Source organism: Barbus barbus, assembly GCF_936440315.1.
Source record: "Barbus barbus genome assembly, chromosome: 15".
In the NCBI taxonomy this organism is placed as follows: Eukaryota; Metazoa; Chordata; class Actinopteri; order Cypriniformes; family Cyprinidae; genus Barbus; species Barbus barbus.
Genome location: NC_136743.1, coordinates 27,359,099 through 27,430,434, shown reverse-complemented (window position 1 = coordinate 27,430,434; position 71,336 = coordinate 27,359,099). Strand labels below are relative to the sequence as shown.

Genomic DNA, 71,336 nt, shown 5'->3' with positions numbered 1-71,336 from the left:
CCTTGACACCATCCCAGTGGCTTGCAGGGGCCCTCTCTATGACATCATTCCTATTTTATGTTTTGTAAGTCTGAATAAATTAATAAACAGGACAAAAATGAACATGTCATTGATCCATATTTCTTCTGAGTGAAAAATGTAGACCTGGCGCTTGTCTGTCAGGAGTGTGAAGTGTTTGTTATATGACAGGTGGTTGGAGTCAAAGGGGATGAAAATAAAAGAGCAAAAGCAAAAGTTGTTTCAGAAGCAAAGCCAGTTATGATTTATTCTTTCCTTCAGAATAACATGCATCAATGACTCTAAGTCCTGGAACACGTATTCAAAAAGTGCCATGTCAATGTTACTTTGACTACATTTTCTCATTAACCTGGAGAAGCTGCATTATTCCCAGTCTCACCTGTCGCCTCCACCTTTGTCTGGATCCTGAAGCTCAAAGCTGCCATAGCTGTACACTCCGGATGCTGTGCTCACATGCTTGCGTGGAACAAACCCCACAATCTGATCTGAGAATTGCTATAACACAAATTAAAAAAAGATAACCAGTTAGGGTCTGTCTCTCTGAAGAGAGCTTTTGAAAGAGCATTTAAAACTGAAGAAAAAGCACAGATGAAGTTTCCTATTACCTTCCAGACAGAAAACGCAAAGCTGATATCAGGAACACTGACCAACGTGTCATCGTCTAGCATCAAAACAGCTGCCCAGGTGAAAGACAGTGACGGTCAATACAGACAAGCACACAATAAACACAGCTGAAATGACATAAATGGATAGTTCCCATATGACTTTCTTTCTTCTGTGGAAAGTCAATGGTCATCAATGGTGTCTAGTTACCACTTTTCTTCAAAATAATCTTTTCTGTTCTGAAGATGAATGAACCTTTTGGAATCAAATGAGGGTTAATGACATAATTTTAATTTCTGACTGAACGGTCCCTTTAAAAGATCTGTTTTTGTTTGTTGTTTCAAACCCATATGAAACACAAAACTCTAATTAGTTTTTTTTGTCCCAACTATAAAAAAATAAATAAAAATACTATACAATAAAATGCAATTCATACATATCATGACTCATTCTATGATGCATTCAGATTTTGATAATTTTGCAATGCAAAAAGTAAAAAAAATTAAAAAATAAACAAACAAACAAAAAAAAAAGTCCACAAATGGTCCAACCAGCCTACAGGGAAGAAAAAAAAAACTTCAGGTTGTAAACCGTCATTTTGAGTAACTCCACAAATACTTAATTTAGAAATAATAAGTCATGTGGAAGTAAAAAAAAAAAAAAGTACAAAATTGTGTAAAAAATTAAAAATTTAATTATGTTTTCTGGTTTTTAGTTTGACATTCTGTCCAGGGACAACAAATAAAAATAATCCTTGGCTAACTGGTGCATTTGGGTCAAAGACAAATAGGAGTTTTCAAGCATCAAAACAATAAAAGTTTATTACAGCTTTTAATATACTTTTTAGGTATATAAAATCACTTTTGTAAATTTAATTTGATGTGGACACCAAAATGGTACATCTCATCTTTGACCCATTTACGGTGTTGTTAATCTGCACTGTCCCTGTTAAAAGAATAAAAAAATATGTACACGTGTTTTAATTTAGATTTTAACTGATAATTTCTTTTCTTATGGTGTGCCGTCTTATATGTTATTGGCTCTAAATGGAAAAAGACGATTAGGTTATCTTTGGGTCAACTATCTGACGAATCCCCTCTCGTTCATGTGAGAATCACACACCCACCATCAGTCTTGATCTCGGGGTGCGGCTGAAGGCGATTGCGCATTCGGTTGACGCTCTGCTCTTTGAAGATGACGGGCACAGGGTGTGGGCCGAGGTCATGCCACAGTTTCCTGGGCGGCGACTCGCTAGGGTTGTTCCACACTATTATGATGCACTGCAGGTGAGGCACAGCCTGATAATGGTTGAGGAGCTTGAGGAGAACATCAGTGCGGTTATAGGTTTGCATAATTACAGTAAAACTATCCTCAGGGTCCAGTAGAGTGAGTGAGTTGTTGGAGCTCTGACGGAGCTCTCGGAGAATGCTGCTGTCCTCATTGTTAGGCAATAAGAAGGTCAGAGAGACTCCGGCCAAAAGCAGCAACAGTATAGACGCAATGATAAAGTGTGTCCGCACACGGCCCAAAGACCTGCAGCAGCACCAACGGATCCTGATGAGGAGAAGACAAGAAGTTTAAAGAGATGGTTTACACACTTTCATGATCCTGCAAACCTGTTGGATGTTCTTTCTTCATTAGAACACAAAAACATATTTTTGCAGAATATACACATATTACAGCTCAAACAAATAAAAGGGAACACTTTAACACAATTAAACTTCAGTGACTTTAATCTGTCCAATTAGGAGACATACGTGATCAGTTTCATCTGTTACTACATTTGCTGAATTACCCATGTCTGGATTCATTGATATATAACTGATTGCACACCAGGATCTATTCCCAAACGCTCCAGATGCATTAAAAGTTGTTGTTTAATAGCCCAAATAAAACGTCCCATGTCGAGCAAACACACCAAACAAAGAGTAATGTGCCAATACATGCATGATAACAGTTTGAAGTACTTAAATTATTGTGTGACTCATAAACATTTTGATTAAGGCTTGAAGGCTGGAAGACTAGCAAACACTGCACGCGACGATTTAACGCATGCATTCAGTAAATAATCTCACCAGATCTGTCATGACAAACACGTATGAGCAGATTTATATTCTGAATCAAGACAAAGCAACAAGTACCTCATGATATCCCCACTTTATGAGATCCCAGAAGGAAGTTAACTTCCTCGCGCAGGCGCGCGCTGAGTATCTGAACAGCTGTGAGTCGGTTCGTTGTAAAGAACCGGTTCAAAACGCGATTCAAAGAGTTGAGGTGGATAAATATATAGCTTATATTTACTATTTCGACGAGCTTTTAATTAATAGTTGTGTTTATTGTCGGTTCACTGATTCGGCGAGTCAACAATGTCCGAATGATCCCCTTCTGTCCGTTTCGTTCAACCAGTTCATTAAAAAGATTCGACTCAAAAGAACGATTCGTTAACGTCGCTAATTTCGGTGAAAAGTTTGGTAGGGGTAGATCCTTTGAGGTATGTATCCACATTTTATACTTCACGATATTACAGAAACGGCTCCGTTCTGTCCGGTAGAGAGCGGTAGTGAGCCAGCGACCGAGCTGCATCACCGAAACAGCAAAAATACATTGTTGTGCGCATGCGCAGTAGCCGCAGCTGCTGTATCTCTTCTAGCCTTAACCGAATCGTGTTGTGTCCAGAAGAGCACATGAGCTGCAGACTGTAATATGGTGACACTTCCCAGCAGCTGCCCTACTGTACCGCTGTCCAATGGACGCAATATTCCCATTCTGGGTTTAGGTGAGAACCAGCTCATTCCTGATATTCGCATGCAACAACTAAGTGTTTCTACTCATTGCCTGTCACTCAAGGCAGTGTTTGGTAATATTTCTATGCTTCTAGGTTTTTGTTAGTGACACCGAAATTGGTAACATATACTCAAAGCGTTACTGTTAAAGAGTACAATTTTAGCAGTGTTAAATCACTTTATTGTTATACACAGTTGCTGTCTTTTAATTCCTGTCCTCTCTCATTCCTTAGGAACATCTCATGGTGGAGGTTACAGTCATGAAGCAGTGCTCTGTGCTCTACAGGAGTGTGGCATAAGGCATATAGACACAGCCAAGCGTTATGGTTGTGAGGAGGCTTTGGGGAAAGCTGTGGTTGATAGTGGAGTACCAAGAGAGGAGCTCTGGCTCACCACCAAACTATGGCCTGGAGATTACGGCTACCAGAGCACCAAACAAGCCTGCCGGGACTCATGTGCCAGGCTGGGGGCTGATTATTTAGGTAAATGTGTGACTTAAGTCAAAGGTAGAGTTTTATATCTCGAAAAGTGCCAGATTTATTTGTAAACAGCCCTTTGAATCAACTTCTTTTCACAGACCTGTATCTGATGCACTGGCCGGACTGCATGGTTCCAGGCGTCTCCAGTTGTGAGGTTCGAGCCGAGACATGGAGAGCTTTAGAGGAGCTTTATGATGAAGGTTCACGCTCTTTTAGGTTCATTCTACAATTTAGAAATGACCAACACAGACAGTTTGTAGGTAATGTTTCCTCTCTCTTGTTGCAGGTTTGTGTCGTGCCATTGGAGTCAGTAACTTTCTCATACACCACTTGGACGAGTTAAAGGATCATGGTGGAATTGTGCCTCATGTTAACCAGGTTGAGAATAATTCATTTAGAGAACACTAATTACTATTAACTAGTTACTTATTAGCATGCATATTAGTACTTATAAAGCACAAAATAATGTCTTATTCTGGATGACCATATTCTAGATGCCTCAAACCTACTCAATACCTAAAAATAACTACTTGCAATAAGCAGCAAATAAGGAGTTTATTGAGAGAAAACTCTGTTGTAAGAAATTACATCAAGAACAATTTAGACGTTTTTTTTATTTGTATATAAAACATATACAGTAATCTCAGATGCCCACGATAACTGAACTTCATAAAAAAAATAATAATAATAAAAGTTTGGTCCTAAACAATTATGTAGAATTATACAGTTTACAATATAATCTTTATTTTCCATGATAAAACCAAAACATTTATTTTCTACACTCAGTAAAACCCTTCATAAACTTTTGTACATTTTATTTTTCAATGCCATTACTAAAAATAAAGCAGCATTTTTTTAGTCAAAATGAAAATGTGATTACAGAAAACGAGGGTATATATAAATGAAAAACTTGTCACTGTGTTTGATTTACTTGCAGGTGGAGTTTCATCCCTTCCAGCAGCCACTGGAGCTGGTTGAATATTGCCGGAAGGAGAATATTGTTTTTGAAGGCTACTGTCCTTTGGCCAAAGGTCAAGCTCTCACTCATCCATCAATCATGGAGCTCGCCCAGAAATACGGCCACAGCGCGTCACAAATATGCATCCGCTGGAGTATCCAGGTACAGTCTGCTTTTCAGTAGATCCTCACCAGCTGTTTATAGGGTTAAGTCACCCAAAAAATGAAAATCATCTACTCGCCCTCAACCTGTAAATGTGAAATGCCTGTTTCCTATTAACTTAAGATCTATTACGCTTCGTATGAAAGTAAGCTGAAAGCAGGCTATGAGTCACATAGTAGACACAGTTAACACTGTAGTTTCATAATATTTGTGAAACATCCCATCTGTTACACATTACAGTACCGGTAATGCAATGATCATCTTCCAACTGTGAGTTTTGCTCTTGATATTTTTGGTCTTGTCCAGAATGTCATGCAAGTATAATTCAATAAGCAGCATTTATGTTACTCATTCATTTCAGAACGGAGTTGTCACAATTCCAAAGTCCACCAAACCAGAAAGGGTCCATGAAAACTGCCAAGTAAGTTTGTATCTCGATCTTAAAGCTGCAATTTTTTATGCAAAAGAAAATAACAAAAAATGTACAATTATATCAAACCTTACAGTAATTAGCTGAACAATGGAATCTATATATATATTGCAAAATTTACAACTAATTATTTTGCCCACTTACTAAACCACAACCACAGAAGTAAAATAATAATACAAATTAATATTATAAATGTTTGCACCAATTTACAGAGGCTAAGCTATGGTCTACTAAGATGATATTTTATTCTTAGTTCTCTATAAATACTTTGCAGTTTGTACTTTATCATGATGGAAGCCATCAATAGTTTCTCTTTGAGATCATCCTTTTCTGTTCAGGTGTTTGGGTTCAGCTTGGATGATTCAGACATGGCAGCGCTGAGTTTGCTGCATGATGGGAGACATGTGAGCTGGGACCCAACTCATGTGGAATGACCAAATCTCCAAGAAAACCACCTGTTCAGGTGAGCTTGGAAAACAACCAGAGGCTCAATCGCTCTAGTCTGTGATTTAAAACAAATTCATCAAAAATGTTAATATCCCGTGCATAATTACATTCGGATACCAGGTATGAAGGATGATCTCAAAGACCAGTTTTAGTGTTTATTTTTTTTTAATTTTTCAGCTTCTGAATTACTTCACAGGTTTTTGGACTCCAACTAACAGCGGAAGACATGGACCGAATTAGAGATTTACACACCAATCAGAAGCTGATTCATCTCACTTATCCAATCTGGAAAGGATAACCTAGCAATTAAAATCAAAGAGGTTTGTTATTAGGATAGTGACAGGTCCTGACCTCACTGTGAAAGGAAAGCTTAAGAAAATGATCAAATTAAGGGAATCAGTTGTTTGCATGCTGCTGATGTCACGGGTGCCTTTTGAAAACTGGTGGTGTTGAGAGAATAATATTTGTTATGGTCTTAATATTAATTGTACAATTAGTAGGCAGAGCACAGGGGGAGAAATTGTGTACAAACTAACTGCTAGTTACATTTCTTCTTCTCAAACATCGGACAAACTTAACAGTGACAGAACCACAATCAAGATGACATTGAATGGATGCTATATTAAAAGTTATGACGTTCTCATTTGCCCAATTAATTGTTTTCTATTATGCTGAAATGTGTCATTGTTGGTTAAAGCAGAAACAGCTCTGTATGTTTTGAGTTTCTCAGAAACTGCACTGGAGGAACTAACATAAATCGCAAGAATTGGAGCCAGCACACATCTTTATAGCAGTGTTACCAATATTGTTTATTCCATCCCTCTCATTTAGAATCATTGTTGTACACAAGTTACATTTTCTTCTCAATATCACAGGTTTCTGTTAAATTAATTTTTTTTTATCTTGTCCTCTTCACCTCCCTCTCTCCTTTTAAACAAACAAAAAAGCAGATTGTATTATACAAAAATGCAAACCAATTTTCACACAGTGAATTCTTTTACAAAGTCATAAAATGGCGTAATAATGGCTACATCCACATTGGAGTAAGATGGTTCTAAACATTCCTTAATGGAGTATAATATATTTATATATAAAACCTTTCCTTGTTGAAATTGAGCCTGTACCTTAATTTAAGAGATTTTACAAGACAACTTGGAAGTAATCATAAAAAAGCCATTACATTTCCCAAAAAGTTAGGAATAAAACAAAACGACAAAAAAGACAGCCATAACAGTGTTATAAGGTTCAAAATGAGTTAATTTGCGTTTCATTTAAATGAATTCAACAGGTCTGCTCAAAACAGACACGATCCAGTCAGAGAAATGAATATCATCCATCAGGAACAGACCCATTCTCAAAGAAAATCACATTATCCTGCTATTTCTCACTTGAGGAAAAATAACCTCATGCACAAAACTGTAAATGAGCCTTACGGAGTCCGTTTCCCATAAATTGCTATGTGTGGATGGTTGACACTAATTTGTAAAACAAACAAACAAAATATCCACGCAGAAGTAATTAGCTCAGTGAGATCACTGATCAATAGAGGAAAAAAAAAAAAAAAGTTCTACAGCACCCAAGCAAGTGCCAAATATTAAATACAAGATTCATTCACATTCCCATACAATCCAAAGATTCAAATAAAAGCAGCATCCTGGAAGTGCTTGACTCGAGAATGCTTCCATTAGTACAGCTTTGGGCACTCTGTGAAAGCCAAATGAAAAAAATCAACACACCAAGCACTGGCTAAACGTTTGCCCGTCGTAGCAGCGATTAGCGATGCGAAACAGAACGCTCGTCATGCTAGCGCCTAACAAAGAATCAAAGAAAATAGTGTTAGCTCAGGAAAATTTGGATAACCGCAGGGAGGAGCAGAAATTGTATAAAAGCCTTGCCGTGTAACTGCTTGACCTCGTTCACACGTCTCTACTGATGAGACGTCAAGATTAAAACGTATCCTGCGCAATTTTAAGCGGTGTGCAATTGTTTTATTTCCCCTGTTTGAATACAAAAGTGAATTCACCGAGCACATTATATCCTCCTGGTGTAACGTTCCTCAACTTAGAAATTTTTTCAATTTGATCACTGAGCGTAATTGCTAATGGGATAGGTGAGGTGACAGAACTGAGAAGTATCTAGAAAGTGTAGTATACATCTGGGTGAATCTCATGAAACCTCACAAGAACATGCCCAGGCCATATAATTATTATGGGATGAAATACATTTTTATTTTTATATCATCTTTTTATATTGCATTGACATTTTCTTGAAAAAGTACAGTTCCTTTTGGTCAGTATAAATACAAAAAGTTACTGTAACCTTTACACAGAAATACCAAACAAAAATATCATTTTGAAGTAATAATGCAACAGGAATGAAGAATTTATGATCACTTGACCTGGACACGTTTTTATGAATTTCACTTAAATTATTGGGCTATAAAGCAGACTTGAACCTCTGAAGAAAGTGGAAAGGTCTAGATTCTATCAGAGGCCAGATTCACCAGAATAGAAGCAAGAAGCTCAGCTAAATCATAAACTAACCCTACACAGCACATCTCAGAACAGGCAAAGCCTTAACTAGTTCATGGGATCTCAACATGAAATAATTCAATTTCCACGTTGAGGAGAGGGAGGAGGCAGCAATTAAGCATGGAGAAAGACAACATACTGGAGAATTTGTTCAGCGAGTGCGACGGACATCACGCGATTAGTTTAAACCTCGACAGTAAGGTTGACGTCATCTCTGCGTGTCGGCACAGCTCGATTTCAATCTCGGCAACTGCTTGAAAAGGCTGCGTGTGCTCTTTGACGAGCAAGAACATCAAATAATGACCATGACTACAAGTCATCGTAATAAGAGAAATCAACTAGATCACCACGGCTATAGCACAAAAACCACAAAAGATTACACGTTAAGAGGTTGCACCCAAAATTGGAGCTGTATATCATAGTCGGTCTCAAGAGACTAGAACAAAATGTCACACGTGAAGAATGTCATCACTATAGGAAGACTTCAGACTTCAAATATTCTTGTTCTCTTCGTTTACGGGGCCACGTTCGGAAACGGTCATTGAATATGTTGTGTAAAAACACATTTAGGTCAAAGCAGGCTGATGGAGGATAAACTCAACAGGCCTCGATTCAGGAGTCGCATTAAATATTCTGCAGAAATTCCAAAGAGTCTCTGAAGAATTGATTCCAAACTCATTTGGAGTTTGCAAAGAGGAAACCTATAAGACATTAAATAGCTCATCTATAATGAACACCTGTCTGGATTATATTTAAAGGGACAGTTCATCCCCAAAAATGAGAATTATGTTATCAATTATTTCCCCTAAAGTTGTTATAAACCTGCATGACTAACTTTCTTCTGTGGAACACAAGAGACGACATTCTGAAGAATGTTTCAACTGATTTTATGCGTAATCCCTCCCAAAATATCCATTTTGAACAACGTGAGGGCAATTGAATCATGACAGAATTTCCCTTTTTGGTTGAAATATCCCTTGAAACAATTTTTTTCATTGTCAAAACTGTAACGCGATCGGTTAGCGATACGGGGACCCTGCGTTGTCGAAACTACTGCCCTGGTTTACTTCTATGCAGCGATTTAGCGGCGAGACCCGAATATGCAAACTCGACCAGGAGAGCCAAATATGCAACTTCACAGAAGTTAGGGAAAATGGATGAAATAATTTCCTAATAGGCTGTAATCTTCTGAAACGACTGTGGCGCTGGGAGAAACAAAACTCATCCCGACCACAGAGCTTTGAAGAACACAAGGGAAGCGATGTGTTGCACCTCTTCTACTAAAAAGCACACACTCATTTTTCAAGACACCTGTTTGCATTCTATAAAACAGAATGCTTTAGACACGTGTCACCACACATTTACAAATTCTTTAACTGTTATATAGCCAAACCATAAATTAAACAAAAACCTGACAACTAATTATATATATATCTCTCTTCCCCCTTGTGTCCTCCAGAGCCCGATCGAACTGCCTTACAGCGATACACTGCCACGGTCAAGTGTCATGTGGGGAGACCCGTGTTAACGGTCCATAAAAATGGATTCATAAAAGGTTCTCCATGCTACTTTAAACCTGGTGAGTCAGATCATATTCAAGGCTGCAGAGATCGAGGGAGTTGAACGTTTCCACAGGGCCCCGACCGCACAATCAGCAACTAGCCCCGATGCTAAAAATAGTGCGCTCGATTCTTGTTTTGATTCCACTGGTTTGCGTCGTCCTGTCGGTGCTAGCTTTGGTTTGACTGTTCTTTCTTGATATATAGGGAAAACAACAAAGTAAGCATTATTCAGATGCCCTGGTTTCCAGGCGATGAGAAGTCATTAAAACAAAAAGCTCATTCACAGAACAAAAAGAAAGAAAATTTATATCACGGCAGATACTGCTCATTTTTCTAAATAAAACAACAGAGAAGTTTGTGTCGGTGCATGCACGTAGCAGCATGCAGGTGTGTGTATGTGTGTGTGTCCCTCATATCAGCTCCGTCTGAGTATTAAAAACACATCTTGCATCTCTTGAAACTGGCCGAATAAGTCAAGAGATCAATTTCAAAGCCCTCCGAGAAGGAATATTGAAATCTGGAGAGGTTGTCTGTGTCTGTGTGTGTGTGTGTGTGTGTGTGTGAAAATATACTCTTAAGAGCAAGAGTGAACAACACCATTCTTTTGAAGTTCTGAGCTACTCGCTGCTTGGTCAGCGGAGCAGAGGGTGAGAGATGTCGTCTTATTGGTCAGCGAGAGCATAGATCCACCCATATTACTGGCTGGCTTCATGCCACTGGATCCATTAGACACCTCACTGATGGAGAGAAGAGGAGAGCCAAACAGACAAAGAGAGAATGAGTGTATTTGTGCAAACATTATTCAAACATGCCTACTGGCTAACAGAGCAACATGAGAACAGACAACAAAAGAGGCTGTTTTAGGTCTTTGCTGATGGTAGCCTGAGGGAATAGACTGCTGAGCCTAACAAGAATACCAAGTCAGTGTAATAGTGAACAGATGTAGAATGGAGACATTTCTATATAGAGCTGCATTCTGATTACAGATCTTTCTTAATTTAATAGAATATTCTAAATCTTACACAATTCTCTCAAACAATTTTAAGTCTACATAATGTAAGGTTATTTATAATTAATTTTAAATTTAAATATAATTTGAAAAACAGGTAAATAATTTAATCTAACCATTATTAAAGAGATTGACTATTTGGGTTATTAATTTAATTAAGGTTCAATCATATCACTATACATTAGGGGTGGCACGGTTCGCGGAAAAAAACCGAACCGCACCGTTCTCCACACACGGTTCGGCACGCGCTAGGACCGCGGTTCAACTGAATTCTGACAATGCATGTGGTTTGTTATAAATAACACGTAAAACAAATAGGGTTCGGCTAATGTATGTTTCTGTTAATGGATGCGCATTCTGGCTTCCCAGTACATTATAACAACAGCGATGAGAAAGAAAAATAAAAAAAATAAGTGGACAAATCATTCACTCTTGTTCAATGCGAGTGCCGTATGCTGGAATATGAGCATTTATTCCGTCATCACCCGGGTGCTGATAGCGCGCGCACAGGTGAGACCTGAACAGCACACGTTGATATCGGTGTTTAGACTAAAGTCATGTAAGCTTTGCCAGCTCAAATATTTAAGAGCCAGAGGACGCGAGCTCGCGCGCGCAGTGAGAAGATTTGTGCGTGCGCTCATCAGAAGCGCACAAACCTGCGCCTCAGAACGCGCGCAAATATGAAGCTCTCTCTGAAGTATTGTGTTTTAATGGATAAATTCACACAAAATTCTGTCAAAATGCCCGTCTTGGTTAAGTATCCTATAGCAGACATAGCCGGCTGGGCGTACAGTATCAGTGCTTTCTCTTAAAGTGACAGTTAATATTAAATAAACAGCAACAACAAAGAAATCACTCACTGCTCTTGATTGAATCGCTTTTGTAACTTTAATAAAGAGTAATCTTTAATTTATACAGTCAAATATGCAATGCTGTTTTACCTTTGATTACTTTAATCGTACTTCAATTTCTGTACCTAAAAAACCCCCTGAAAATCACTGATTATTTTATTTGTATCTTTACTCTATTGTATTTTTATTTGTGCTGTTGCTTGTAGTTAAAGGTCTGCTTTTATTTGTGTACACTCACAATGAAAACAAAACAGATTTTATATATATAACATGTAATAATATTTAGCATTTTCACATCAAAATAAAAGAAACTGAGCAAAGTAGATGTCTTTTTTTTCCCTGTTGTACCGAAATTGTATCGAACCGTGACCCCCGAACCGAGGTACGTACCGAACTGTGACATCTGTGTACCGTGCCACCCCTACTATACATATAATATTGTTTGTATATATGTGTGTATATATAAATGTATATATATATATATATATATATATATATATATATATATATATATATATATATATATATATATATATATATATATATATATACACACACACACACACATACATAGCTGATTATAACTGGTACTGAATGAACTAACAGCACTTAATTCGTTTCCCTTTTAAGTTTACTCTATCTAAAACCAAAATAAACTGCCATTTTTAAAGGGCTGAAGACCATCAATCACACCATGATTAAAAGGATTCAGTACGTTTCATTAAGGATTCATCATGATTCAGTACATTATCATGACTGGAGCACAACTGAAGCCACGCGAAATGCACGGAAAAATGGATGATGTTCTACAGAGATGCGAAGGACCAGCTGTGCAAAATGAAAATGCTCATATGAACATAACCGTACAAATTTACTGTGACAGTTCAGTTAGATATCCGCAGGTTCTTTAAAGGAAAAGCAGACAGAACAGAACACGTTTTTGCAATAAAAAAATGTGAGACAGGGCAGTGAACTAACTGACTTTTTTTTCTGTCTTTTCAAATCTTCTATTGCATGTCATATTTATTGAGATGGCTTGTGCATTTTAGGTTTAATGCATCAGAAATGTGATGTCATTTCCTGCAAGGGAGCATTGATGCTCCATGGGTTTTGGCAGTGCATTGTGGGATTTTTCAGGGAGTGAACATTCCAGTGTCAGACAGACCCTTAAAATTGCCAACTCCCTGATGAGCTCCCTGAGTGCTGAACTAAGGAGCAGATTGAGACACTCTGTCTCTAGCCAGACAGAAGACTTTGAATAACTGGTTCAGGTGCGTTTAATTAGGATTGGAGCTAAACTCTGCAGGACAGTGGCCCTCCAGCAGCAGGTTTGGACACCCCTGGTCTAGTGCATGTTTATATAGAAAAACAAGGGAAAGTAGCGTAATAAACACTGCAAAAACACCGTGTGTGAAAAAACACTGGCCTCTTAAAAAGCTAGTAAAGAAGTCTCTTCACTCACCCCAATGCTAAAGAGAGTTCCTCCAGCTGGGCTTTACGGTCAGGCTGCCCATTCTCAGTGGCTTTCAGCTTGTATTCATGGGCCACCTGATTCTCCTTCAAGCATGGAAACAGGTTCAATGAGCTTAGACTGTTCATATGAGAATAAATAAAAACTGGTCCTGGCCAAGGAGTTTCTGGTTTCACTCACCATGGCAATTTCACGGGTTCTCTTCTTGATCTCCAGCTCTACGTGATCAAGCTCCAGGCTGAGCTGCTCACTGGACACAGTGCCACCTGAAGACCACTTCACTCCAGCCGCAGGCTGAGACGCCAGCGCACACGCCTCCCTCTGCAGGAGCATAGAGTTACTGGTAGCTTGTGTGCGTACGCGAGATGTTTATTAATATTACTGAATATCGACAAGGCCATGCCTTGAGAGTCATGAATTTGGATGGAGATTTCAAACACACCTCCATGCCACGTGTCTGCTGACTGATCTGTTGGTTGACTTGCTGGAGCTCCATCTTGAGCTGCTCACGGTCAGGGGTAGACACGGGCAGACTGGCAAAAACACAGGAAATAATCATGTTCTGTATTCTCAAAAATTAAATCATACATTACCCAAACCTTTTTATGGGGTATTTGATTCAATATTATGTTTTAATTAAAAAATCTAGTATTGTCATGATGCATCTTTTATCAATGACATTTTAATAAAAAAACAAAAACAAAAAAAACCCAGCATTCTCAGAGATTCTTGTTAGTTATTTCATTGCTGAGATGAACACTGGGGTGAGGAAGTGCAAGAGGTACGGTTAAGTACCGCTCGCTGAAGTGTCCCTGAGAGTTGATGCTCTGGTGCTGAGGGTACGACGCTCCGCCCCATCCGCTGTGGTTTCCATACGGATAGTCTGCTGTGAGGTAAACACAATTTACAAAAAACTAAATAATTCCCCAACTTTGTGAAAAATTTGTGGGCAAACTTGTAAATTCTTGTTGCAAATTCTACGTGTGGAAATCTTTCGCCCAAAATTCCTGAACAGATGGATTCCTTTTGAAATGACTGGATTTTGTAAATATGACTGCACCTTAAATCAGTAGCACACACTCCGATTCTGAATTAAATTATGATCTCTACTGATTATTCTTGAACATTTGGGGGGAAAACATTTTATTCACATACTATTCGCGATTCAGTCTTCTAATTTCAAAAATCGATGTTGTCAGAGCAAAACAGCAACAGCAATGGAGGAGAAAAAACAAATACATCCCGACCCAATTTCAGTGAGGGCAAGTGAATTTTTTTTTTTTATTATTATTATTAATTTGTTATTATGGAAAGTAGGGATGTGCCCGAATTGTGAATCCATATTCAGAAACGCACGGAAAAGGAACAACACATTCTACGGAGCCACTAAAGGGACATGGTTAGCCACTTGCTAGCGGTTGCCTGTTACATTACAGAACTTAAAATTTCACTTAGCAAATAAACAGAATTAGTAGTGAACATTGATAGGGCGATGAATTATTTGCAGATCCTGAGCACCACTGACAAACATCTAATCTTGTAAAATATGTGTAATAAGTACCGCCGCTCCGTAGCATAACATTACACAGTATGTGTGATTGTGAAATATCAAAAGTGAAAGTAAAAAGCAAGCGTGCATTCAAAAGCGGTTTCAATGCCCTGCGTATTAATAACAGCTCCCTGATGCCTGCAATTTATGTACAGTATAACAATATATTATAACCCAACGATATAATTGAAATGTATTATTTCCTCCCACCTCGTATTTATTCCCTTTCCAAACACGGTATTCAGATTCGGGCACATCCCTAATGGGAAGTGTAAAATATTTTTGATTTACTAGGAAGTTAATAGGAAACACTGATTTCTTGAGTCAGGACTACCCATACTGTAGACTGGTGTGTTTTTGTATCAAAATACTGGTGCGTTTCAAGTCAAAGAATTTATGAAAAATCGTGAATAAAAATCATGAGTTGATTTTTAATCGAATCGTGACCCCCAAGAATATCGATATGAATCAAATCGTGAAGTACCGAAAGATTTCCACCCCTAATCATTTCTGTTTTACAACTAGGGTTGGGAAATAAGAACCGTTTTTGTATTTAAATTATATCCTTTTTTTAATAAACACTGCATGAGTTATTTTATTATCACTGATATACAATTATAGTTTTTGTTAATGTTTGAATTAGATTTTTTTTTCCCTTTCAAATTTGAGTAATTGTATCTTGTTTGTCATTTTAAACTTTCAGAAAACGGTTGCCTTGGCTAGCTGAAAAAACGTTTTTTTTTCAAGAAACGAATTTCAAGAAACGAAAATGTTTTTATGACTTCAGTTTTTATTCCTGGCTTGAACTTCTGCACTCTTCATCAAGGCAGGATTATTAAAACACTCCAGCAGTATTTCATGAAGATTTCTAAACGAGTCAGTTAAAACAAATCACAAATGAACTCAAAAGAAAGAATTGTTAATAGCACCTTTCAGTTCCCATCCCTTTTATGATGAAGTATTAGGTATTATAAAGATGTCCAGTCACCTGTTATGGTCATGTGTTTGGAGCCCGAGGCCTGTGAGGATGCTATGGCCTGTACAGGTCCAGTGGTCTGGTAACCTGTTTTAGGGGTACGTGAAATGGCACCAAAAGGAGACACAGTGGGTAGAGGACCAAAGGGAATGATGGGATCGTCATCTTTGGCTTCCGCAGAGCGACGCTGAGTGTCCAGTGGAGGTTCACGGAGAACTTTTCCCTCTGCATTCTGTCACAGGAGAGTACAGGAATGAAGCAGCAAATAAAACCTCTGTTTTTGACAGACTTAGTTGATGTGTGGGAACACAAAGCAGAAGATAGATCACTTGCCATCATCTCCACAGCACTACTGACATCTTTTGGTTTAGCATCCTTGGAGCCAATGTATGATCCTATGGTGTCACATGACCAGGGAGAATACTGCCCAGCGTAGTCTGGCTCCCGACTCCCAAAGGCTTTAGAGCCGTCCTCCATATACTGCAGGCATTCAGAATTCAAAAATGAAAAAGAGCAATGTTGAGCATTATATTCATTATCCATGAAGGACAGGAGGATGTCGTTCAGGACTCACCTCCCGAGGGTAGTCGTTGGGGAACGGGTGTGAAGGGAGAGTTGGAGAGGCAGCGAAGGGGGGAGGAGAGATGACCTTTCTCTCCTCTAGCTGGACAAGCAGCTCTTTGCGCCTGCGATGCAAGTCATCCAGACTGGGCTGAGAGCGGCTGTACGGGTCCTGCCAGGGGAGAATATATAAATAACTCAGATTTAGACATTTACATGGATGAACTGACTTTAATATTTACTAATTGATTACTAGAATTAAACTTGGATCATTTAACATTATTCAATGGACATTAGTTGACATGAACTAACAAAGATTAATAAAATACTGTAATATGATTTTTATTTTATTATTGTTAATTTTAGTTAATTAACTAATGTTAAAGAACAGAACCTTTTTGAATTCAAAATGCTAACTCATAAGTTTTAAAGTGTTTCAAATACTTTTGACAGACTCATTAAAGCGGTTCCTAAGCAACACGTGCACATTTCAGAAACTGGGGCTTAAACTGATTTTTTAAGCTGATGTTCTTAATTATTTTAATTATTCCACACACACATAATAATGATAATACGTTATTATATTGTTTTCTTGGTAGCTGTAAAAATAAAAATATATTTTGTTTTACTTGTAGTCATAATTATAATAATATAGTAATTACCTAGGCATAATGGGTTGGAAAAATAGCTATTAGTAATAAATATTATACTAAACAATACTAAAATAATGTTCATTCATGAAACCTTATTTGTAAACAACAAATGCTTATGGGCATGCATATCAAACAAAAGGAACTACTGTTTAGAATGCCAAAACCTTAAGGAGAACAGAACTCACTCCTATGTGGGACCTCATTTGGCTGGGATGTGGACCAGCTGTGTAATACCCGTCCGGTGGGTATCTGTCTCTGGATGACGGTTCCTGGGAGTGGTACAGAGAACCTGCAGGTCCTGCTGGAGGTGGAGGCATAGCGGCCGGGGGAACGTCCAAAGGAACCGGGCTCATCCTGACCAAGTCATCTCTGGGCTGGACAAACGGAGGTGGGGGTGCGGGATAGTGTCCGTGTCTTCGACTGTAATGGGAGGGTGGTGCGTATGTGTGGGCTGAGAAAGGGGGACCAGAGTGGTGGCTCGGATATTGGCGATCTGGGCCGTATCCCGGATAGGGCTCTGGGTAAGGTGGCTCACCCGGAGGTGGCGGATTGCGGATGTAGCGGGGAGGGACGTACTGCTGAGGTTGGTACGGGTAGGGGTTGCCTGTAAGAAAACAGAGATTATGAGCATAAGGGCATGCCAAGACTACTATTCAGTAGAGTTGGGTACCGAACTCGGTACTTTTAAGGGTACCGACCGAATTGCATCGGTACTACTGAGTACCGATTCACATTAAATCATTCAGTACCAAATTTCGGTACCTGAGAACGCATTTGGGCGCATACAAGAGAGAAATAGAGAGACAGAGACCCTGTGAAATGATGTCCCTGCAACTCTTTATAATAAAACACAGGGCAAACCGAAATGTTCTGAACTGTGCTTACATTTCTAGGGTCATATGGGTTCCGTGAAAATGCGAACAGGATGGCGTCCATTCATAAAAACGAAATTCACTCTAGCGCAGAATGCAACGGAATTCGTAAATATTTGGATGAATAGAAAAAGGTCTGTAACTTAATTGGAATTGGATAAACTAGTGTATGTGAATATTAAAACGCAAAAAGACGGTTTAAATATGAATCCTGCATATTCCGTTAGCCTCGGTATGTATGAATGGCTGAGACGCGGTTTTGTTTACTACACAAATACTGCACACGTGAACACGCGGTGATTTTCGGCCTCTGCATCTCACTACATGACGAAATGAATACATGAACTTACAGGCTGTGTTACTTCATGAGAATTTTACTGTTTCATTTGAGAAAACTAGCATCAGAATTATATTATTATACACACAGAAACTTCATGCCAACCTGTCAAAATAAAAGTGCGGTTTAACATTTAACAGAAATACATTACTCTTGTATTACTTTTGTACAGTATAATGTACATCTTTATATATTCCATTTACTGACAAATTTAAATCAAACAATTAAATGATCATAAAAAAATAATTACTACAACCACATTAACCACTTAATTGTAGAAAAAATGTACTTTTTTAAATGAATATTCACACAATTTTTCTACCATGTATTAATTTTTGTTTGCCAAAAAAAAAAAGGGTTTCATATTCATTTGATTAAAAATAAATAAATGTTTCATGCCTTCATTTGATTATCAGAAAAAAACAAAACAAGAATTTCTTGAAGAAAAATAAATAAAAATAATTGTAGGGCCCATTGTTCAAAATGTTGAAATTGAGAGTTTTGTACTTATTTTTTCACTGAAATAAATGTTTTTGTTGTTACACAGAGAGTTAAGTACCGAAAAAAGGTACCGCTGGGTACCGGTACCGTACCGGTGAGTTTTCCCTCTTTTCCTTGCTTTCCTTCGGTTTTATAGAGCTTGTAAAAGCTCCGTGCACATTTTACTTTCACTTTCAAATTAGCAGCAATTCTGCATCAATATGTTCTACAACAACAAAATACAACGTAGAACATAGCTAAAACTTTTATTAACAAACTGAATAAAAATACACCATGGCACCAATATAAAATAATAAATAACTTCCCAATTTTAAATAGGTAGCCCCTATACAAAACTGAAAATCAGTAAAGACTGGAGGAACCTAATTATAAATAGCCTAATTATAAAACGTAAAACGTTTAGTAGCGGAGGCACGGACTGCATACACCTTGATGTAAAATAATGGGAAGAAAATACAGTTTAAATAAAATAAAAAACAGCAAATACCGTGCAACCAAATAAATGAGAAACAAATGTAAAAAAAAAAAAAAAAAAATTCCAATATCAACTTGGCAGGTCAACAAGCTTTTTAAAATCCAAAATATTTTTTTAAAACAGGCGCTTCTACATTTCGTTTTGAAACTCTTCTGCCATCGTCTTGTCTGTCTCACCTCACTCTTCTTGTCAGTCAGCTCGACTCACTCTCACGTGATAAATGAAATCTGATATGTGATGCACAACTGTCGTTCGTTCGGTGTGCTGCATTGAGCAGCCGCGTTCAGTTTTAATTGTTGTGTCTGTTCTGTAAACTGAACTAAATTATTTTTTATTACAATTTAAAAAAATCAAAACGACGGTGAGGTAGATTGTCAACACGGTGAGGGACGGTGCTGCGGTGGGAAAGTGACGTAACCGGTGTTGCGGCTTAACACCGGTATCACCGCCAAGGGGAAGTCGTGGCCTAATGGTTAGAGAGTCGGACTCGTAATCCAAAGGTTGTTTTAATCTACTTTCACACTGCAAAGAAAATTTAACAATTCATAAGATTGGCACTTGGTCACATGCACGGTTTTGCTGCTGTTCCTTAAAACTATGACTTGATGGCGCTCATGGACAGTCTATAGACCGGACAACAGAATACAGAAACAGCTCTCTTGTCCTTGTACTCTTGTATTTGGTCTTGCTTGATAAACATCATAGCAACTACAAAAAACTGAAGGGCCGTTTAAAAACATTTATATATTGTTGAAACGCACTGTCATCTCTGTTAAAAGCAAGTTTCAGAAACAGAAAGTTGCAGATAAATTAGATACATTTCTGGTCATTATGCACAAATTGAAATCACGTCAGTTTTACATGGTCTTTTTTATTATCGGCTGATGATGTGTGTGTAATTGTTAAATCTTATTTCTGCTATTTTTTATACTACCTTTGCTCACTTACAATGATTCTTTAAAAATAATTTAATAACACAAATAAATGCAATCTTGCTCAAGCCGCACACAGTTTCAGACACTTCACTCCAATTGGGTGAACTGGTTTATCTAGTTCACTAACAAAAACGTCTTCAAAAGAATTATTCATTCATAAACCGGACATCACTCTGGCTGAGACTATGGATTACAGGTGAAAATTTAAATAATTACAGCGGTTTCACGCACAGACTGATTGTTTCGCTTCATAAGACCTCAATATATTGTCAGGAGCCACAGGTATTAATTTTGTGTTGCATGATTAGCTTTTTTTGACAACAAGGAGCTTTCAGCTAAAAATATTTACTGTTCTACTGAAGAAACAATGTCCCCTACATCTTGAATGTCCTGAGCAAATTAACAGCAAATTTCTTTTTTTGGGGGGGTGAACTATGACTAAGCACCTTTTTAAATGAATATCCATTATTCATTAGGTTAATTATAATCTTGTGATGCCTGAACTCACTTTTCAGTTTTTAGCATTTTATTGCTTTATCTCTTTATACAATCAATAAATGTGCAATTAAACTGAAAATTAAAAATAGGCCTAATTCCCCTCAAAATAAATATACAACTAAACTTCAGTAAACTTCAAACTAAGACGATTATCAACAGACATTCAAGTTAATTTAGCATATACATCCTCATAGCTTCATGTTAACAAATTAGCCTAGTTTATTTCAATTTATTGGTCAGCAGTACCCAGAATTCTTCTTTACATCTTTTTTGTAATGACCTGGACACAGTATTAAATATAAATTCTGTGTGAAACTGTCTTGTGAGCAGAGGACTTCATTAATCTGTTCAGACAACCATCCATATCAGCAAATCCACTCACCTGTTGGGTATTGAGCATCATACTGAGATCCTGAGGGAGGAGGTCTGGCAGGCTCTGGATAGTAGAGCTCGGGCTGCTGTTGTGGATACATCTGTGGCGCACCTCTGGGCATGACTGGCCCCTGCTTGGGAATGGGTAAGTGCTCCGCCCTGGGGTGAGGCACAAGGTGGGGTGTCAGGGCCAAGCTAGATTTATCCAAACTTAAGAGAAACGAGAGAAAGAAATGAGTCAGTGGTAACATGTTGTTCCTTCCTGTTAAAGCCAAACCTATTAAGCACAACTTCTCAGCACTTTGCTGTTGCTCTTTCAGTCTAAAAAATGTAGATACTGTAATCATGACAGAAAAGCAGGGGACGAGAAGCAAAGGCTTACGAGTCGGGTGGCGACCCAGGAGCACTCAGGCTAGTGGCGTCCATCTTGGGCTTGAGTAAGAGGTCATATGTGGAGGGGTCTGTGCCTCTGGGGATAAGCTGGGGAAGAGGGCCACCGTTGGTAAGAGTAGAGGCCTTTCGCCCAGGCTCCAGCAGGACCACATCTTCAGGCAGCAGGCCAGGGGTGCAGGGCACTCGTGCAGCAAGACGTTTGTTCATTTTGCGGTACCTGCAGAGTGAACACCAAATGATTTTGATTATTAAGCAGGTTTGTGGTTTAAAACTAACCAGACATGCAACGGCGCTCACTTCTCCAGCTCCTCCTGAGAATGGGCGAAGGTGCAGCTGGCTCCTCTGGGACAGCCTCCTTTCTGCTTCATGTCTCTGCACATGTACGTCTTGTATTTGCTGTGCTGTGGTGGCTGCTGCGTGTCGGCACCCTTCTTGCTGTGGTTCTGGATGAAATCCACTAGGCCGTGCACCACCGTCTTTACTGCCACCAACCCCTTCTCCAGCTGCTCCCAGGTAGGAGGAGGAGCATCTGAATAAAGAGGAATCAAGGAAAAACTGATCACAGACTACTAATTCACGCACATATTCTAAATTTTTTATATTATTATTGCATTATTAGTTACATTTTTTTATGGTTTTCGAAAGAAGTCTCTTATGCTCAACAAAGGTGAATTGATTTAATCCAATATACAGTAAAAACACTAATATTGTTTAATATTCTACAATAAAAGCCGCCTTCTACTGTAAACTATTTTAAAATTTAAATTCATTCCTGTGATGGAAATTAGCACATACATTTTTTTAATTCTTTGAATAAATGTCTCCACTGTCATTACATACTCCGTTATACCGCTAAGCTTTAATTCAGTATTTCAGATGCGCAGTCATCATATTTTTGTCTGTCTTAACAAACCTGGACTGGGGTCGATGTTAGCAAGCAATTCGAGGTGAGGTCTCAGCCGGTTGAGATTGGCAGGGTCACCCGTCCTCTGCAGTGCGATGGTCAGCTCCTGCACACTCTGAGCAAACGATGCTGGGGTCTGCAGCTGAAAGACAAACAGTCATATTCCCTTCATCCATTATTGAGACATAATACTATTTCAGGCATTTGAAAGAGTGCAGCAAATTCTCAAGCCGTGCAGACAGATGGCTGTTACACCTTATCAATGATGGACTGCATGTGAGACTTATGAGACTGGTCTCCATACAGCAGAGAAGACCACTGATCAGGGGCGATGCGGAGGCCTCCCTCCATTGCGATTTGAACAATCTGAGAGTCGTGTTCCCGCCGAAGTGCCTCATATGTGCGGAACTCCTCTTTCAACTGCATTAGTGAAGAATCCTCATCTCGCTTAGTCACCTACGATACAGAAGAGAGTCAGAGCTGAAACCTCAGAGCTACAGCTGTTAATGTTATTGCGAATAAGCTGTCGAGGTGCTGAAAAAGTTATTTTGCACATTAAGAACATCAGAACCTAATTAATCCCAACAGATCTATCAGAAAACATAATTGCAAAAAAACACCTCATAAGATACTTGCGAAAAGCTAAGATGAGATCAAGTGCTCAATTATAGGCACCTACCTTGAAGCAGGAGGCACGGTAGAGGAGCTGAACTACATGTCCAATACTGGTTTTGGAGGCCTGAGGAAATCTTGGTTCCAGTCTCTGGACCACAAAGAGGACCAAAACCTTCCTGGAAAGAGCGGATCCGTCTTCCAAGGCCAACAGCACCAGCTTTAGTGCCTCCTCCTGCATGGCTGTAGATAAAAAAGGGTCACATATAAGACACTAGAACTTCCACAAGATCAAATTTTGGCAATGACCATTCATGTTGGTTTGAACAGAATTTTAAAGCATCATCTTACCGGGGCCCAGGAACTGGCAGCCTCTGGCTCTAACAGCAGCCCACAGGTTGGAGGAGAGCTGCTGGGGGTTTTGATGCTGCAAAATGAGCTCAGTAACAGTTCTTTCGCCCAGAGAGCGGGCCGCCCGCATGGCCCTGACACGTCCTTCCTCTTCCACCAGCTGACAGTGCACCAGAGTCACCAGCTTCCTCTGCATGGGGCGGCTCAGCATGCTCTGAGCAGCATTACTCAACCCCACTCCTAGATACAGTCAAAAATATGCATCAATCACTTGGCCATGTCCATTATACTGTCTTTCTTGGAATGAAATAAAAATTCACACTATTTTCTAAATGTATCTTTCTCGATCTTTCTGTGATTTGTCTTAACAGGTTTCTTTTTTTTTTTATTGTGAGGAAGCATTTTTTAATCATACTATAACTCAATCTTAAGGTAAAATGACTGAAAGTGATGTTTAATTAGTTCTTGTCCGTTGACACATTCTAACTGTCAGCAACTATTTCTTTCCCACACCGCGAGTAAGATTTTTCAAATGTTATAATTAAATTATTATTATTTTTTTTTAAATGCATCATATCTTACGTAATTGTTCAATCAGCGTTTCAACAGCAGAAAGATGTTATGTAACATCGCATTTCAATATCTATAGCTCATTAGTTAGCTAGATTAAATAACTTTAGAGAGCAGCATTTTGCTAAATATGTGCACTACATTTCACTGTTAGTGATATCTTCATTAACGGAAGTTTGAATAACGATGTCATGAAAACATGTTTACTACAGCCACGCTTTAAATGTTTAGATTTCAACAATGATTTGGAGTAGAAACATCATATCATTATAAATTTGATATAAAACTATTACAAAATTTAAATGTTAACAAAACTCAATTTATTATTTGAATGTTGATTCAGAATCAGAATCAGAATGAGCTTTATTCGCCAAGTATGTTTACACATACGAGGAATTTGTTGTAGAGTGAGGAAGAAATACAGCATGACATGAGGAAAGAGGGGAGAAAAAAAATAATTCACAGATTATGCTCCTTGGAGTACAGTGTGAGAACAGGAAAAACACCCCAGCAAACAAAAAAGCACATAGTCAATCAACAACATAGTCACACGACTGCAACAGGGGAGTAATCCAGTTCCGGCAAGCAGCCATCCAGTCCTACAGCCATTCTCGGCGCCGGTCGGAACCGCTTGCCAGGCTGACGGTACAAAGCAGCGAAGGCGAGGGATCGGGGGTGGGGAGGTGAGTGCATATCTTTGTATGTGAATGCAAGAGCGTCACACTGCAGTGCTCTTCCCGGGTTGTTTTCCAACACGGCCTTGTCCGAGGCTGTGCTGTTATGAGAGAGCCGAAAGAAGATAAGATTGTTTGGTCTTGGGGCGAGTAGCCGTATTCCAATTTTCACGGTAACTCTCTTTGTCCATTCTGGTCTCCAAATCCATAAATTTTTCTTTTCAATCTTCAATCATGACGGGCAGCCTTGTGAGGCTTTTAACAGCTGTACCCGTTTCCTGAATTTTACGATAACCCAGGGCAAAGCCTAATCCAATCAGCAGAAGACCTGTTATCATGGTTCCGAATAGGTAGATATCTTCAATGTCCTCCACGGAAAGAGGCGCCAGACACACGACCCGCCACCTTTCCCATGCGTCCATCGTATATACAGCTCCAAATGTACCGCTGGGACAATCAGGTCCCCCCGAATCTAAACTTCTCGTCGAGAAAATTGTGTCAATTGCATTGAGAGACTAGTTGATCAAATCCATGATTTTTCAGTTTGGAGAGCAGTGCAGAGAGAGTCCCTCAAGTATTAGACAATAGACGAGACGAGAGAGCAAAGCAGGGAAGGGAAGGTAAGGGGAGGAGAGGGAGAGAAAAAATGCGACCGCCTTCGTTGAGAGCCAAACGAGAAAAACTTCTTATATTCTTAAAAACTTCTTATATTTGATTAACTAACAGATTATTAAAAACTATTTTTTTTTTTGGTTAATTGAATCAATTAAAATTGATTTAGAAAAAAAAATTAGATTTTTATAAAATTCATTGAATCGCATAACTACTTTTAAGAGCATATCAGTTAAGTTGTCCTCATCTATCTCTCATTGATTCTATTCTCGAGCATAGGTGTGGAGAAAAACAGTCCATTAGCAAAGTCTATGGAATACATCCAAATAATCTGTCTACCTTAGCAGGGCTCGAAATCAACTTTTTTAATTGGTAGCACTGGTGCTCCCAACTTTAAAAAGTTAGGAGCACCGGCAAAAATTTAGGAGCACCCACCAAAAATTAATGAGCACCACAACTACAAATTATATATCAACAGATTTCATCTGTACATTCTTAAATTTAATGCAGATTTTAGATTGGTAAATATTAGCTGTCAATCACCCAGTCACTGCTTTCCGCTGTCAGGTGACAGGGAGCTAACTACCACGGGAAATGCAAAGTAGTGCATTTGTGATAGTTTCGCGATATGAAAAAATGTGATTTTTCAACCGCAGAGGCTGCGATTACACTCTGTCACTTGACACGCGAGAGTAAAGAGGTGTGTTCGACTTGAAGATCGATCGTGTATGACATCAAAGTACGGCGAGAGAAAGCATAAGGAGACGCCCACTCTCTTATAGCTCTCGCATCATTTGATGACACACAGCGATCGGTCTAGCTGCGCTGCTTCAAGTCGAACACATCTAAGCAGTCTTCAGAGGAAGCATCAAGTTGGCACGCTATGTTGCCAAGTCCACAGCTTGCGGTCTTACATATCATGCAGAATTGACGCGCTACATGTAAATGATATCCTTTGTTGTATTTTCCTGTCAAAATAACAGAGTTCCTTTGGAATTCTTCAGCGGGCTTTCCGGTAGTGGGCGGGACTAATGCGCAAACGGCAATCTCATTGGCTGGTGCTCACCTATTATCCGCCCCGTTTTGATTTCGGCGAATCAGTTAGAACAAACGCAGACAACATGATTAATATTCATGAACCCAACAGCTCAATCCTTAGTGCGTTTTATATTGTTCTTATTAGTAGTAGAATTCATAGTAGTTTTATCTTATCAGTATTATTTGTAGAAACACTAAATGACAAACAAGATCTTAAGCACCACCACCAGACCTAAGTTCTATCATCATTTAATGCTAAATTATCATATCATATAATGTTTGACTGACTGATGCTAAGTGAGACATTTAAAAAAAAAAAAACTGTGCTATTTTCCAAACGGAAAGCAGTGACTGAGTGATTGACAGCTAATATTAACCAATCTAAAATCTGCATTAAATTTAAGAATGTAAAGATGTTATGTAATGTTTGATAGAACGGCAGACGGGCACCGTATCAGCACACAGAAGGCACATAACTGTGAACGTTTTTAGAGAAATGAAAACATGTCACACTACAACAATTATATGCACTCGCACAGATGCTCCTAAATATATTTTGAGGTTGCACAGATTAAATTATGGGAGCATAATTTCAAGACTTGCTTAGAAACTTTAAAACAAAAATGGGAAAAAGAAATGGAGGACCAAATATCAGACGATGCTTGGCAGGAAGCAATTTGGAGAATACATTCTTCCTCTATTAGCCTTAGACACACGATTGTTCAGTTTGAAATCGTCTTCACTGGTCAAAGGACAGACTGGCAAAGATTAAAAGTGATGTGAATACTACATGTGACCAATGTACGCAAGCTCCTGCCTCTCTATATCATGCTTTGGTCATGTCATAAATTGCTAGAATATTGGGGTTCAATTTGAGACATTTTCTACACTCAAGACTATAATCTAAGCAGATCCCAATCGGATGTTATTGCTTTTTGTTCACTTCTAGCCAGGAGGTTAATTTTATATAAATGAAAAGACTCGTAGGCCACGGCACTCATAACAGCACTCACTCCCGCATTTGTAACCATAGCAACGTTTTTGTCATCTTGCAGGAGTGAATAAGAATTTAGCCATTTGTTATGTGCCATTTTTTGGCTAAAGACTCTTTTTGTCCATCGATTTTAAATAAACTACCGCTAAAAGATGTGCAGTGCTTTGTTTCTGCTCGGGAGTCTGCTTTAGAGAGCGCTGTACGTATTGCAGTGTTGCCATGTCCTCATATTTACAAGCGCTTTTAGGCATGTTGTTTGGTCTTAGCTCATAAAGACAGGCACTTTATGGAGTTAATAAAGTGGTCTGTCGTGGATACGAGATATGATTTTTTTGGTGTTATAAAACAACGTGTGTTTTAGTGTTTTTTGTGCCCGTCCTTGTTTGTTTTTTCTATGAAGATCTGGCAACACTGACACTACCTGCGGTAGTGTATCTCACATACAGACAAAGACTCATTTCTGATGCACGTTTAAATGCGTCATTAACAACTAGTTGTTCAGTTCCGTACACACTGCGTAGAATTTCTGTAAATGCGGTTGTCACTACCTGTATTTTTCGGGAGTTAGTGCGGTTGTAGAATGCGGTTGTCACTCCCGTATTTTAGTGAATTATGTGTGTACAGAACACAATTAAGGAGTAAAAGGTGAACAGACAACCAAATTTAACTTGCAGTGTGTACGTGGCCTTAGCCTCAAACATACAAACACTGGATTAAAGAAGTTATGTATAACATACAATTGGAAAAGCTCAGATGCTCTATGAAAGGTCCAAATAAGAGATTCTTTAATACTTGGCAACCTTTTCTAACCTTTGTGGAGAACACTCCTGCTGAAAAATTGTACTGAATGTACATTGTACCTTTTTTTTTTTTTTTTTTTTAAGGTCTGACAGGTATTTAGGGTTGGATTTTTGGTTGTTTTTTAATGTTCTGTTCTACTGTTCTATGTAAAAAATAAAACAAAAAGATTGGAAATAAGAGCATATCAGTTACCTCGTGCACTGCTGAGGGGTTTGAGGTAGAGGGCCAGCTCATCAACGCACTGCCGTGCCTCATTATAATGCTTGGTGTCCTCTGGACACGTAAGGAGCGCCACAGGTTGCTGTTTGGGCACCTGAGAGAAAAAGACAAATTAAATGAAGCACACTGTAATAGATCTGAAAAACTGTGGTTATGCTTAGGGCTGTGCTATTGAAGGAGACAACCGCACTACCGCAGCGGTAGAGCACCACCACGATGGAATCACTCGTTTCTCTTACCAAACAATCACTCACATCTCACCCTCATCTCTTAGCAGGGCTCTAAAGTGCAACCACTACTGCGTGCGACTATGAAAAAATATTTAGGATCACCAGTGCGACTGACCCGATCAGCATATTTGTGTTTGTGCTGAGGGAGCTTATAGGTTTCTAACGTACTTACGTGTTTTTGCAGCGTTGAGTAATGTATCACAGACGTATTCTCTCATTATAACAAAAAAAACTGTTGACAGTGTAAATAAGAGATTCATTGTGCAGTGTAAGGAGGTTCGTTGATTATAATGGAGTTTTGTGAGATCGCGATGAACTAAGATGAGTGACGGCTTTTAATGATTAAGGGAGTTTGCAAATGTGATACTGATTGTCTGACTACAACACTATTGCCTTCTTTTGCTCCAGTTCATCAACGAAAATAATTTCAAACAAAGTCCCAGCCAAGCCGCTGCACATCTCCATTCAAACACAGCGGTGTTTCGTTTATGAATGAACTGCTTTTTTAAACGAATCTAGTGTGTCAATGATTCAATTATCCATTCATAAAGACAGTCACGGACTTCATTCCTGAATGAATCAGCTGTTTGAACGAATCAATTAAATGAATGAATCAGTGATAAAAATCAGTGACTTGCCACCAGCTACTGCAGGGCTTTAGACGGCGACCATTTTTTGAGAATATGCGAGTAAATTGACGTAGTCGCACTTGTGCGAGTGCATAGTCTGCGCTGCTCCAAAGAGTCTGCTTCATACAGCGCGCGCTGCAGAGCTGCGGCACATTGTAGCAGGAGTCAGATTTCACTGATCACGTGAAGAAAGGCGCTTTCAGCGCGAGCGCTTCGTGGGTAGAGCCTGGTTTATACTTGCCGCGTGTCAGCACGAGCGCGAAGGTGCGTGCAGTGGAGGATTTGGTTTTCAAACTAAAGTAAAAGACCGCTTCTTAATCCAGAGAAGGTGAACATGTTGGTATTCTTGTGGAAAAAAACATGCAAGTCCTGTCAGCGACAGCCAGTTTAGATTTACTTTTCGTTTTGAAAAGCTTGTCATCTTTGCTGTTTACCTCACGTTATGCTATGGGGGCTTTCCTTAATTTTTTTAAATGTCTTGCTTGTGTGAAAGATAAGATCTCTCTTCCAAACTTAATCATCAGTTGCTTTGGAATATCAGGAAAAACCATAAAAGAGAGAGGACTGCTTGTTTTCCCCAGCAAAGTGCAGACTGGGTATATACTTTTATCTTTGTTGGGAAACAAACTTAGTTGGCGTAGTTTGGCTGAAACTTCACTGACTTTTTGTGTAATTGTGGATTCCATGCTTAAGCACGTTGTATTGTTTAATCTTCATGTAAAAATTCATAGATGTGCGTTACAAGAAACCATGCAATGTTATTTTGGCATCGAGTCTTTAGATCTAGCATTCTGCATGCTTTAAATCAGACACTGGGATGAAGAAGTTTGGAAGGATACCATGTGTTTTAATGAATTAACAGAAAATGTGCATGTGCATTTCCTACATCTGTGCAGTCTCTCTCTCTAATAATACTGAAGTTGCAAGTTTATTTACTTTCAGTCTTTTAAGTGTGCTATCAAAGCCATTTTTTAATAAATATGTCGGTAGTGTTGACAAAAGGTCAACAGTGTGATCTCTGATCTCTATGAGTGAGTGATGTGTGCTTCAATGCAGAACATTGTTATAGAATGGTGATTAAACTGACAAAAACTAAACCAAATACAGCAAAACCACCAGTGGTTGGCCCTTTACCACCACGGTGGTATAAAAATCACCACTATCACAGTTCTAGATATGCTACTCAGGAAACATGGTTGAAATGCCTCACCTGACCCCCGACCAGCTGTAGCAGGGCCGAGTTGACGGGCAGCTGCTCGATGTCAGTATTGATGGCCGTCTGGTCAAAGGGACAAGCCTTGCGGTGCAGCTTGTTGAGGCACATCTTGCAAACGGTGTGGCCGCAACCCAGACTGATGGGCCGACGCACCGTCTCCTCGAACGTCTGGGTGCATATGGGGCACAGTAAAAACTCTGTCCATTGTGGAGCTTGTACAGGCATCGTAGCAAGGTTGTTCTACATGTAAACAAGGGTGGGGGGGGTTCTCTTGGGTGCGCGTGCGACTAGGTGTGTCATTTAACAAAAAGGGAATAATAGATGGAAAAAAATGAAAGATTCCACTGGAATCAAAAAATCTTCTGAACACAGGAGTTCTTAAATAAGTTCACACGTCCCGGGTGATCATCACATGGTGTGAAACCTGAAACCTGTAACAAAAGAGATGCAGCTGATGATTAAACTGACAAATATGGAAATTAGAAAACAGTCTCTCTTTAGTGGTGGGTTCACATGATGCACATTATTAACCAAAACAATTACACAGTAAAATACAGGAACCAACTGACGCATTGTCAATAAACCACGTCTGGCAGCTGTTGCTACCCCAACAAACAAGAAAACTAACAAAGACTACAGTTTATACTTTATAAGAATAAGTTGTTTAAACCCTATTGAGGCGGGATCATTTCTTAATTTCTGAAAAGCAATGTGTTGAGCTGATTTTAGTGCAAGGATCAATTTTAAGATTTTGGCCTATTCTGATGTCTTCTTTCAGATTAGTGGGGAAAAAAAAAAAAACAGAATACACATTTAATTTTTTTCTATTTCTTTACACTTGATATATTCGCATCTGTAGATTTCAAATAAAATACATATTTAAAGTAAAGCATTCTCTCAAAATTATAATTTTTTTTCTCATTTACTAAGCCAGAAATCTCCACTTCAGCAGCACGTACTCCAAACTTTAGTTGTATTGCTATCTATATTCTAAAGGTTTTCACAAAGAAGTTTGATAATGTACAATTTACCTGATTTATAAAACATTTTTAACCCTTGCAGTTGACAGTATTTTCTCATATATGGAGTGATAAACAAGAGATTCAAAATCCTCAGTAAAAACATTCAACTCTGAAAACCTCGCTTTATCCAAAATTTCTGTTCTGGTAATGTACGCTAATTAGCCCATATATAACCATAACATTTCAGACACCTTGTATTATCAATTCAGTTGTCTGTAGAAAAAAATATGATGATATTTATTAGTTAAAATTGTTACCTGTGGTGCTTTGCCTCAAGTAAACAGGCGACCCACAGTTAACTCGCCTGTCAATAAACTCAACTTCATATAGTTCCAAGCAGTTTTGAATGTATAAGCATTACATTTACGAGTATGTACATGTTTGATAGCAACGTGCAGAAATAACACCATTTAGCTGCTAAAAATAAACCAAACTGTTTAAGTTTAATATTGTTCTCCTCTGTCCATCTATTAGCTATTGAGCTAGCACAATGCTCACTGGCTCCCATCTCTATCTGGACTGAACGCTAATAGCAAATACACTCTTAAATTCTTACAAGGATTGCGAGTATAGACAATGAGTTAACCCGACTCCAAAAGGCTGTTCTTTGCACATTTCCTAATGTATGGGGCGAAATGAGCGTAAATCACAAGATAAAGGCGAAATGTGCGATTTTACGGGATATATGTTTAGGATGAACCACAAGAGATCCCGCGATTATGTAACACGGCAACCGCTGAACCCGACCAAAACACTAGATTATTATCCACCCCACTGTCAAAACACTGTAGCGGAAACATGACATGTGGAAAGAATAGATGCAAATACACAATCACGTGGATTACTGTAACGTTAAATAGCTATTTTTGTAAGCGGAGGCCCGTGTAAACACAGCATTCAGCTCTGCTCCCTAAGCTAATAAACTACACTGGCTAATTTACCGAATTGCTATTTCAATCGACCACACGGCTGAAATCCAAATTACTGACAAAGACAACGCCGAAATCTGCATATGGCACGTACTAACCACCAAACCTGACTGAAAACACAAAAAATAGCTCAAGCCAAAGCTACACAAGGCTAGCCGGGCGGCTAAATGTTGCAAGCGTGCTATCAGATTAGCCGCTAGCAGCCGTGTGCGGTCCACACCCAGAAACGAGCGCAAAATGCGCTACTCTGCAAGCCACAGCCGCTAAATAACAAATGCACTCTCACTCATTCTTACGGTGTATCGGCTTTCTTCATCTTTTCTTAAGAAAACGCTTGATTATTTCCTCGGTCGCCATGTCGACCGTTGTAACGGGTTGCCGAAGTAGTTCGGGAGTTCCTCGCGTTAAACTGCCAGAAGCGGCACTCGAGCTGATCGAGGAAAGAAGGATCTGTTGAAGACCGAGCGCCTCCTCTGGCGGAGCAGCGCGCTGCAGTCGGGCTCATACATGAAGCTATGGAAACTCATTTCCGCCACACAGAAAAACAGTGCTTTGGTAAATCATAAACAGTGTTGCGAAGGTTACTTTGGAAATGTAATAGGTTACAGATTACAAGTTACCCTATCTAAAATGTAATAAGTAGTGTAACTATTTCAGTTACATTATTATTATTTTTTTGTTAACAGCTGTTTAAGTTTTATTTGATAATAAATAAATAAATAAAATAAATAATAATAATAAACAACACATTAATTAATATTAATAAATAAACAAATAACAATCAAATTATTTTTACAAAGATTTTAGAAAAGAAGACACAACATTAAAAGCTGAATGCCATAAATTTCCAGTTTTCACGTTAAATCCATGTATACGAGAAGTAGAGAGTTCCATCGAGATAATGTCCAACAAATACACAGTCCAGGTCCGTCTGTCTATTATGTGAGGAGGATTCCAACGGTTGACAAGTAATTTTTTTTTTTTGCTGCTGTGAGAGCAGCTAACAGTAAAGATCTTTGTTGGACGGACAAGATGAAGTCCCAAAAGTCATTCATGAAAAAATGGTGCGGAGTTAAACATATCTCAGTACCCAACAAATATGATAGGTCCTGGTCCAAAAAGGTGAGAGAGGGACTCCGTGGGAGCAGAGATTTCACTTAGGAGAAGACGACAGATTCATATAAAAACGTTTCATTGGAGTCAAGTAAACCCTATGCAGCAATTTCCAATGAATCATTTGGTGATTAGGGTTTTTAGAAGACAATTTGAACAAACTCCATACCTGATCGGAAAATAAAACATGCACATCCTCATTAAGATCCTTAGCCCAAACAGTAGTAATAGATAAAGGTTTGTATGAATGCTCAAGAAGAAAGAGATAGATGACTGAAGCAGAGGAGGGAGATTTCTCAGAAGGAAGGATTAGTTTGTGTAAAGGGTGAACAGACAGTTGAGAGTTCAAAGGCACCCAATATGCCCGTAGGGCCGATCTAATGCACAAATACATAAAAAAGGAGGCGCCTGGCAGGTTATATTGAGTTTTAAGATTCTGGAAGGATTTTAAACCACTATCATCATAGATATCTCCCAGAGTGTTTACTTTATTATGAGTCCATTGCGGACAATGAAATGGAGTACTGCCTGACAAAAGGTTATTATTGTGGAAAATAGGCGAATGCCTATGCCATTTTGTAGCTAGTTGTGAACGTCTTTCAACATCCCTCCATGTGGAGAGGAGGTGGGTTACAATGGGACCAAACCGAGATTTACACTGCCTAAAGAAAGACCTCCATGTAATCTACATTGTTGTAACTATAAGGTAGTCAGTTTAATACGAGGACGTTTCCCATCCCATATATACCGTGAAACACATGCATCTAGTTTGTTCCAGTAGCCAACCGGTGGAGCGAGAGGAATCATGGAAGAAAAGAAATTGATACATGAGAGAACATTTATTTGAATCACGATATACGGGCCTGAAAAGAATAGGAAGACGAGACCAATTTTCCAAATCTGAGGATACTTTGGCTAGAATACCATTATAGTTTTTTGAGACTATTTCCTGCAGGGAAGGAAAAACATCTATCCCCAAGTACTTAAAGTTTTGAACCAATGTAATAGATATAGAAAGGGACATGGAATCAATTTTAGAATTGAGGGGAACTAAACATGACTTACTCCAATTAATTTTAAAGAGAGATCCTAAATGGTCAAATAAATTCAGCACATGATGAATAGAATGTGACGGCTTCTCAAAAAACGATAAGAAATCATCAGCAAACAAAGAAATATGATGATGAGTATTCCGTATATTTATGGGAAAAATTATTTCAGATTTTCGGACAGCTTGAGCTAAGGGTCCCAAGGAAAGGGCAAATAACAGAGGAGACAACGGGCAACCCTGACGAGTACCTCGATGTATAAGGAATGGGTTCGAGCGAACAGCACCTGTGAGAACAGTGGCTGCTGGATTTTTGCTTTTATCATATTTATGAAACTCGATCCTAGACCCAGATGCTGTACACCCACCCATAAATAGTTCCATTCTAGCTGGTCAAAATCTTTCATCGCATCTAGAGATAATACTGCGCAAGGAGAGGACAAACTATTCTTTGAATTAATAATATGATATAACCTGCATAAGTTATCCGAAGCTGAGCGAGATTTAATGAATCCTGTTTGGTCATGATGAACTAGCCTATTCATAACTTTTTCTAGACGACACTTTAGCATATAATTTAACATCAGTCCCTATCAAAGAAAGTGGCCGGTAACTAGAACAGGAAGTCGGATCTTTATCTTTTTTTAACAAGAGGGAAATAACAGCTATATTAATGGATGGGTGAAATGAGCCTTGAGTAACTGGAAATTTTATCATATCTAACTAGTATACAATTCGATTGGAATGCCATCTATGCCTGGGGATTTCCCCTTGTTCATAGATCGAATTGCTGACTCCAGCTCCTGAAGCCCAGATTGGGATTTCACAGCTGAAATATTAGCAAACTTTTCATTGTTGCGTAATCTTAGGGCTAAAAGGTGGCTTGGTCTACTCCCTTGAAAATAGTAATTCTGCCTGGATCTTTGGATCAGGAATTCTGCCCTGGATCTCAGTAATGATTTGAGTTCGGACCTAACCGCCTTGATTTTACTGAGTGTATTGTCTGAGAAACAATGCTGATTATCTCTAGTCAGATTCTGGAGCTGTGATTCCAGTTCAACTATCTTTTTGTGTCGGTTTTTCTGAAGGAAAGAGGCATTGAGTTATTCCTTATAAATCCTTTAACTGCATTCCAAAGTGTTCGAGGATCATCCACTGAACCTTGGTTAATTTTAATAAACTCAGCAAATTTATTTCTGAATTGACTGCAAAAGTTTTCCTCGTGTAACAATTTAGGGTTAAATCGCCATCTAGTGGCACGAGATGGCCGAGGGATCAAAGATAATCTGCACAAATTTCCATCATGATTCGACAAAGATAAGGAACAGATATCGAAATCACGAGCAGCTGAAGATAAAGAAGTAGAAATGCAAATATAGTCAATTCGCGAATAGGATTTATGAGTAGCAGAAAATAAGTGAAAGACTTAGCAGAAGGGTTTAATAAACGCCAACTGTCCACCAAAGAGGATGAGGTTACACATTGCCGAAGTTTGTCAGAACACAAAGCTTGAGAGTGTGATTCCTTTGGTCCAGATCTATCTAGGATATGCGACATTACAGAATTCGTATCTGCACCCAATACAATTTCAAAATCTGAAAACTTCAAGAGAGATAGGTTTGACAAAACAGAGAAAAAAGTAAGGTCAGGAATACAAGGGGCATAAACTGAGAGAAATACAATATTCCTATTCTCCACTATTGTTTTTATGTGTGTTATTCTACCATTTGTATCACAACCTTTCTCTAAAATAGTAATATTTAAAGTCCTCCGCACCAATAATAGTACACCCTTGGTTTTAGTATCCGAAGATGAGTGAGATACCACTTAATAAAACTTATAATTACACCTGCGTATATCTTCCTCTTTCAAATTGGATTCTTGAACTAACACTATATCAATCTTTCTTCTTCGTAAAAAAATCTGAAAACTTGTATGTTTGTGAGGGCCATTTAGGCCATTAATATTACAACTCAGAATATTAAAGTCAATAATAAGTATCAAACAGAATTACTGCATAATAAGACAAAATACAAGTTTGAAAATAAAACCAGGTGAGTCTACTATTAAACCACCCCCCACCCTCCCCGTTACCATTCAAAAAAACATAAACACATTCCCATGAACTATGGCAGATCAAACCAAGAACAAACCTTGATCTGCCAGCACCCCTTAATATGATCCATGGCGTCAACAAAACCCTGCACATTACTGTAGCACCAACATTTGGCCCCATAGTCACATATTGACTAGGTAGTATTTCTATAAAATATATATATATATATAAAGAAAGAAAGAAAGAAAGAAAGGATAGAAAGAAAAGAGAGATACAGAATACAACTAAAACAAATAAAATATCATATGAGTAAGCGATACTGTATGCACAATGAACTAAGAAGTGAGCATTAAAGTGAACAGTGAAAGACAGTCACCTAACCATTTAGAGCATCTCTTCTCCGATTAGACAGCAAATGTCCAGCTGGAGTTCACTGAGAGTTGGTAAAACTCTTGCTTCTTCTGGGGAGTGTAGCATTTTATGTTCACCTTGATTGAGAATGACCTTCAGCGTTGCAGGATAAAGGAGAAAATTCTGGATGCCAGCATCTCTCATTTCCTTCCTAATTGGTGCAAATGCACTTCTTTTTGCGGTGACCGGAGAAAAATCAGGAAAGAAAGACAGCGTTGCTCCGTCGGAAGTTTTCCTCGGGGCATGAAGTCTGACGGCCCGCAGAATGAGCTCCCTGTCCGTGTACTGCTGTAGTTTAAAGATGAAAACCCGTGGTTTAGTGCGATCTGAGGAGAACCTTGTATACATGCGATGCGCTCACTCCACTTCAATCTCTTTGCCCGCCAGAACCACGTCGGTAGCGATCTTTTCAAAAAGCCCATAGGGTCGTCCTTTTCGGAACCATCAGGCAATCCGACCAGACGCAGATTGCTGCGCCTATTGCGATCCTGTAAGTCCACAACCTGTTGCTCGAGCGCGGCTAATCGCCTATCGTGATCTGCAACAACTTTCTTTTGTTCTCTCATCTCCCCTGTAAGAAGATCCAGTTTAGAGCATAGCGACTGAACAACTGACATGTGAGAAGCGACATGTTCCGCATCGCCGTCAACTCGGTTCTTAGAATGTCCTTAAAGTGTGTAACAGTATTCGCCATCTTGTCCATCATATCGCTTGATTTCTTCTTAATCGGAGAAGCCAATGGAGACAACTCCTGCTGTTTACACCTGCATGCCATCAGGTAAAGCACCACCAATGAATAAAACTTAAAACAAAATGAAAAAATCAGCAAAAAGAGGCCAAACGTACAGAGCTCTACTCGAGTGCGACTAGGTTCATGAGCACGTCACGTGACTCCTTCAATTACATTATTAAAGGAATGTTACTGATTACATTTGATTGTGTTTTTATTACTTTTCTAAATTTATAATGTTTTCAACTGTTAATCATTTTCAAACATGTAAACCAGGCAGGGTTAACCTTACAGTAGTATTCAACACTGATTACGATCACTTTCGCAATCCTTTATCCCTTGAATTAAGATATAATAATTTAATTTTAAAGGAGACATTGGATGCAAAATATCTTCATTTGCATATAAATGTGTCTTAGCAGTGCGTAGACACAACCACCATACAATGATAAACGTCCATTCACTCCTTTTTTTTAATCCCCCAAAAACCTAAACAGTTATCAAGCCAATATGATGTCATATTGCTCAGGCCCCTCCCACAGCCGTTCACGTACTGTCCTGTATTAGCATATTTCCACCCTCAGCCAGTTGTAAGAAGTCCGTCATTTTCTCCGCGCTCGAGCAGCTGTAGCGACAACAATGTCTTCTAAGCAACGCAGGTGTTTTGTTGTTAGATGTAGAAGAATATAAGAGTCCTAATTTTCTCCAGACATCAGAGCCACTGAGGACACAGTGGATTAGCTTTTGATTTTGATGGTAATGTGCCAACGAATACACCTAAATTTGTTTATGTCTGCGCAAATCATTTTACTCCAGACTGCTTTCTGAATGAGGGACAATTCAAGGCAGGTTTTGTTAAAAAGTTAAAACTCAAGGATGGATCAGTACCCATTGTTCGTGATCCAGCTGCACCTCCAGAAGTAGTAAGTCTCACACTTTATATTTTTTATGGCAGCCATATCACCATGCAGCCCAAGACTGGTTGCCCACTGAAACTAAGCAGGGTTGAGCCTGGTTAGTACCTGGATGGGAGACCTCCCCAATATTATCCGTCTGCAGTACCGGAGGCCGCACTTTCAGGACCGCATTTCTAGTTTTTTGTGACAGCGCCACCTACCGAGTCGGAGAACCGCAGTCCCAGGAACGCATTTCCAGGACCCTAGTTTTGGAGGACCGAAAAAAGTGCCACCAAGGCAGTATTTCCACCCAGTTTTAACTACATTACAGTTTTATTTACTTTTTAAGTTTTATTACACCCAAATACTACTTTATTTATTGCAATTAAACCTGGTTCCTAGGAATGTTGAGTAATTATTGGGTCTAAGTAGCATAATATAATAACTCAAGTAAAATAAACAAGGAATCATGGTATAGTCTTTTCAGTCACTAGATCAACCACATTTTCAAGTACAGAGGGAAGACACAAGAGTGACTCTGGGGGTAGATTTAAGATTGTGTATATTTTATAAAATAATATATTACAACAGTTGAACTTGAACACACACAAAAACAAATTTGTTCATGACGTGAACCACATAGAAAGAACTTCATGGACAACGTCTTCACCGACTCCTAAGAAAGAGAAGTGAATGAAATAAGGAACATTTAGTTGAACATGTTCTACTCTCTAATTTTAAATTTCATATTTAAAAGATCTTAGTTACCACAGAGCGCACACACATATACGATAGACAAATAATTATATCAATCTTCATACCAGTTAATGTTCATAATAATATTATTGCATACTGTTCAAAGATTTGGAAAAAAAAATATTTTGATGTTGTGGGAACAAAGGTTCTTGAAACATTCATGTCAATAAAGCCCATCTGATGCAAGAAATCTGAATAGAAATAACATTTTTCACACTTTTCCTGACCTTTAAATGTTTAAAGCACACATTGTGATGTATGCAGCAGCATTACCTACCACCTGGATGCTCTCCCCTCTTTTCTCAATTGTTTCTCTATCACCCTATTCAATTCTTCCACTTCACTGAAATAGTAAATTGAGAACATAATCACTGCTAGGTTAACACAAATGTTGTTAACGCTTAAAAAAAGGGATACATTGGATATTGTGTAAAAACAATTCCATTTTCTACTCTTACCTGTGATGATAATCAGGACCAGAGAGGAAGGCCTGCTCAGCATCCTGCAGAGACCAATTCTGAAGCCCAGCCAGGCCATATATGATGGCCTATCAAATGAAAATTGTTAATTGAAATATAGCATAAGGTATAATATACAGTAGGGTTCGAAAGAAACATGCACAATACATTATATAGTTATGCACTTCATATAGAGTACAGTACACAGTAATTACACAATCTAACACGTGGTATTTTAACAGTCAGTTATTATGATGGCCTCTCTGTTATGTCTGACTATTAAAATGTCATATGTCTCAACCAACATAATAAAACCATGTCAAGATGAAGAGATGTACTCATAACATGTATTGTGGGGTAACGTTAAACAGGCTGACTGTGAGCACGTGACAGTTAAAACATTAAGATTAATTTAACTTAATTAAAATGGAAAAACAATGAGTAATTAACAAGCTTTCACAATGAACGTGCTACAGTTTATTGTGCTGTAGTCAACACAAGCTTATCATGCAACAGTTTCGTTAAATGAATGTGCTAACAATTAATTTTACAGCATTAGAGGCTCATATATGATGGCTATGCATTCAAGATATATTTAGCAAATCAGGATCACTTCGGCTACGTTAACTTTCCAATGAAATGCATCACAATGTTTTTAATGTTAAACAAAGTTAAATAAAACACTCTGATTGTCATGCATCTTCGCTGGTCCTCTCTAAACCGGTAGGTGGCGTTGTCACTAAAAACCTAGGGTCCTAGAAATGCGGTCCTAGAAATGCGGTCCTAGGACTGCGTTCCTGAAAATGCAGCCTCCGGTTTTGCAGGCAGATGTTACTCGACCTCCCAGAAAAACTAGGTTGCTGCTGGAAGAGGTGCTAGTGAGGCCAGCAGGGGGTGCTCACCCTGCAGTCTGTGTGGGTCCTTTGCCCCAGTATAGTGACTGGGACGCTCAGGGCCGGCCCTGGCCAATTTGCTGCCCAAGGCAAGATTTGCAATTGCCTCACATTGACAATAGTGAATATTAACTAACTTAAACGAACAATGAACAATACATTTGTAACACTATTTATTATTTTTGTTAGTGTTAGTTATTGACAATTAACATTATCGTACATCGTTTCCAGTGAAACTATAAAAATATAGGTGCTGCCTAAGTCACTTTATAAATTAAACATCAAGAATAATTGCATCTGGTATTCCTGCACAAAACTGTATTCTTTTGAACACTTCTCTAGCTTACAGTAGGCTACTGTTTAATCTTCAACATAAATTTGAAAAGCGTTCCATTTCCAGTAGATGGCAGCAATGTTCTACTAGCCCATTCTAATGTTATCCCAATGAAGTAAACTGATAAACGTTTATCTTTAAAGTGAATTTTACATTAATTTTACTAGTTTAGTAAGCCCAGTTAAATACAAACCTTACTAAATTAGCCAATTCAAATTAAAAATACTACAAATCCCCAAATACTACACAACTATAGCGTAAAAATATTATTAAAACGTGTTGTCATGTTACACGAAAAATGACACTTATGTTACAAAATCTCGGATCTCTGGAAGACTGGAACTCCAGACATTGCTATTAGCCTATTTTACACTTTTAGACAATCAGCTTCCTTAGTATTCCTCAATATATCCATTATGAACAATATAAGAAGACAGAATGATAAAATATAAAAGAATGTTTTCTGAATTTCTTTTATTTATTGTTTGTAAAACGTTTATAGGGTCGCCGACCCTGGGGACGCTATACTGTCAAAAAGCACCGTCCTTTGGATGAGACCTTAAACCGAGGTCCTGACTCTCTGTGGTCATAAAAAAATCCCAGGATGTTTTTCGAAAAGAGTAGGGGTGTAACCCCCGGCATCCTGGCCAGTTTTTCTAAATTTGCATCACTCTGTCTTCTCTCCGCCAAAAAGCTGGTGTGCGGTGGACGTTCTGGCACAATATGGTTGCCGTCGCATCATCCAGGTGGATGCTGCACACTGGAGGTGGACGAGGAGATACCCCCTAACAATGTAGAGTACTTTGAGTGCTTAGAAAAAGCAGAAAAGCGCTATATATATGAATTATTATTATTATTTTATGATTATTTGTGAATCGTGAATTGTGCTTTTCCATGGAAGAGAGGGGCGGAGTGAGCAGAGCTCATTAACATGTAAAGAGATATGACCGAAACGAGTCACTGTGAACAGAGCTGTTTTTGACAAGGTAAAACGGGTGTTGTTTTACACGACCACTGAGACCATTTCAAGAAGACTCTAAAGAATCATACCAACTTGTGGAAAATGGGCATCCGATGTCCCCTTTGAAGCACAGCCATCACAAAATCAGACTTACTTTAAGATCATTATGAGGTTAAATACAATTTAAAATCATAAAATTAAATAGTTTAATATGATACTCTTTTTGAAATCAAACCTTTGCTACGACAGGAAACACTGGAATCTAACAATGCAAAAAAACAGTTAATCTTAAAAAATAAAGCATTTACATAAACCCATAAACAGTTATCAAATAAGCATGTTATAAAATCCTGAAACATTGGTGTTTCATATTTTAGAGCACTCTCTGCAATTTATGAAAGAAATCAATTAAATCTGTATGTGGGAGTGTGTGTGAAAAAAAAAATCCTTTGTAATCCTTAACATTTTCATAAGTAACATTTTCATTTTTTTTCTCTGTAACTGTAACTGATTACAGTTACTTTTATTTTGTAATTAAATTACATAACTCTGTTACATGTAACTAGTTACTTCCCAACACTGTGTATCTCTGTCTTACAGACAGTAAACTATAATACAGCCTCATGAATATTATGATCATAAAATAATCATCTAGAACATAGTATTTTTATTTTGTGTATTTGTCAATACTGAAAAATGTTCAAGTTTCCCTGGCAGATTATCTTTTTGTATTATTGCAATCACTAGCATCTCTCAAAATACTTGATCTATCACACGTGACCTTTACATATGAGTGCACTTTTTAAATAACATTTCAGTGAATTGTACCAACTTATGCAATGGAATGCTGCAGTTGACATCAAAGGAATTAAAGTACGCATTTATTTTCCATTTTTGTCTAATCCGTCTGATTTCTGTGGGGATTAACAGACCAATCATGAATATTGAGCGAGCACTCATAGGTTAGAGATAGAATCTACCACCAGTGGATGTGCAGTGATAGGTGCTGGCGACAGCTGAACGAAGAGGAGCATCATGGGAGTAATTCCTCATATCAGCCAGTAGCATTTGTTGTTGGTTCCGGCCATTGAAGTATTACTGGGCAATGAGACAGGAATGATTCTGCATATTGGGTCAGTGAGATTCAACTGAACCTGTGAAATGTAACAGACTCGAATGGACCATCAGTGAAAGTAAGGTAAGACATCATACAGTATATAATATTATATAATGTATAAGGTCAGTATTATGTCATAATAATGTAATGATATTGATGTTGACGTGTGTGTGTTATAATTATAAATTCTCCATCATAGTTTATATCACAACAAAAAAAATTTTATCATAAATTTTTCATCATAAATCTTATTTACCTGCATCCTTCTCTATATCATCTCTCTCATGGTTAACCTAAACCTATGCAGAAAGTATGCAATATCTTACTTCTTATAACTTAATTTTAGGTACTAATACATACAAACTGTAGATCTGTCTATACTTACAGTTCAGAAACCTGTGTCAGTAAATTTTGAGATCAGTTTTCTATTAGGGACTGATAAGGCTGTAACAGTTAATTCACTACATCCATTGTGATATATTTTTCATTATCTTCAGCAGAGTAACCTTGTCATGAACTTATCTTCATTTTAGATCTCTTTTTGTGGATAATCTAACATTATGAAAGTATTGGTATTATGTAAACTCTTACATAGTTTGTTGTGCGTAAGAGGGATTCAAGAATATTTAATCTACTAACATGGAATCCATAAACAGCGGCTTTGCAAAACCTTCCTCTTCATCTTGTTTACATTTTTTTTTCGTTAAAGTGTGCAAAATGGATGAGGAGACAGAGGATCTCTCTGAGACACTACCACTAAAAAGTCTGGGAGACCAAAGTCCTCAAAGTGAACCCTCCGCCAATATATTAAAATCCAAAGCATCTCTTCCTTCCTGCTCCCATGCCCCAGGTTCAGCAGTTTCTGCTCTGCAATCTAAAGTCAAAGCAGTGTCCCAGAGAAAGTTAAAGGGGACGGAGAGAGATGATCTATTACCAGAGGGCTCCACAGAAGAATCAGTGAAGAAAAACCAAGATGATGAAGAGCTGTCTACTTGTCAAACAGAATACACCGAGCAGAGCAATAAGCCAAACACTGGCGATAAAGAAGTGCTGGAACCCAACTCTGGAGAAAAAGAGACTTGCAACAAAAATGGGAAAGACAGCCCATCTCAAGGTGCACCAGAAATATCCCGTGGGCTTTGTGAAGGGTCTAGCCTGGAGAACATTGCAGTGGGTGTAACTGGTGAGCCTCAAGGAGACATCGCAATGAAGTCAACAACGTCTTCTCCCAGGCACTGGGCTCCTCCCAAGGGCTTTTGGCGAGTGGCACGACCAGAGACTTTACTTCTTAATTCAGAGAGTTCTTCCACACTGGCAGCTCCAAAGGATATGCCACCCACAACTGAGAAGGGTCTGAAGCGGAAGTCAAAACTAAAGACTGTGGGTGTTGTTGTTCACAAGGAGCTGCAAAGGTCTGACAGCTTGGAAAATGCTTTTCATAGGTCTCTCCAGAAGGAGATTGCAACAGCAGATCCAGTTGGTGGGCCTTGGAAGGCAGACAGTTGGGAGACTGTGTGCTCCAGAGGAGGGTCTTTGTCTATTGCAGAGAAAGTCGAGATGAACAAGACATACCTGAACAAATACCAAGTTGATGCCATCGAGATCAGTACTTCCATGCATTCAGAGGGACAGTATCAACCACCAAAGGAGCCACTCAGAGGTAAGGCCTTAGATTAAAGGGATAGTTCAACCAAGAATGAAGATTCTTACCTCGTGACTTTGTTTCTTACGTGGAACACAACAGAAGATATTTTAAAAAATGTCTCAGTGGTTTTTATTTGTCTCTACAATTAAAGTGAATGGGGTCCAATCTTGTTTTCAAAATATCTGTTTGTGTTCATTTAATTACCTTGTGCAGTTTTTCACTGTATTCATGATTTAACCAGCATTAATCACCCATGGGTCACTGAGCCAAAACTCACAGCAGGGTGGTTGGTTTGATCTCTCAGAACAGATGTGGCTGCCTGTCACCATAATTACAGATGAGGGGGAAGGGTTTGGGAGAAAGTGGAGCAGTGGAGATAATAGTGTTTTAATCCCGCACGACGTAGGGATAGATAGGCTGAAATCTGCCAGCTTGGTTTTCTGGAGTGTTGTGTAACAGCAGGACTACAGGATATTGGTTCAGTGGGTTTGTACTATTCTTCCACTTGCACGTAGCATCCTGTTGAATGGAATGATCAGATGTTGAGTCCGGTCTTGTAGTGGATGGCCAAAATTATATAAATGTTTTTTTGCACATTATTAATATTTATTGAAATTATAACACATACCAAATAGGGTTCATTATTCTACAACAGTATGTGTTTTTGTACAGATTTACCTCCCTACAAAGTAGGTGAATGGGACTCAGCAATCATCACAAAGGATCTTGTGTTTAACTATAGGTAAGACACATTGTCCTCAATCAAGCACATCATTGAATACTCAGCTTTTTCATTTGCACTCAGCTGTGGTGGACCTCTGTCAGAATATAAATCCATGTGAAAGACACACATCTCTTCATTTAAAGATTAGGGCTTGCACATAACATGCCCATGAAAGAGATTACATAAAACAGATTTAAGCTTCTGATATTCTGTATGTTTATTTCTGATTTGTGGGAAGTATGGTGCAAGTTCCTCATTTTGACAGTCTAATGTTCATGGGAATAATAGGTTGTAAGCCTTTTGTATGGCTGTTGAGACATGAAAACATTTGAGAAAATCATTCATAGCATTTTGAATAATCATTACTCTTGCCCAGGAGAGTGTAAAATGTATTTTCTGCTTTGGACAGACCGCTGATCTCCACTGCCGAAGTAACTCTTAGTCCACGTCATGAACAAGCAAAGCGTCTGTTGGAAAGAGCTAGATTCAAAGCACGTTCTCAAAACCCTAAGGGTGAAGCCCTCACCTGCCTTGGTCAAAGAGAGGGCCAGTAAGTAACCTCAACACTTTCTACTGCTTTCTTGTTGTTGTCTCACATCATGGTTGTCTTTTTAAAAGTAATCTAGAACTAACTTTTTTACTGTGAACAAACCAAAGCAATCCCCTCTAAAGTCATGACCCATATCCTAAGATACACAGAAATATTTATTTAAGCAATTCATTCAGAATTGTGTTCCTGTGTTATATATAATCACGTGTACTGCATATAACACATATTTGGCAAGCATTTTTATTAATCCTGTCACAAGTTGATGATCAAATAAATCAAAAGCCTTCATTCATGTTAATCTATTTAACTTCAAACAATAATGCATTTGCCGTTTTTTCCATTCAGGCTTGAATGCTATTTATGTAACATTATGCAGTGATGTAATAGAGATAATGAAATGATACAGATAGTGATCGCAGATCTCCAGGTGTTCTTTAAAAGCTCTTGTATCTGCTTTATAGGGAGGTTTTACCAAACAGTGTATCATCTACAATGCACAGTGCTGTTCTTGTCACGGCTCAAGAGGAGGTTACTTCACCTCTTCAGTCACCAGACATCCGGGGCAGGAACCATGGACGTGGGGTGTGCTCACGTGGATATTGCCAGTCACCGACACGAGTACGTTTCGAAGACGAGTCAGAAAAGGAGGCTGAGCGACGATACCTGGAGCGGGTGCGTGAACGCGGGCCAGTGGTGGCTGAGAAATCCCACTCCACCCAACAGCTGAAGGCAGAAGCGGTGTATAACATCCCAGAGGATGGGCGGGGGGCGGCGATAAACTGGGTAAACGTTGGTATACCTGTTGCCATATTAACCAAGGAGGGCGAGTGTCTGGCTGCCATGGTGTCAAAGGACGATATGCTCAGGACATGTGAAGCCTGTGGAAGCATCTTGGGACCTGCACAGAACAAAGATTGCCATTCCCAGCCAACACACAGTATAGTAGATTCTCAGGAGAAGGCTGCCCCTCGATGTGTCACCCCTGGCCGGTCATGTCGTCGAACCATCCACCCGACTTTCATGGAAAGTATAACTTTTACTGGAGGTGTCAGCCTGTCAGAAAATGTAGGGCGAGGAGGTGTAGGAGGTGCAGGCGAGAACACATCAGCTTTTGGGAAGCTTCGAAGAAGGAGCAGGAAAGGAGAAAGCAGAGTTGAAAGCAGTAATGGTCCGTATGCTCAGAGTCAGGATCTATGGGCTCAGAGAAGGAACTCCAAAACCAGGTCAAGTCTGGAGGATAAAACTACTCGCTCTAAATTGAAGACACCTGAACAAGGTACTACAGAAACCTCTACTGACCTTGAGAATAAGGATCTCTCTAGCAATGTCAAGGACTCTCCCCCCCATCTCCCCATCAAATCTGCTCTGAAATCAAGTTCCAAGAGTCGGCCAACAGGGCAACGGGTGGTCAAGCTAATGCCCTCAGTTCAGTACCGCCTAATTCATCTTGACCACAAACTAGATGGGAGCTCTCACCACGAAAACATACTGCCTGAAGAGCACCTCAGTGTCACTCTCAGTGCCTCCCCTCAGGTTCATCCAGTCACCTCAGGACTGACTTCTTGCAACAGACCATCCTCTCTCAGGTATTCCTCATCTATGCTGACCACAGACCTCCAGGCTTTAGCAATATGGGACTCTGCAGGTGACCTAGTCACAGGTAAGTTTACCTGGTTAAATGATTAAATGTGGCATCCCACTAGTTGACTCAAAATAATTTGGTCAGGATGTCACATCTAATGACAATTTTTCTGCTGAAACCTTGATGGTCTTCTCTTGATGCTCTAAGGGAGACGCTGCATCACATAAAACAACCTGATTCAGAACTAGTTTATCGATTCCTACTCCAGTAACATTTGATCATTCATTTGTTGTGCATCAGATCCCAGAAGCACTTGCACAGCACCCGTTCCCTCAGATTGCCGCCCGGCTTGGAGAGCTATGGGTACATCCAAAGCAGAAGACTTGAGGGCAGAACTTCTGAGAGCAGAGCACCGAAAGGCTGAAATACATTGGGATGACAGTTTAGCTGTGTCTAGGTAAGCTATATTTTAAGACAGAGGTTCTCAACTCTTGCCCTTGAGATCCACTTTCCCGTAGAGTTTAGCTCTAACCTTGATCAAACTCACCTGCCTATAACTTTCCATCAATCCTGAAGACCTTGGTTATGTGTTCAGGCGTTTGATTAGGGTTGGAGCTAAACTCCGCAGGAAAGTGGACCTCGAGGGCCAGAGTTGAAAACCCCAGCCTTAAGAGATCCCTTATGCCTGGTTCACACTCCATAATTTTCAAAGTTGTCGGATCGCTGCTGTTCTCTCACTTCACAATGTATTGGCGACAGGGGGTCACACATTACACAACTTTTCATTGGGAAGGATCACAAACAACTCTGCATTTACAACAAACTACGTTTCACAAGACTTGGAGAGGGTTCTCACTCGAAAATGGATTTATTCCTGTCAAAAATGGTAGCCCGCAAAAAGCTTGCAATCCAGGTTGTCTGTACAATGATTTGCAGTGAAAAACAAGAAAAGAACTTTCCCATGCCGTGTTGTGCACTCTCATTGGCTGTAGGTCATCGCCAATGTCATTTCCAGTCAAAACACATTTTACACTGCAGGACTTTGAGTCACCCACAGGTCCAGACATTTAGCATGTCAAATATCTCAAGGTCATCGTCGATGCATGCACTTCTCTCAGATCACATTTTTGATTACACACATACACGACTGTCACACATGTGAACGAGCACCGATTTGCCTCCAATTTCGGCCATTTGTCAGAGATTTCCCAAAACTGTCGGCGAGTGTAAATCAGGGCTAAAATCATGCAGTGTGAACCCAGCATTACTTGGACCCCTTGATCTTCACTATGGGCAATAGATAACTGCAGTTTTTTTATATATGTTGATAATTGCATTATAAGGTACATAAAGGTTCACACAGAGGTGAAACTCACCTGATGGGGTGTTCTTAAAATTGCCTGTATGCTTAATAAATAGATAAAAATAACTAAACTGGTAATCTAGTGTATGACATGACCACATCCGGAATGCAATCATGCTAAATTGCTTCCATTATAATCAATGGAGTATCTGCTGTCTACACTGCAGTTTTGTTGATCAGTATGTCACATCTATAGTCACATCACTGCACTCCCCTGATGCGAGGTAAAACATCAATAGTAGTAGTGGTAGTATTGCTTTGTGTTGCTTGCCCTGTAGATACATTTGCAAAATAACGACCAAACAGGCATGAGTTTAGTTTGAAAAATTAATGTGAAAGCTGTCATTTGTTCCTGGGAGTTAACCGAAGTGCTGAACCTGAGACCACATGTAGAAGGTGGTATGCATTCGATTGCAATGAAACTGTGGCATGATTTGTGTGAATGTGAAAGCAACTCAAACTCAGGTCTGCACCTGTTCAGGAAATACAGTAACCTGCACATGTGGTTTAGCTAATGACAATCCAGTTTCACACAGATAAACCAGCAGTTAGGTAGTTGTGTTAAAAGCTGCATTGTTTCTAAATGAAACTAATCCTGCCACTTACCCAGAACCTGGTTAGCCAAAAATTACCAACAGTGTGTAAATAACCCAATAACCCAATATAGAGGCTGAACCCAGTGTTTGGTTTAAAAAAAAAAACACATAACATTTTTAGATTTTACTTAACTTTAAGTATAAGATAAACATCTTGTAGTTGTTTACAGCTTCCATTATGGACTCCTTCTTTCTCCTATGTGTAGGAGAGCAGGGGAGCGAGAAGGGCGTCCTAAGCTATCCCTCCGTCGCTTTTTCTCAGCCATGGGACTGAATAGTATGGGTAAGCTGGTGAAGGGAAGCCGGTCCAACAGCATGGAGCACCTGTGTTCCCCCACTGCCCGTTACAGCTCCGCCTCCCCAAGTCTTACACACAGAGGCCTAGCCCCTCTGAAGAGGACCCCCTCTCTCCAGTCTCTCCACACAGTGAGTTCTCTTCTCAGTTAAAGACAGAGTTAAAGATACCACCAACAGTAGCACCCACCCTTGCAATATCATGAAAGATCATTTGGACTGTATCTCTGGCTTTGTTTAATGAAATTGCAAAACATATCATGCAGTTCATCTGCTTACCACAATGCATCTGCAGACTTACAACATATCAGTCTTGGGCACCGAACAGAACAAACTAGAAGAAACTGCATTCTATTTAAAGAGGCAAATTGACATAAGATGCATGTTTACTGAATTTATGTGCTGGGGAAATTAGGTTATAGAAAATAGAATACTAAAGGCTAATTCACCCAGACAGACGTTAACCAACAGTAACAGAGACGTTCATAAGGTTTTGCCGGATCAGTGTGTTACCCCTGTCAAGTGTCCCCTGCATTGTTTGCCAATTGTTTTGGCTGAGTGAACATGTTCAGTCGCTGTTTGTCAGGTTGTGTAATGTCTGAGAAGTGACCTAACGGTAATCTGCTAGACTTAGTTCACACTGCAGGTGTTAATGTTCAGATCGGATTTTGTGCTGAAATCCACGATGTTGTTCACATTGTCATTTAAATGCGACTGCCATCAGTCTCATGTGTGAACCGTATATGGCCCTGAAGTGACCCCCATGCGCAGAAGAAGACGTGACGTCAGACGCAGCGCACTGTGTTTGTAGAAATAAAAATGGATGCTGCTCGTGTTAGCGTGTGTTTAGCAATTTTTAAGTTAATGTGCAATCGGAGCCTAAATAAATAAGTCTGCCATTGTGATTTTAATCTTCCCCGCCTCCTCCAGTGCAGAATTGTGACGTCTGTCACATTTCAATTATGTAAAAATCGCATGAAATGCGACATGGCTGTTCAGACTGAAGTCTCATTGCAAAACATCGGATCACATATGAAAGTGGCCTGGGCCTGATTTGAAAAAATCGGATTTGTGCTGTTCAGACTGTCATAAGAAAATCAGATTTGGGCCACTTTAGCCTGCAGTGTGAACTAAGCCTTAGTCGGTGTCTGTTGGTGCAGTGGGAATTAGCCTTAATACCAATAGAATGAATATAACAAAACCAGTCTGGATCATGTTTTACCCTAGAATCACAATAAAGATGCATTTTGCTTGGTTTTACAGTATGTGTACTTACAGTGTATTTACCCAAGAAAATAATGGTAGTATAAGGTAACTACATGGGTTAAGGTTAGGTTTAGGGGTAAGTTTAGGGTTAGTACCTATTTATTACCCAGTTATTGTAATTACTATAAGCGCATAGTATGTAAATGTGTAACAGGACTGTTAAATAGTCTACCTGCATTTTATTGGTATTACTTTCATGACAATGACACCTTCATTCTTATTATGAAAAGAAACAATGACATAGCCTATTATTTATATTGCAAAATAATTATGCACCATGCTTGTATTTGTTATGCTGATCTGATTGAAACAATAAAGTGCGAGAATGAGAATGCTTAAAATTCAACTTTGCCATCACAGAGATAAATTGCATTTGAAAACACATTAAAACAGAAAACAGTTATTTAAAATTTTAATAATGCTTCACAATATTAATTTTTTTACTGCTGAGTAAATAAATGCAACCTTGGTGAGCATAATAGACTTTTTCCAAAAACATTAACAAATTTGTAAAAATGGTAGTGAATAAACTTTTTTTTTTTTTTTTGATTTTGAGGTGAAATAGGACATTTTTGTGAGATTCACCAAAGACTTTAGGTGTGTTAATTTAAACTATAATTTCCATGTAGTGTCAGAGGTCTGATCATGGCAAAAATTATTCATTTGTGTATGTTAAGGTATATTAAGAAGATGGTGTTCCAAAGCTGTTATGTTGCTCTCTGCCATCAGGAGTCTCCTTTGGCTCAGTTACGTAAAGCATCTTCTGTCCAGAGTCTACTGTCCCCAAAGAGGAAGTTTGAACGTTCCACTATTTTGGGAGAGTTACTACTGCCACTGAGTTTGGCACCAAGGTATGCAATATTGTGTGTGATAAAGTCTCTGTACATTTTTAGCAATAAAGACATATTTTTTTGCCTCAGCTATGTGATCTCTTGATTCTGCTGTAAAACCATATTGAATATGTTGATTTTCTGATTGAGCTGTTGATATCTGTGTTTCAGGGAGCTTCAGAAGGAAGAGAACATAGAGGAGTCACTAGAGGATTCTCGAGGAGCTGGTCCACTAGGGCGGCTGGTGCAGGCCTTTCCTGATGGGACTTTACTGATAGAACTTACCAGACCTGCCAACAATAGACCCTTTGGCTTCGTCATCTCCAGGGGCAAAGGAAGACCTGACTCAGGTTAGACTTCTACTTCCTTCACATTTGCCTCCATGACACTGAAAAAAAAACACTATTTGAAATGTTTCAAATCATTTAGAGGTATTTTATCAAAATCAGTCATGCTGGTTTTATAGGTATATATGTGGAACGGGTCGGAGACAGTGCTATGGAGAACATCTACACTGGACTCCTGAGTGTTGGAGATGAGATTCTAGAAGTCAATGGGGAAATCGTAGCTGGACTGACCCTGGATCAGGTTACACGCCTCATGACCCGTGATAGCAAAGCTACGATCCGGATTCTGCCACATTCCTGGGTCAAGCACTGATGCATATTATGGGCAAAATATGGAAATATGAAGGAAATATCATAAAGGAATGTTTACAAAGCACTTTTAGACAGTATTGTTCTCCAGTCCTGGGTTAGGAAATCTAGAATGGCTTGTGCAATGTATTGTTTACAGAGAAATAAGAAATAAAAAAATCTGAAACGTGTGGGTTTTTTAAACACCTGCCACTGGTCTTTTTTAATAATTGTGAGGATTCATGTTCTAGATGGATGGATGGATAGAAACCAATGCAAACCATTTGTGATCACTTTAGTACAAACAGAAAGTGCAATATTTTGGCTATTTACATTCATTAAATTACATTCACTGTAGAAGCCTAATTGTCAGTCTAGCATGTGCACTAACACTGTGTGGGAGCCTAAAAAATGGTCTGGAAGCAGTATACAATAATAAGCAACTGCCAACAGTGTGTAGAAATTTATCTTAACATTTGTGCTTGTAATATTTTGTTAAATGCATAGTTTACCCAACATCATGTTGTTCCAAATGCATATGACCTTCTGTGGAACACAAAAGAAGATATTTGGAAGAATGCTGGTATCCAAACAGCATCAACATTCATTATATGATAAATAAATTAATTAATTAAATGAACACACACACACACACACACACACAGAGGAAAGAAAGTCATATAGGTTTCACAACATGAGGTTGAGTAAATAATGCAAGTTTTAATTTCTGGGTGAACTATCCCTTTAAAAAACGAATTAGTAATTACCTTAACTGCTTATGCTGCAAGTCCATAGACACTAAACTTTCCAGACATGACAAACAGGTTAATTCATCACACTGAAAATGGAAGATCACGTGCTTTGCGTCAGAATCTGACGCAGTGTGATGTTTACTGCTCATTTTAGCAAGTGTAGTATGTCATATAAGTATTTCACACATAAAGAAAATCTGCATACTGAGGACTGTGTACACATGACAATATGACAATATTAAGAATAATATATTAGTCTGATATTCCAGGAGAAACATAATTTTAAAGACAACACTTTCTCCATCTGCTGGTCAGTCTTCATAAATGCAACGTTTTGAATACACATTGTCATATTCTATGGGGGCAAGTTGTCAATTTGGGAACCTGCTCTTTACTGAAAGTGTTTATTATTATTATTATTATTATTAAAAAACTATATTAGACATTAAACTATATAAAATATAAAAATATAACATATGAAGAGTTTATTTGCAAAAACAGATAACTCCGGGGTTTTTTTACATTTAAATTTTTTTTTTTTATTATGTTATCATGTTTTTATTGTGTTAGTTAGCTGTATTTTTTATTTGAGTTATTTTTACTTAATAACCCAACTGCAGTTTGATTGAGATGAATTACAATGTATAATGAAAAACATGATTGTTAAAATTGTTAAAATCTGTTTTGGCAAATTAACTCTTCATATATAAAACAAAACATTTGACGAAACAAGTGTTAAAGGTACTATACAGTACAAAAAAAAAATATGAAAATGTAAAACCATTATTATTCCCAAAAGAAATGGCAATTTCTCAATTTTTTATTATTATTTTTGGCACTAATCACCCATGTTTATTCCAAACCTGAACATTTATGAAGGGCTGAATTTTTGCCTCATAAGAACAAAAACTCATTGAATGAATGGATTTTTTAAAAATCAATCTGTGCAATGAATTGGGTGTGTGCCTTTATTTAGTCATTGATTTGCTTGTATGTTATTCTTCTACTGTCCGTTCACTTATATGAGTGTACTTGCATTGCATATAATGTAGGCAAAAGCAAACTCAGACCTCCCCAGTCAGTGAATCTTCACCTCTCTCACTGGCGGTATCCTATAGTACGGCATGCTTCTGCACATTCAGACACTATGACGGACCTGAGAGCATCTGGAAAGCTTCTGTTCGGACTGTTACTGTTAGAGACATGGATTGGCTTTATTCATACACTCATTGACCTGGAGCCTGTTCTGCACGAGACATCTCTTCTCAAGCCCAAAGTAGTCATTGCGGTTTTGGCCCGTAACAGTGAACACAGTCTTCCTTATTTTCTGGGATGTATTGAGAGACTGGATTACCCCAAGGACCGCATCTCTATCTGGTAACCAATTTTGGAGGAATATATCCTTTCAAATGCTTCTCGAGTGTTAATTTCAAAATAATGCTTTTTAATAGGAAGATATATCAGCTGGAGGTCGGAATAGACATATCATGGTAACATTTCATGAAGACTTGCATTAATATCAGCCCTCATTCTTATAAAGCTTAACAGAATATTGCATATATAGTTTGATATTGCTTTAAATTTGATAAATGCATTTTTATATCCACACATATTTGAAAGTGCATGGTTTATTAATAACTACATGAATGTAATGTGTTTTTGCTGAATGTTATCACACAGTCTAAGATATACATGTGTCAGTGGTTTTGTATTTGACCACACTGAAGAAATGACATCTAAGCCTGAAATATCCGGAAAAGCTTGAAAAGTAAATATGACAGTGAAGTGAAAGAATATGTGGATGGGTAAAAGGAGAAATGGAGGAGAAAGTGCAGGGGGTTGCTACTCCAATAAATGGCAAAAAAGTATATTTTCTTATATAATTTATTTCTATAACATTTAATACATTTTATAATAAATATAAATCTGTAGTTTCTTTATTCATAATTATATAGTTAAATAAAATTATAGTTTTTTAAGTTATTAATTAGTTTTTTTTTTTTTTTACATTTTCTATTTGACATTGTGTGCACCCCCTTGCAGTCTGAAAAACAAAAAAAATATTATTTTAAGTTTATCACTTTCCATCTTTATTTCAAACTATTTATAGGAGTAATGAAACAAACTATGATTGCAAGCTGCTTAAGGTCTGATTTGAGTAACAATTTTGTGCACTGACTAAGTTTATATAGTTGATTAGTCTATAAGATTGTTTTAATGTTTTTAATAGAAGTCTCTATTTTCTATTTAAAATGTAGTTTATTTCCGTGATGAAAAACCAGAGTTTTCAGTTTTCACTGTTTAACATTTTTTTCAGGATTATTTAAACATCAGCATTTATTTGAAATATTTGAAATTTTTTGCAACATTATAAATATCTTTACTGTCACTTATGATCAATTTTAATGTATCCCTTCTGAATAAAAGTATTAATTTCTTAGAAAAAAAAACTCACTAAACCTAAACTTTTGAACAGTAGTGTATACTGAATAAATGTTTTGCATGGCAAGATGGTGATGTTGAAAAGGAAAATACAATGTGGGCCAGTTCTGGTCTTAATGTGGACTTTCTGTTTGTCAGGGCAGCTACCGACCACGATACTGACAACACTACTGCAATGCTGCATGAATGGCTGTCTGGAGTGGAGAGATTGTATCATTCAGTACATCTGCAGACCATAGAGGAGGACGACGACAGGTGAAAACATATGACATTGCATTATATTTCAAAGCACTATATCTTCATAACCATTCTCTTAGAACTCACTATTCTCTCTGACATAAGTAACATAAAACCTTTAATGTTTTACAGAACTGACATAAATTCACCAAAGGGGACCCATTTTGTGTCTGTGTAAAGCATAACAGACGCAAAATCTGTTGTGGGTTCGAGTCTCAGGTCCGGCAGGAATTGTGGGTGGGGGGAGTGTATGTACAGCGCTCTCTTCCACCTTTAATACCACAACTGAGGTGAGACCCTTGAGCAAGGCACAGGACCCCCAACTGCTCCGGGTGTGTGTTCACTGCTGTGTGTGTGCAGAGCACAAATTCCGAGTATGGGTCACCATATGATGTCACTTCACTTCACAAGTAAAGCCTAAGGTCATTTACTGAAAAAGTATAAACTATCAATCAGACAACAGAAGGGATATAGATTGTGTACAACAGGGTTTTTATGCAAAGTTTTATCCTGTTGGTAATGTAGAAGCCAATTAAGTTTACATATCAAATATGATACAGTAGGCTGGATATGATATTTCAATGGTATTCACATAATCATATAAATTTTAGTCTAGTCGTTTTAGTGGTTTTTTAGTGGTCGTTACACCGTTTTCTCATCAAAATCAGAGGACTGTTAAAGGGATCGTGCAATAACTCTACTTATTTAAATATAGTGGGTAAATATTAAAGGAAAATGCAGCCAGTTGTAACGTACAGCGACAACTGATATTATGTGCACTTTACTGTTTTAACCACTGATCAGTTTGAAAGAAATTGTTTTTTTTGTTGTTTTTTTCTCATCGGGTATGAGCCTCATATTGTACTAGCCTGTATGAGCCATAAAAGCCTGATGTATCAAAGGTGTTAACCAAAAATACATATGCAATCTTAAACAGTAATTTTTTTTTTATATACAGGTGCATCTCAAAAAATTTGAATATCGTAAAAAAATGCATTTTTTGTAACTTATTTCAAAAAGTGAAACTTTCATATATATTTTAGATTCATTGCATGTAAAGTAAGACATTTCAAAAGCTTTTTTTGTTTTAATTTTGATGATTAGAGCTTACAGAGGTTTTTAAATGAATCGGTTGACTGAATGATTCAATGACTCACTCACTCATAATACAGTCACTTAGGCAACCTGGACTGGAACTAACTGTAGCATAAAAATTTTATACAAATGCTTGACAAACTATAATACAGTGAAATTTAAAAAATAATCCAGTGTTTCAGAATTTGGGGGGGGGGGGGGGGGGGGGGTATCATTATTTGATTTTATTTGGTGTATCTCCTTTTGTCTGCATGATGAGCATTTGAGCATTTTATTATTTATGTTCTAAATCTCTCGAGTCTTGAAAATCTCTTTTTTTTATTTTTATGCAGGGGTATTATAAGCGAACACCACATTATGTTCCCATTCGTAAATGGAAGCGTACTGGTTGCCGCCCGGTTCCAATGATTCACTCCACAATGCTGATAGACCTCCCTGGCCTTTTACCCTATATGCACCATTACTATCTTCGGCCCTTGGATGATATCATGGTTTTTGCATTTGCTGCAAGACAAGCAGGTAACAATTGTATCTTATATATCTTTGAATATATCTTATATTTGCTTGAATTTTTTAGCTCTATTTCAACTCTTTACAGGTGTGCAGATGTTCATATGTAACCAAGAGCATTATGGGTACCTGCCGGTGCCTTTGAATTCAAAGCAGACTCTGGAGGAGGAGGTGGAGAGCTTCAGTCACACTGTCACAGAGTGTGTATCACTAAATCTGTGTAATCACAAAACAATCTGAAGAACTGACATGGGTTTTTACAGGCCACAAAGCTGAGGGGCTTTCTGGTGATGTGTAGTAAATGAGTGTGAGGTGACGTTAAATTCAGTATTAGTACTATATTTGTAAGTGAATAAAGTGTGAAGCAGAGGTGTAGGCTATCTATTCACCACTTCCTGTTCTACCTCTGTGCCTCTACCAAGCTAACACAAACACTTCATTGTATGCTCTTCTGTATAGTTTTCACAGGAAAGAGAGAATTTTCACTCCTTTGTGACATCTCTCACACATTCTGTTCTTTCTGAGCCTATCATTAGATTAGCTTGACTTTGTTTTGAAATCTGCATGTTAAAAGAGTTGTACTATGAAAACATAGTGTAACTTTCAGAGCTCAAAATGTGATCCCCCAATCTAAAAGTTAATTTAACCAAACACCAGATGAACAGTAAATGTTATGCTTTTCCAACTGTGTGTAGCACTGCATATTCTTCTCAACAAACAAGCTCAAAATGACTTTATTTCTTACAAAAGGTACTTGATTGTTTCAACCCGATCTTGACAGTTTGTGGCACATTTAGCATGGGTTGTTTTATGGTTCAATCACAGTTTAATACATTCCCCCCAGAGAGGCTGTCATTGAAGGATGTGGCCGATTAAAAACCACCAGTGGACCAAATAGCAAACCCGCAGACCATTTTGTGATCAGAACAAGTGCTAATTTGACATTCAGATGGGAAGCTGGTACAAAAATAATTGACTAACCATGTAGAGAACTGGGCTTTCATGAGCTATCATTCAAAATATATTATCCAATCAATTTCTAATCATCAAATAATTCATTAACACCAATCATTAATTCTTTCAATTACACCTTTCTACCAGAAAATGTTTCCTACAAATAATCTGAAGTTTATCTTTCTCAGTTGACTTCAAATTGGAAACTTCACATTATCTGCACATTGCTATTACACCACAATCAAATATGACTCCTTCCTGTTTCTCCTCTCTCCTAGAGCCCTGAGTTCAACTCCGCTAAGAGCTTTAGGAATTGAGATGCTCCCTGGTTCTAAAGATCCTTACTCTGATCGTGTGCTAACTTAGGGTGAAATCGGTTGCTTCCTTAATCAATATAACATCTGGAAAAAGGTACAAATTAAATTTCTTCATCATATAAAGTGATCATGTCTTCTCAGAAGACTTGGATTAAAGCACTTGATGCATTGATTGACACATATATTAATCACATTTGTGAAGAACTGAACTTACAATAATGGCTGTTAAAAAAGGAATTGTTTAGTTTGGGTCCAATTCACACTATTAACTATGAAATTTGCCCTCAATAAGCACCTAATTTGCTGCTTATTGATAATTAGTTGTTAAGTTTAGGTATGAAGTGGATTAAGGGATCTAAAAGATGGTCATGCAGAATAAGGCATTAATATGTGCTTTATAAGTACTAATAAACAGCCAATATGCATGCTAATAAGCAACTAGTTAATAGTGAGAACTGGTCCCTAAACTAAAGTGTTACTGGAATTTTAGTTGAACTAACTCTATAGTCCTTCTGTAGGGAGGAATACATCTCACTTTAAACAGAGAAACTTGAAGGCTTATCCCCTGCTGCTCTTTCCCACACACTACACTGGGGAACCAGGTTATTTCAGCGACACCGAGACCTTCACCATATGGGACGATGAGACTGTGGCCACTGACTGGGACCGCCATCACATCCGTGGAGACCGCAGTCGTGGTGATAAGAGCCCAACGCCCATCTCTGAGAGCAGCCCGAGAGATGAACTCTGATTAAGCTCTTACAGAATTAATAAAGAACATGTCAGATGACAGCTCAAGGAAAGAACCATGGATGTGGAGTCAACATATAGATCTCTGGATTTTGTGAATGATAGTGATATAGCATCTGCACCAATTATTAGCACATTAAAGCTGTGAGGAACACTGAACAGGACAAGACCTGACCATATACTGTACAATACAAAATACAGAAGAAAGTGGATTTTTTTTTTTTTTTTGAACAAGGTTGATAAAATAAAAGCTGATATAGTTAAGAAAATGACTCCCAAAATGATGTATTCATGGAAAGTGCTTCTAAAAAGTTTAGTATTTTTTTCTATGCTAAACTTTAATAACATGAGGGGTTTTTTTCTACAGTTGAAAAACCTGGATAATTTTTCTTAAAGGATTCTGAATTTTGTAATTATAAAGAAAATGTAACTAAATTTCACTCACTAATTAAATAAGCAAATTGCCACATTGATCATGTTAACGTCGCACAGATAGACATACTTTGGATCTTAAAAATATGCTGGAAAACCTGCAGCTCAAATGCTGCTGCTATAGTGATGTTACAACGAACCAAATACTAAGAAATTCATTTTATTCAAATTATACCAATAATATATCATGTATATGCAATAATATAAAATGTTGTGTTAAATTAGAATGCAGTATTTCAATCAGTTAGGTCATAAAAATTGAATGCGAGATGAAGTACAGCATGTCACACTGCAAGACACTAAAACTGAATGACCTTTTTGTGTCCAGTATGCGCTTGAGACATGTGATGAGCTAAAGAAAACTATTACAATCACATATTAACATCCAAGTATTCTCATATAAAAAGTAATAAACACCAAAAACGCAAAATAATTCTTAAACCATATATTTATTTAAAAAGCACTGGAAGATTTTTGTTTGTTTTTGTTGGAGGCAAACAATGAATTAAATTATTAGTCAAGTCTCATACCATGAAATAAAAAAATATTTTAAAGCACACCAAAAAAAAAAAAAGCATGTAATAAATAAAAATGGCAGAATAATGCAAAACAAAGCGAATGAAAAGAACGCTTAACATTAGGTCCCACTCACGAAGGACAGAGGTTTTCAGCATTACGTTTTATCACCTGAGGAGATACATGGAAGCTTTTGTATTGACAAAACCCATCGGTTGACTGATATGAGACATGGCTGTAGACTGAGACCAGGAGATCTCATCCTTTAGTGTGATCACTACAGACAATCAGACAAATGATCTAGATTGTACGCCAAGCAACAAAGCAGTTCTCAAAATAAAAAGGCATCACTCTACATATTCTCAATCTAGCATCATGATTAAAAGCAGCTGCGCCCTCACACACACACACACACACCTTAGTTCACTTGAGTTTGACCCGCAGAGATCGGATGCCTCGAGGAACTCAGCAAATGATGCAGCATTTTTCCCGAAGGAACTATAGAATATGCATTTTCCCCTATATACGATTGCTAAGTTATCCTAAATCATCTAGAAAGCTATGTTTTGCATACTATATAGACATCTACAGTACGTAAACCAATACAAAGCATAAGAAACCAGAAGTTCCAGTACATCAAACCAAATACAAAAGATAGTAACTGAACTTAAAGACCACAAAAAACAGACTTGATCCAGTGGTTTGTGATGGCTGTCCAGAGTACTAGCTGCATGTGTGTTGAGTAAAATGGGAGGGATATCACATGCAAAGTTGAATCCGGACTGCTAAAAGAGGGCATTGTGAGGGAAAAATCTATCGAGAATCACGCACAAAGCCCACCGCAGCCTAACACAGTGTCCCATTAATGCCGTCAATCGTCAACAGATCCACAGACGACTCACTACAGCAAGACAACACAAAAAAAATACGAAAATCCCAGCCAGACACACAAGAATTGTGAAGAACACAGCATTTAATTAGCTACAGAACAAACAGAGTCTTATATACTATTCAGGTTTGGTTTGTTAATGTGGTTGAGAACTTATAAGTTGTCATCGCACTTCAGGTTACTGCCAGCAGTTACTTAAAGTGCTCTGAATATTGCAAGATTAGAAAATGGTGCGATGAACCATTAAAAACTGCTGTAGTTTTGAGACCAGACGAACTGTGATCCTTTGTATCCGTTACACTCCAAATGTAAAGCAAAATACAAACGAAAGTGAAAAGTTCACAAAAATCAAGTCTATTTCCTCACACTTGTTTAAGCACTCAGACGAAGGTGCACATTTAGACGAATGTATTGATTTATTGTGACGGGTCTCTATCCCCTTCCACAGTGTTCCTTTAGTTGAGCACTATGCAGTAGCATCTATACAGTGAAACCCATCACACTAGCAGACGACTAGCATCGTTGACAATACCAGTAAGAAAAAAAGTGCAATATTGCATGTGTATTTCTTTAGTCGAGAAGAACGACGCCTGATGGCATACCTGTAGAATATATCCGACAGTAAACAATGGTGCAAAACAAGTCAAAGGATTTTAAGGCTTTTTGAGTTTCCTGATGTGTTTTTTTTTTTTTTTTTGTTCTCTGAGATAGTTTGTAAGAGGTCCGCAGGCGGGACAGTTTTGGAGAGAGATCGTTTCCCGGGCTCTCCCGCGTGAATACACACACACACACAAACATTCGCACACAAGCAGCACTATTCTATTCAAGCGTGTACTGTCACCCCTAATATAAGGTGTATTACTTCTAGTTCATATAATAACATCTTTACCATTGAAGCTGCAAGCATAGATATTTATCTACACGTATCCACTTTTCTATTAAACACATTGCTACATGTACCAACATGTCGACATTGCATGGACAAACAAAAGAGTTCCTCCAAGTGGAAAATAATAATAATAATAATAAATGCATGGTCTAATAACGTTAATTAATAAAAAAACAACAACTATTTCAGTTGCCATGCTGATACTACTAATAGAAAACAAAAGTAAATTAAGATGACAATAACTTATTACAATTTCAGTAGGGAAAGCTATGTGGAAATGCGGCATTACAGGCAGTGTTTCTACCCAAAAGAAACGCACTGGCCGTTTCGGTTCAATCGTTGTTTGGTTTCAAGGGGGGTCAAGAATCAAATTCACGAGTAACACACAAATACTTTACGATAATCTGCAACTGAATCTGGTTATTGTGTCATACAGCATGTGTGGACAAGCAAAACCAGAGAGGGTTAGCCATTTTGGCTATACAAAAAAGGAACTACTGTAAAAAGACTAAGAACAAGTAAACTTTCCCTTAAACTGTGACGCATCCTTTAGGAGTTTCATGGCTGACAAGTGATGCACCAAGATGACCGATGGAAAATATTGTGCTACTGCTGGTGGCCATTTTGTCTGCATGCATCAGAAAAAGTGTTTTACGGTATTTCAGACGAATCTATTCCACCCAAAGCAAGCAATTTAAGAGCAATGTTGCGTTCGGCATCACTTGTCAGTCATGTGATCATTTAATCACGTGACTCGGGAATGTGCTTGAGCGTTTGTGTCTCCTTTGCCCGTTTTGGTCATCACTGGTTGGGCGAAGGGGTTCGGAGGAAGACAGTGAAGTTCTTCATTTTTGGCCTGTGGAAGTGAGGACTGAGCTTAAAAGGATCCCAGCATGCACGGCGATCGAGTCAAGCTGCAGTGTCTGACAGAGACGGTGGTCACAGTGCAGAAGGCAGGGGTCCCAGTGAGAGGGCGTCTACATGGCAGTGCTGGCGTACTCTGAGGAGGAGGTGGACTGGGTCAAAGCGGATCCCTGAGCCGAACCTTTGCGGTTGATCATGGAGGGGTGGAAGTTGGGGTGCCGGCGGGCGTGCTTGATGAGGTGGTCGCTGCGCATGAAGCGCTTGTCGCAGAGTGGGCACATGAAGCGTTTCTCGCCGGTGTGGGTACGCAGGTGTCGGGCCAACTCGTCGGAACGGGCGAACTTCTTTTCGCAGTCAGGCCAGGTGCACGGAAAGGGCCTCTCACCTACACAAAAACATGAGTGATTCACATCTCATTAGTAGTGATGGGAGAAACGAACCTTTATGAAGCTTTGAATCAATTGAACCAACTGTTTTGCAAAATGATTCACTGTTTAAAATCGCTCAAAACACCACATGCTGATGTTGCCTGCTGGTCAAAACTGTGTAAATTAGTGATATCACGATAGCAAAAAAAGTCCAGAAATTATTGTGGTCACATGATGATATGAAACGATAGGTCTTCCGGGCAAAAAGTGTAGTTTTTAAAATATATTTAAACTTCTTATTCGAATACAAAAGCTCATTAAAGTTGTGTTTTGGGCCATTATGCTTTAGCACAGTATCTGTCAAACGAGCTAAAACTGAAAGCACAATATGGTTTAAGCCCTTCATCAAGTCTGTTTTCGTTGCACGTTTCAAAGCAAAGCGCGTACTTTGTTCAGGCGATCAGCTCGTGATTCAGTGTTTGCCGTGTCTCAGAACAGCTCCGTTCACAGTGAATTCAGTCAACTCGTTTATTGCATGTGCTGTGAGTTTATAGTGCTATATATACTGGACTGAATGCTGCTTCTCCATGTTTTGTTTTGACTTTGGGGATATAAAAGTAGCTGGCTACTGTCCCAGATGACCTGAGAGGTCTGCTCTGGATGGTTCATAATGCATCAGAAGATTAGAAATTTACTTTGGCCTTAAAATGTTAATTAATTTAATAACCAGCTGTAGTATTTTGATACTAGACAGACAGATAGCCAGTGTGAAAACCTCAGAAGTGGAGTGATGTAATCCACTTTATTTGATTTAAAGACACTGTTTATTGCAAATTATCCAGCAATCAGTCAACAAAGTAGGCTACGGCAATTGAATATACAGTACACTTGTCAATGACTACCATTAAATGTCTTGTTACCAACATTCTTCAAAATATATTTTTTGTGTGTGTTCCAAAGAAGAAAGCCATACAGGTTTGGAACCAAGTGAAAGGGAGTAAATGATTACATGTTTTTTTAGTTTTTTTTTTAAAAGTGAACTACCCCTATAACTTTATGTTCATTAGAGTTATACGAGTAAGTGATAAAGAATGATATATAGGGATAGTTCACTTTGAAATTACATTTTGGTATGTTTAGCTTACCTTAATGGCATCCAAGATGTAGGTGTCATTGTTTAATTTGGACTTCTCTGTGCATGCTCTTTCAGGTGGTGACCATATAGACCTGCATTATATGACTGACAGACAAGAACGGTTTGACCTAAAAATATCCAAATTGAAACTACTGCGGAAACAAAGACACCTACATCTTGGATGCCCTTAAGGTAAGCTAAACATACCAAAATTTAATTTCAAAGTGAACTATCCCTTTAAAAATGAGGGAAGAACTAACTTTACCTTCATTAGAATGATAATTAAAAATACTGTAATCGAACAGCTTGATTTCAGAGAGGGGTAAACATACAAGAAGATAAAAAAAAACACGGGATGGATATCTATCATTTTATGATGGTTGTGTACAGGCACTGCCAACACACTTAAGTACAATCAACTTGTAAAAGTGCATGTACCATTATATGACCCCTTTAAAAATGATTGTCCACAATGCTTTTCTTGAGCAATAATTGTTTTCTTTTTCTCATTTGGCAGACGCAGTGATGACCAACTTTCCATTGGCGACTGAATGGGAAATAAAAAATGCAATTTCTGGTCATTTTGACATCACAAATGATGTATTCTGTACAGCTATTTCATTAGTATACTTTACTAAAGATTTCTTAGGACACCGGCATAGGATATAAGTATCGCTTTTTTATTTTTCCTCTTTCCTACAACTTGTTTTACTTCTGTTTCAGTTTTTATAACCATTTCTTACTATGTGTAAGTTGTTGTTGTTTTAAAACGTGTGCTTGGCTCAGTGTTGATGTCTGTATAGGTTGTTTATTCACTTTTAGTTTTATTTAATTTTAGTTATTTTAGTACTTCATACTATATGGATATGAAATAATATATATATATTGAATTTATTTTTATATGTATGTATATGTATATGTGTACATACACTTGTAGATGTTTTTTTATTTTTTTTTTCATAATAAATGTTCAGTATTAAAATGTTGTATGCATTTGTCAATTTTATGTAATTTCTTTATTTTCTTAAATGTGTGTGTATATAGTATTTACAGAGTTTTGCCTTTTAGTTGTAGTTGCTTTTTCTTATTTGTAAGTCGCTTTGGATAAAAGCATCTGCTAAATGACTAAAAGTAAAGGTGTTAGTGTACTACAAATAACTCACTGTACTAGTTTTCCTTGCCTTAGGTCCGTTAAAAGATATCATCTTCTCCACATTAGAGTTCAGTTCACCAACAAAACCTTAATACCTCGTGAAGAGAGGCCAGGTGTGTGGCTTAAATAGCCCTTTTAGCTTTAGTCAAATAACAAAGTGCATTTAAATGGGAAGCTGCGCGTAAGAAAGCGTGCGCGCGCACGAGCGTTCTGTGCACGAGCTCTGTTCATATGCAAATACGAGGCTCGTCACTACACCACTATACTCGCTCACGCGCTCCGTCCTTTGTTCATAAACTTTCTTTGTTAGGAGGCCACAGTTGGGAGTTTTCCACTCTTTTGTTCAACTAACGATTAGTGATTTACATTATTATCCACAAATTCACTTTTAATATCTTTATTCAGAGCCGCTGATTAGAGTTGACAACAAACAAACAAACGGCGGATAATTAAAAGTTACTGTAACCGAGAACTATAATAAAACGCATATAATACGCTCATCCAATAGTGACATTTAAAACAATACAGGCAACACGAGCAGTTTATAAAACTATAATTGCCTACTGTCCGTATTTATACAGAGAGAGAGTAGCTATGTGACCCTGGACCACAAAACCATAAGGGTCTTTTTATTTTATTTAAATTGAGCTTTCAATTGAGTTTTCCACTGATGTGTGATTTATTATTATCGGACAATATTTTACTGAGATACAACTATTTGAAAATCTGGAATCTGAGGGTGCAAAAAAATCTAAATATTGAGAAAATCGCCTTAAAAGTTGTCCAAATTAAGCTCTTAGCAATGCAAAAAAATAAGTTTTGATATACTTACGGTAGGAAATGTACTAAATATATCTTAAAAACCCAACGATTTTTGACATAAAAGAAAAATCGATAATTTTGCCCCATTTAATTGTTACAAATATACCCGTGCTATACTTGAGTCACAAATACAGAAGCTCTCCGCAGCATTAGCGACCCATGTGCTCCAGCTCACCTGTGTGGGTCCTGATGTGCGCCTTCAGGTGGGATGATTTGCCGTACACCCTGTCACACCCGTCGAAGGTACAGGGGTGACGCTTGGTGGGGGACCGGGGTGCGCCCCCTCCTCCCCAAATCTGCTGAGGGGTGTTATTGTACTGTCCCGGGACAGGGGTGGCAGAGGGGGTCATGGTTGGCGTTGGGGTGGTGGAGTCAGACAACGTGGTGTAGCCGCTCTCTCCGCACGACGAGTTGCTGCTTTCGGAGTAGGCCGACATGGGACGAAACTTGCCGTGCAGGTCGGTGAGGATCTCCGCCACCGTCATCATGTTGGCCCCCTCTAAACGGAGCGTCTCCCGCACCTCCCTGTCCTCGCTCGACCCGTCTGGCTCTCCGGCAGGAAGGCCCCGAGCAGGGGCCTGAGCCGCGCCAGACACCGGGGTGGGCCGATGCAGGACGGGGCCGCTGGATATCGACACCAGACACTCGGCGGCCAGATAATCCGAATAGGCGAAAGACATTTTATGGCGACTGCGTTTAACGACAAAGCTTCAAAAGTTACGACGGAGAGCCTCGTTTCCTGAGTGCCTTCGGTTCTTCTCCAAACACTTTCAACTCGTTGCTTTTTCTCATCAGCAGCGGCCTCTGCTATCTATCTATAGGAAATACAAATGAAATAAACGATAAAAAAATTCCAAAATAAGTAAAAAATAATACGCTACCGGCGTGTCAGCGTTTCAAACCCCAACGTGGTGTCCTACATCGCTCCTCGTTTCATTGTGTCTGCTGCTGCTAGAACCGGCGAAGCCCACGCCACGCCCCCGGGAGCACGTTTAGTAATCCTACTACGAAGAAGGCCTGGCTCATGAATATTAATTACGTAACGCGGCGTTCTAGCGCTAGTCTCCGCGGATTGGCTGAAAGGCTGACGTGGGTAAGTAGGCGATGCTCAGCAGGCGAATAAACAAATCACGACGAGCTCATGAATATTAAATGCAATGCGCGACAGGACGCTCCAGGAAGGTTACCAAGCAACTTGAGCGTGTCTTAATTGATATCCACACACTATTTGCCGTAGTAGGATTTGTAGTTTCTCTACTCGCCAGCAGGCAAAGAGAAACACGCACGAAGTGACGTGGTGAACTGACTCGCGAGACGGGCGTGGACCAGAGAGAGACCATTTAATAGTAAATTAAGCCAAATGGCTCTGTGGGAAAAAAAACACTACTGTGGAGTGAAAGATATGACTGGAATAATAGCATAATTACTTAAATGAACTCTTATCAGTCGATGACCTCTTTATGTGTTCATAGGAAGCTAATGTTTATATGGTGAACCTAGTTACTGGAATTCAGTGTTTGGTCTGTTTCTTATTGTTTCTTTCTTTTCTTTTCAGTTTACACCAAAGATGGGGTCCATTTAGACTTATTCATCTCTCATGAAATCCTCAATTTTCTGCAGTTTCCAAACAACATCCACATTCTATAGGCTATACGCACAATGAACTCCTCAGTAGATTGGACCAAGGCCATCAATACAGGCTTCAGTCGCTCCTCCAAAGACCAGATGGAGCCTGGCATCAGAGTATTCAGTGTTGGGAAGGTTACTTTGGAAATGCAATAGGTTACAGATTGCAAATTACCCTATTTAAAATGTAACAGGTAGTGTAATTATTTGAATGAATTCATTCAAGTAATGTAACCAATTACATTTGATAACTTTTCTAAATTGCTAACAAATGTTTTCAACTATTAATCATTTTCAAACATCAAAAGCAGGCAGGGTTAACCTTACAGTAGTACTCAACACTGATTAATCACCCTCATCACTTGAATTAAGATTATAATACTTCGATTTGAAAGCACACCCACCACAAAATCAGACTTTAGCACCTATTTTTTTTATTTCTGGGGTTAAATGCAGATTTAAAATCATAACAAGAAACCGTTTAATAGCTTTGATACTGTTCTTGAAAACAAATATTTACATAGCTATGAAAGGAAACACTGGCATCGAATCATGCCTTGGGGATAAAATAGTTAATCTTTGAAAAAATAAAGCATATGCATAAACCCAAATAGGAAATAAAACATGTGTCCTCTTCTGTGTCCTAAACTCCTGAAACATTGGGATTTTATAGCAGTCAATGCAATTTGGGAAAGAAATCAGCCGTATGTCTGTGAAAATATTCAGATAACCCTCTTTGTAATCATTAACATTTTCATTCTCTGTAACAGATTACAGTTGCATTTATTTTGCAATTAAATGGTGTAATTCCGTTACATGTAACTAGTTGCTCCCCGACACTGAGATTATTTTACAGAGAACAACAAGCCATGCAAAACACAGCAAGGTCACGCAATATACAGTCACTAAAGGTAAAGTAGGGCAACCTAAAAGCTCCAACGAATGCTGTGAATCATGCATGATGGCCTCCTCCCTTTTTTGTTCAACATATTACTTGAAGGTGCAGTGGAAAAATAGGTATTGCTGTGGAGATAATGGAATAGAGTATTAGTAGGTCAGTGAATATAAAGGCACCATAGTTACTTTATACAGGGTGCTGTGTGTGTTATGTATGGTGCATAAGACAGCATGAATACCACACACACATAAACACACATACATGTTGGGTTTACATTACAATATTGGAAACAATAACAAAACAAAATCCTCTTAAAGTTATAGTATCTGAAACTTTGCTGCAGCTTTTATGTTGAAGTTACTTTGTTTTAGCAATGTCTAGGGGACAAGAAAAGGATACTAATTAATAAAATTACTTTTGTTTTATGCCCTGACTTCCTTAACTACACGGCTAGCCCAGCAGATGGTGCCACTAAAATGTACTGAGAGTGCAGACAAGCTTAAATTGTGTTATACATTGAACTTGCGTCTTATGTATAGACTCCATTAAAACTTCTTACTATCACTCATACTCAGGCATTTAACCCTGTAAAACTTGATATTAGTCAGAAAAATCAATTTTTAAAGCATTTGTTCATTCAGTATATAAAAGTCAAAGTGTAAGAAAGTTGCGCACATCCCACAAACCCAAATAGGGCTCAGGTGCAGGACATAAAATATTGAATTATAGCAAAATAACAAAGTAATGCCCGCACACTGAATGGACTGCTCCATAGAGAATTTCTGACCCTCAGGTCTTCATCAGGCACCCGATGGTCGAAACATTGCAATAAAGGACATTTTTTATGGAGCAGTCTATTCAGTGTGTGGACATTACGCTTGTTCTTTTGCTTCATTCAATATATAGACAACATTATAATAACAACATTTAATAATGATAATAATAATAATAAAACAAAAATATAGATTTTTACTCTCTCATATTTGCGACATAGGACAATATAGCCTAGTGCTCATACTCAAGGAGGAAAAAAAAAGTATGATTGAATTTGGATAGCTTGTAATGTAAAGAAATGAGATCTTTATAACAGTAAAACTGACTAAAGATGCAGTAAGGAACTGTACTAAAAACTAATGATGTAAATATCAGTTGTCAGTCACTCTATATTTACCAAAAATATGTCTAGCTAAGATATTTAAATGCTTAGTTTTGTGATTTTTTTTTTTATTTGCATAGTGGGTCAAAAACCCACTATGCAAGGGGTGGTGATGGCGCAGTGGATAAGACACATGCCTTTGGTGTGAGAGACCCGGGTTCGAATCCACTGTGAGACACCAAGGTGTCCCTGAGCAAGACACTTAACCCCTAGTTGCTCCAGAGGCGTGCGACCTCTGACATATATAGCAGTTGTAAGTCGCTTTGGATAAAAGCGTCAGCTAAATGAATAAATGTAAATGTAAAACGTATAATGCAATGCATCATGGTGTTGATTGAGAGATACGTTTCTTAAATCAGTCCATTAAGTGTTTCTCTTGAAATTATACTAACAATATAGAAGTTATTCATAAAATCAAAGATTTCACACCAAAAATACACATATATCATAACCTGAAGGAGGACATTTTTTTTACAAAAGGCCTTTTACTTGCTAAAAAAGTATAAACTTACAATGGAAAATTTTTGGTTGATTTAAAAGTACAAATGTGATTCAATTAATGTTATCAAAGAAATAACGTTAACAAAGCCCCTAACAAATTTCTTGCACATTCATGAGCATGTTATGAGAAGGCAGAGGCGCAGTTCAAGATGTCCATCGGTATGCTGCGAGATTTTGTTAGCTGGATGGTCCCCTGGTGGGCATCTGTCCTCTGATTGGTGTCTGGGTGTCCAGTGGGTTTTTACAAAGGCTTAACTCAGCATCTATCCGTTCACTTATGTGCTTATGCTTTCCTAGTAATGGTCTCTCCTACGCAGTGCAGAGCATTACTTTGAATCCAGTCACTTATGGCTATGTCTCCGGTCTGTCTAGTGCTCCAAGATCTCTGTTTGATTATGTTGCTCATCTTTTTCAGTGGTAAGTCTTTAATATCCTCTTCTTTAATATCCTCCTTTGATTTATGAGGCCAAGTAAATGTTTTTTTCTTTACAAAGTTTTGTGTAAGTGCTAGTACATGATGGTTTTTAAACTTTTTTTAAAAGCTA

The 71,336-nt window shown here is 38.4% G+C and overlaps 5 protein-coding genes across 12 annotated transcripts in view; 2 read left to right on the top strand and 3 right to left on the bottom strand.

Moving 5' to 3' along the window:
* extl2 (exostosin-like glycosyltransferase 2) overlaps window positions 1-3,245 on the bottom strand; it is an 18,926-nt gene extending 15,681 nt beyond the window's left edge. Inside the window, exons 1-4 of one of the 2 annotated variants that reach the window (XR_013785179.1) lie at window positions 2,763-2,900; window positions 1,748-2,175; window positions 624-694; window positions 398-513 (exon numbers count right to left, since the gene is read on the bottom strand). Coding sequence is in view for 1 of the 2 variants with exons in the window: in XM_079436227.1 (XP_079292353.1) it covers window positions 398-513; window positions 624-694; window positions 1,748-2,175; window positions 2,763-2,767 (620 nt within the window). In the remaining variant the exon portion in view is untranslated. Of the gene's footprint in view, window positions 1-397; window positions 514-623; window positions 695-1,747; window positions 2,176-2,762 lie in introns of both variants that reach the window. The other variant, XM_079436227.1, reaches the window with a different exon arrangement.
* Window positions 2,827-6,788, top strand: LOC306881888 (putative oxidoreductase ZK1290.5). 4 transcript variants are annotated; one of them, XM_079436230.1, is made up of 9 exons: window positions 2,827-3,112; window positions 3,298-3,397; window positions 3,638-3,886; window positions 3,982-4,083; window positions 4,170-4,261; window positions 4,821-5,003; window positions 5,365-5,424; window positions 5,772-5,896; window positions 6,077-6,788. In XM_079436230.1, exons 2-8 carry the CDS (start codon window positions 3,325-3,327, stop codon window positions 5,865-5,867), a joined length of 855 nt encoding a protein of 284 aa, XP_079292356.1. In that variant the 5' UTR covers window positions 2,827-3,112; window positions 3,298-3,324; the 3' UTR covers window positions 5,868-5,896; window positions 6,077-6,788. The 4 variants fall into 4 exon arrangements, 3 of the variants coding, with proteins under 3 accessions (XP_079292356.1, XP_079292354.1, XP_079292355.1); XR_013785180.1 differs by lacking the exons at window positions 2,827-3,112; window positions 5,772-5,896 and adding an exon at window positions 5,244-5,273 and having other exon boundaries at window positions 3,228-3,397; window positions 6,077-6,516; XM_079436229.1 differs by lacking the exon at window positions 2,827-3,112 and having other exon boundaries at window positions 3,228-3,397.
* Window positions 6,668-32,662, bottom strand: rc3h1b (ring finger and CCCH-type domains 1b). Of its 2 annotated transcripts, XM_079436221.1 has the most exons (18): window positions 30,271-30,646; window positions 28,175-28,295; window positions 23,294-23,533; window positions 23,010-23,185; window positions 22,586-22,786; window positions 22,340-22,472; window positions 21,724-21,955; window positions 21,416-21,643; window positions 21,044-21,243; window positions 17,229-17,647; window positions 16,404-16,562; window positions 16,163-16,309; window positions 15,842-16,061; window positions 14,100-14,190; window positions 13,747-13,837; window positions 13,485-13,625; window positions 13,296-13,390; window positions 6,668-10,710 (listed from the first exon to the last, which is right to left on the bottom strand). In XM_079436221.1, exons 1-18 carry the CDS (start codon window positions 30,499-30,501, stop codon window positions 10,548-10,550), a joined length of 3,288 nt encoding a protein of 1,095 aa, XP_079292347.1. In that variant the 5' UTR covers window positions 30,502-30,646; the 3' UTR covers window positions 6,668-10,547. The 2 variants fall into 2 exon arrangements, with proteins under 2 accessions (XP_079292347.1, XP_079292348.1); XM_079436222.1 differs by lacking the exons at window positions 6,668-10,710; window positions 13,296-13,390; window positions 13,485-13,625; window positions 13,747-13,837; window positions 14,100-14,190 and adding an exon at window positions 32,524-32,662 and having other exon boundaries at window positions 14,600-16,061; window positions 30,271-30,707.
* Window positions 32,663-42,881: 10,219 nt separating this feature from the next.
* Window positions 42,882-52,687, top strand: LOC306880908 (uncharacterized protein). The gene is made up of 10 exons (XM_079434714.1): window positions 42,882-43,081; window positions 43,710-44,660; window positions 45,318-45,387; window positions 45,779-45,919; window positions 46,381-47,579; window positions 47,802-47,958; window positions 49,667-49,886; window positions 51,750-51,871; window positions 52,022-52,200; window positions 52,317-52,687. The coding sequence occupies exons 2-10, from the start codon at window positions 43,718-43,720 to the stop codon at window positions 52,508-52,510; spliced, it is 3,225 nt and encodes a 1,074-aa protein (XP_079290840.1). The 5' UTR covers window positions 42,882-43,081; window positions 43,710-43,717; the 3' UTR covers window positions 52,511-52,687.
* A 9,368-nt stretch (window positions 52,688-62,055) lies between these two features.
* LOC306881240 (Krueppel-like factor 9) lies at window positions 62,056-67,559 on the bottom strand. Of its 3 annotated transcripts, none has more exons than XM_079435237.1 (3): window positions 67,492-67,555; window positions 66,786-67,425; window positions 62,056-63,517 (listed from the first exon to the last, which is right to left on the bottom strand). In XM_079435237.1, exons 2-3 carry the CDS (start codon window positions 67,288-67,290, stop codon window positions 63,246-63,248), a joined length of 777 nt encoding a protein of 258 aa, XP_079291363.1. In that variant the 5' UTR covers window positions 67,291-67,425; window positions 67,492-67,555; the 3' UTR covers window positions 62,056-63,245. The 3 variants fall into 3 exon arrangements, with proteins under 3 accessions (XP_079291363.1, XP_079291364.1, XP_079291362.1); XM_079435238.1 differs by having other exon boundaries at window positions 66,786-67,421; window positions 67,492-67,554; XM_079435236.1 differs by having other exon boundaries at window positions 66,786-67,559.
* Between the last annotated feature and the right edge of the window lie 3,777 nt (window positions 67,560-71,336).

Excerpts from the sequence above, each read along its gene's own strand:
- LOC306880908 (XM_079434714.1), top strand. The coding sequence starts at position 43,718 with ATGGATGAGGAGACAGAGGATCTCTCTGAGACACTACCACTAAAAAGT. Across the intron at positions 45,920-46,380 it reads CTTGGTCAAAGAGAGGGCCA|GGAGGTTTTACCAAACAGTG; the intron begins GTAAGTAACCTC and ends TCTGCTTTATAG. Across the intron at positions 47,580-47,801 it reads TGCAGGTGACCTAGTCACAG|ATCCCAGAAGCACTTGCACA; the intron begins GTAAGTTTACCT and ends GTTGTGCATCAG.
- LOC306881888 (XM_079436228.1), top strand. The coding sequence starts at position 3,325 with ATGGTGACACTTCCCAGCAGCTGCCCTACTGTACCGCTGTCCAATGGA. Across the intron at positions 3,887-3,981 it reads GCTGGGGGCTGATTATTTAG|ACCTGTATCTGATGCACTGG; the intron begins GTAAATGTGTGA and ends TTCTTTTCACAG. Across the intron at positions 5,004-5,364 it reads GCATCCGCTGGAGTATCCAG|AACGGAGTTGTCACAATTCC; the intron begins GTACAGTCTGCT and ends CATTCATTTCAG.
- LOC306881240 (XM_079435236.1), bottom strand. The coding sequence starts at position 67,290 with ATGTCTTTCGCCTATTCGGATTATCTGGCCGCCGAGTGTCTGGTGTCG. Across the intron at positions 63,518-66,785 it reads GCACATCAGGACCCACACAG|GTGAGAGGCCCTTTCCGTGC; the intron begins GTGAGCTGGAGC and ends GTTTTTGTGTAG.
- rc3h1b (XM_079436221.1), bottom strand. The coding sequence starts at position 30,501 with ATGCCTGTACAAGCTCCACAATGGACAGAGTTTTTACTGTGCCCCATA. Across the intron at positions 22,787-23,009 it reads ACCGTGCCTCCTGCTTCAAG|GTGACTAAGCGAGATGAGGA; the intron begins GTAGGTGCCTAT and ends TCTGTATCGTAG. Across the intron at positions 13,626-13,746 it reads AGCAGACACGTGGCATGGAG|AGGGAGGCGTGTGCGCTGGC; the intron begins GTGTGTTTGAAA and ends ATGCTCCTGCAG.